The sequence below is a fragment of the Triticum aestivum genome, chromosome 6B (genome assembly GCF_018294505.1).
Source record: "Triticum aestivum cultivar Chinese Spring chromosome 6B, IWGSC CS RefSeq v2.1, whole genome shotgun sequence".
Classification (NCBI taxonomy): domain Eukaryota; kingdom Viridiplantae; phylum Streptophyta; class Magnoliopsida; order Poales; family Poaceae; genus Triticum; species Triticum aestivum.
This window is the reverse complement of record NC_057810.1, coordinates 520,419,444-520,489,721: the sequence shown is the minus strand read 5'-3', so window position 1 is coordinate 520,489,721 and position 70,278 is coordinate 520,419,444. Positions and strand designations below refer to the sequence as shown.

General features: G+C 48.5%; 4 protein-coding genes across 9 annotated transcripts; 2 read left to right on the top strand and 2 right to left on the bottom strand.

Moving 5' to 3' along the window:
* The first annotated feature begins 31,772 nt into the window (after positions 1 to 31,772).
* Positions 31,773 to 39,319, top strand: LOC123137770 (ATP-dependent zinc metalloprotease FTSH 7, chloroplastic). Of its 2 annotated transcripts, none has more exons than XM_044557614.1 (13): positions 31,773 to 32,775; positions 34,001 to 34,066; positions 34,141 to 34,299; positions 34,419 to 34,484; positions 34,561 to 34,746; positions 34,828 to 34,914; positions 35,008 to 35,121; positions 35,196 to 35,320; positions 35,395 to 35,503; positions 37,962 to 38,087; positions 38,171 to 38,491; positions 38,570 to 38,693; positions 38,821 to 39,319. In XM_044557614.1, exons 1-13 carry the CDS (start codon positions 31,933 to 31,935, stop codon positions 38,943 to 38,945), a joined length of 2,451 nt encoding a protein of 816 aa, XP_044413549.1. In that variant the 5' UTR covers positions 31,773 to 31,932; the 3' UTR covers positions 38,946 to 39,319. The 2 variants fall into 2 exon arrangements, with proteins under 2 accessions (XP_044413549.1, XP_044413550.1); XM_044557615.1 differs by having other exon boundaries at positions 31,778 to 32,775; positions 34,165 to 34,299.
* A 1,283-nt stretch (positions 39,320 to 40,602) lies between these two features.
* LOC123137773 (cytochrome b5) lies at positions 40,603 to 41,699 on the bottom strand. The gene is made up of 3 exons (XM_044557618.1): positions 41,410 to 41,699; positions 41,214 to 41,280; positions 40,603 to 41,118 (listed from the first exon to the last, which is right to left on the bottom strand). The coding sequence occupies exons 1-3, from the start codon at positions 41,494 to 41,496 to the stop codon at positions 40,844 to 40,846; spliced, it is 429 nt and encodes a 142-aa protein (XP_044413553.1). The 5' UTR covers positions 41,497 to 41,699; the 3' UTR covers positions 40,603 to 40,843.
* A 5,310-nt stretch (positions 41,700 to 47,009) lies between these two features.
* On the top strand, positions 47,010 to 51,095 carry LOC123137771 (uncharacterized). Of its 5 annotated transcripts, none has more exons than XM_044557616.1 (4): positions 47,017 to 48,868; positions 49,059 to 49,146; positions 49,258 to 49,327; positions 50,622 to 51,095. In XM_044557616.1, the coding sequence occupies exons 1-4, from the start codon at positions 48,805 to 48,807 to the stop codon at positions 50,862 to 50,864; spliced, it is 465 nt and encodes a 154-aa protein (XP_044413551.1). In that variant the 5' UTR covers positions 47,017 to 48,804; the 3' UTR covers positions 50,865 to 51,095. The 5 variants fall into 5 exon arrangements, 2 of the variants coding, with proteins under 2 accessions (XP_044413551.1, XP_044413552.1); XM_044557617.1 differs by having other exon boundaries at positions 47,019 to 48,868; positions 49,059 to 49,134; XR_006468494.1 differs by having other exon boundaries at positions 47,010 to 49,134; positions 50,611 to 51,095.
* Positions 51,096 to 52,422: 1,327 nt separating this feature from the next.
* Positions 52,423 to 55,718, bottom strand: LOC123137769 (metal-nicotianamine transporter YSL2). Its single transcript, XM_044557613.1, has 7 exons — positions 55,118 to 55,718; positions 54,833 to 55,005; positions 54,375 to 54,472; positions 54,147 to 54,281; positions 53,867 to 54,056; positions 53,663 to 53,777; positions 52,423 to 53,576 (listed from the first exon to the last, which is right to left on the bottom strand). The coding sequence occupies exons 1-7, from the start codon at positions 55,497 to 55,499 to the stop codon at positions 52,648 to 52,650; spliced, it is 2,022 nt and encodes a 673-aa protein (XP_044413548.1). The 5' UTR covers positions 55,500 to 55,718; the 3' UTR covers positions 52,423 to 52,647.
* Between the last annotated feature and the right edge of the window lie 14,560 nt (positions 55,719 to 70,278).

Below are 70,278 nucleotides of genomic sequence, written 5' to 3'. Positions count from 1 at the left end.
CCCCTTATGCCCATCGTATTTCCAGAGCGTAATTATGTACGCGTGGTACTGGTTTCGCAATCTCGCGAGGTCTAGGGTTGGGGCCGCACTGCTATGCTTGCTCGGAATGTGCCAGACGGTCTTGTTGTAGGTTACTCCGGGCGCGCTTGACGGTGTCCGGACGTTTAACAGCCGGACTGGAGAATTGCCTTGAGAGGCTACTTTGTACTTCCGCCGCGAGGGCTGCCGTGTGCTCCTCTATTCAGAGAGAGCGTTCGATGTTTCCATTGACCTTAATGACTCCTCGAGGGCCTGGCATTTTGAGCTTGAGGTATGCGTAGTAAGGCACCACATTGAACTTTGCAAATGCTGTTCGCCCGAGCAGGGCATGATAGCCACTACAGAACGGGACTATGTCGAAGATTAACTCCTTGCTTCGGAAATTATCCGGGGATCCGATGACCACTTCGAGTGTAGCTGGCCTCTACACCTGGTATGACGCCTTTAAAGGTCGTCTTTGTGGGTTTAATCCTTGAGGGATCTATGCCCATTTTTTGCACTGTATCCTGATAAAGCAGGTTCAGGCTGCTGCCGCCGTCCATGAGGACTCTAGTGAGGTGAAATCCGTTAATGATTGGGTCTAGGACCAATGCGGCGAATCTGCCGTGACGAATGCTAGTGGGGTGGTCCCTTCGATCAAAAGTGATCAGGCAGGAAGACCATGGGTTGAACTTTGGGGTGACTGGCTCCAATGCATATACGTCCCTGAACGCACACTTCCGCTCCCTTTTGGGGATGTGGGTTGCGTATATCATGTTCACCGTCCGCACTTGTGGGGGAAAACCCTTCTGTCCTTTGTTGTTCGGCGGCCGGGGCTCCTCTTCGTCATCGCTATGCAGCCCCTTGTCTCTGTTTTCGGCACTTAACTTGCCTGCCTGCTTGAACCCCAACAATCCCTATTGGTGTGATTGGCTGGTTGTTCGGGGGTGCCGTGTATCTGGCACGAGCGATCGAGTATCCGGTCCAAACTGGATGGGCCCGGAGTATTTCTTTTGAATGGCTTTTTCCACTGACCGGGTTTAGAGCCTCTGAATCCGGCATTAACTGCTGTATCCTTAGTATTGTCGCCGTTAATGCGGCGCTTGTGCTTGTTGCGATGCGACCTGCCATTGTTGTCCTTGGTATCCGAATTACCAGGGCTCTTGGTCATGTTATTGCTACGAGCTAGCCAGCTGTCTTCTCCCGCGCAAAAGCGGGTCATGAGTATCGTGAGGGCTGCCATGGATTTCAGCTTTTCCTGTCCTAGGTGCCGGGCAAGCCATTCGTCTCGGATGTTATGCTTGAAGGCTGCGAGGGCCTTTGTGTCTGAACAGTCAACTATTTGATTTGTCTTGGTTAGGAACCGTGTCCAAAATTGTCTGGCCGATTCCTCTGGCTGTTGAATTATGTGGCTTAGGTCATCGGTGTCTGGTGGTCGCACATAGGTGCCCTGGAAATTGTCAAGAAATGCGGATTCCAGGTCCTCCCAGCAACCAATTGACTCTGCTGGCAAGCTGTTAAGCCAATGTCGAGTTGGTCCTTTAAGCTTGAGTGGGAGGTATTTGATAGCGTGTAGATCATCACCGCGGGCCATGTGGATATGAAGGAGATAATCCTCGATACATACCGCAGGGTCTGTTGTGCCATCGTATGATTTGATGTTTACGGGTTTAAAGCCCTCGGGGATTTGATGATCCATTACTTCATCTGTGAAGCATAGTGGGTGTGCGACGCCTCTGTATTGGGCTATATCACGACGTAGCTCGGATGAGCTTTGTCTGATGTGTTCGGCCTGGCCGTATTTGCCATATCCGGCGTGACGGTTATCGTCACATGCCGTGAGGCGCCCACGCGATCCATAGATCGATCTTGTTTGCCTTGCCTTGTCCTCCAATATGTCTTGTAGGTCTGGCACGTTTCCCCGTGCCTTGGTACTTTTTGAGCGGCGCCGGGGTGTGGCTTGAATTGATGGCCGAGAGGCCTCTCTGTCGCGGCCACGAGGTGGCCGGTCGGCCGCGTCATACGCTGGTGATGTAGGTTTAGTTGCTTCCTCCTCTAATCGGGGTAGCAGCCTGCGCTTTGGGTAGCTCTTGGAGGGGCGTTCGAGTTCATACTCTTCGGCCGCAAGGACTTCAGTCCATCGGTCGGCTAGCAAGTCTTGGTCAGCTCTAAGTTGCTGCTGTTTTTTCTTGAGGCTGCTTGCCGTGGCCATAAGCCTGCGTTTGAAACGCTCTTGTTTGACAGGATCCTCGGGCATGACAAATTCATCGTCGTCGAGGCTTGCCTCGTCTTCGGAGGGAGGCATGTAATTATCGTCCTCGACCTCTCTGTCTGCCGCTCTCTCATGAGGGCTGGCTTCTCCATCCTCCTGTGCTAAATCCTGCTGGAGGGGGTTGTCTTCGGCACTGTCCGGGGTGTTGTTATCTCCCGTGCCGGAATCGCCGTTTTTGCTTTGGCGGGATTTAGAACGGCACCGCTGACGCTGGCGCTTAGGCTGTTTCTTGGAGGGGTCATCCTCCGTTGTTCCATCGCCATTCCCTTCTTTTGGGGTGTCCACCATGTATATGTCGTATGACGAGGTGGCTTTCCAGTGCCCTACAGGCGCTGGTTCTTGGTCGTCTCCTTCATCGGCGTCCATACCGTTGATGTCTTCGGAGTCGAAGTCGAGCATGTCGGTTAAATCATCGACAGTGGCTATGAAGTGGGTGGTGGGTGGGCTTCGAATTTCGTCGTCCGCATCCCAACCTTGCTGGCCATAGTCCGGCCAGGGCTCTCCTAATAAAGAGAGAGACTGTAGTGAATTCAGAATGTCACCAAAGGGCGAGTGTTGAAGGATGTCCGCGGCGGCGAACTCCATGATCGGCGCCCAATCGGGTTCGATCGGCAGGGGCGTGGAAGGCTCGGAGTCCGGAAAGGAGTCCGGCTCTTTGGAGTCGCGAGCTTCGTGGAGGACAAGACTGGTGTTCGGCTCGATCGCCACAGAGATTGCAGCCCCCGAGGCGGTGTCCAGCCACCCGTCCTCGATCGGCGCAGTCGGCTCCGAGCTAAGGGTCGGAGCGGACACCTGAGCGGCCCTCTGGGCACTGTCCGGCGGCAGAGCTAGATCATGCCCATCGTGACAGTGCGGCGCGCTCGGCTGTGGCTCGAATCCGTTGAAGATCAAGTCTCCGCGGATGTCAGTCGTGTAGTTCAAACTTCCAAATCAGACCTGATGGCCAGGGGCGTAGCTTTCGATCTTCTCCAGATGGCCAAGTGAATTGGCCCGCAGTGCAAAGCCGCCGAATACGAAGATCTGTCCAGGGAGAAAAGTCTCACCCTGGACCGCGTCGTTGTGGATGATCGGAGGAGCCATCGGGCCTAAAAGTGACGACACAGAGGAACTCTCAATGAAAGCAACAATGTCGGTGTCAAAACTGACGGATCTTAGATAGGGGGTCCCGAACTATGTGTCTAGGCGGATGGTAACAGGAGACAAGGGACACGATGTTTTTACCCAGGTTCGGGCCCTCTCGATGGAGGTAAAACCCTACTCCTGCTTGATTAATATTGATGATATGGGTAGTACAAGAGTAGATCTACCACGAGATCAGAGAGGCTAAACCCTAGAAGCTAGCCTATGGTATGATTGTTGTTCGTCCTACGGACTAAGACCCTCTGGTTTATATAGACACCGGAGAGGGCTAGGGTTACACAGAGTCGGTTACAATGGGAGGATATCTACATATCCGTATCGCCAAGCTTGCCTTCCACGCCAAGGAAAGTCCCATCCGGACATGGGACGAAGTCTTCAATCTTGTATCTTCATAGTCCAGGAGTCCGGCCAAAGGTCATAGTCTGGCCATCCGGACACCCCCTAATCCGGGACTCCCTCAGCAAGAAAGATCAATCTAGTAGGCCAAACCAAACCGATAATTCAAAGAGACTTGCAAAGATAACTCAATCATACATAAAATAATTCAGAGAAGATTCAGTTAATATCCATAGATAAATCTGATCATAAACCCACAATTCATCGGATCTCGACAAACACACCGCAAAAAGAGATTACATCGAATAGATCTCCAGAAGAGAGGGGGAGAACATTGTATTGAGATCCAAAAAGAGAGAAGAAGCCATCAAGCTAATAACTATGGACCCGTAGGTCTAAGGTAAACTACTCACAACTCATAAGAGGGGCAAGGGTGTTGATGTAGAGGCCCTCCGTGGTTGATTCCCCCTCCGGTAGAGTGCGGGCGAAGGCTCCAAGATGGGATCTCGCGGATACAGAAGGTTACGGTGGTGGAAATTGTGTTTCGTGGTGCCCCTGGATGTTTTCGGGGTCCGTAGGTATATATAGGAGGAAGAAGTACGTCGGTGGACGCCCGAGGGTCCCACGAGACAGGGGGCGTGCCCTACAAGGGGGGGCTCCTATCTCATGGAGGCTCCGGTTGTTTCTTGACTTGCACCCCAAGTTCTCTGGATCTTGTTCGTTCCAAAAAATCATGCTTCCGAAGGTTTCATTCCATTTGGACTCCGTTTGATATTCCTTTTCTTCGAAATACTGAAATAGGCAAAAAAAAACAGCAATATGGGCTGGGCCTCCGGTTAGTAGGTTAGTCCCAAAAATGATAATAATGTATAAAATAAAGCCCATAAACATCCAAAACAGGTAATATAATAGCATGGAACAATCAAAAATTATAGATACGTTGGAGACGTATCAAGCATCCCCAAGCTTAATTCCTGCTCGTCCTCGGGTAGGTAAATGATAAAAAAAAGAATTTTTGATGTGGAATGCTACCTAGCATAATTCTTAATGTAATTTTCTTTAATGTGGCATGAATGTTCAGATCCAAATAATACAAAATAAAATTTCATATTGACATAAGAAATAGTAATACTTCAAGCATACTAAGCAAAGTAATCATGTCTTCTCAAAATAACATGGCCAAAGAAAGTTATCCCTACGAAATCATATAGTCTGGTTGTTGCTCTATCTTCATCACACATAGTATTTAATCATGCACAACCCCGATGACGAGCCAAGCAATTGTTTCATACTTTAATAATCTCAAACTCTTTCAACTTTCACGCAATACATGAGCGTGAGCCATGGACATAGCACTATATGTGGAATAGAATGGTGGTTGTGGAGAAGACAAAAAGAGAAGATAGTCTCACATCAACTAGGCGTATCAACGGGCTATGGAGATGCCCATTAATAGATATCAATGTGAGTGAGTAGGGATTGCCATGCAACGGATGCACTAGAGCTATAAATATATGAAAGCTCAACAAAAGAAAACTATTGGGTGTGCATCCAACTTGCTTGCTCATGAATACCTAGGGCATTTTGAGGAAGCCCATCATTGAAATATACAATCCAAGTTCTATAATGAAGAATTCCCACTAGTATATGAAAGTGACAACATATGAGACTCTCTATCATGAAGATCATGGTGCTATTTTGAAGCACAAGTGTGGAAAAAGAGATTGTAGCATTGTCCCTTCTCTATTTTTCTCTCATTCTCTTTTTTTTCTTTTTCTTTTTTTTTTCTTTGGCCTTCTTTTTTTGGCCTTTCTCTTTTTTTTCTTTTTTTTCTTTTTGTAAAGTCCGAAGTCTCATCCCGACTTGTGAGGGAATCATAGTCTTCATCATCCTTTCCTCACTGGGATAATGCTCTAATAATGAAGATCATCACACTTTTACGGATTTACAACTCGAAGCTAGAACAAGATATGACTCTGTGTGGATGCCTCCGGCGGTATACCGGGATATGCAATGAATCAAGAGCGACATGTACGAAGATTATGATGGTGGCTTTGCCACAAAAAAGGAGAAGATAGTCTCACATCAACTAGGCGTATCAACGAACTATGGAGATGCCCATTAATAGATATCAATATGAGTGAGTAAGGATTGCCATGCAACGGATGCACTAGAGCTATAAATATATGAAAGCTCAACAAAAGAAAACTAGTGGGTGTGCATCCAACTTGCTTGCTCACGAAGACCTAGGGCATTTTGAGGAAGCCCATCATTGGAATATACAGGCCAAGTTCTATAATGAAAAATTCCCACTAGTATATGAAAGTGACAACATATAAGACTCTCTATCATGAAGATCATGGTGCTATTTTGAAGCACAAGTGTGGAAAAAGAGATAGTAGCATTGTCCCTTCTCTCTTTTTCTCTCATTCTTCTTTTTTTCTTTTATTTTCTTTTTTTTCTTTTTTTATTTGGCCCCCCTTTTTTTTCTTTTTCTTTTTGGCCTTTCTCTTTTCTTGTAAAGTCCGAAGTCTCATCCCGACTTGTGGGGGAATCATATTCTTCATCATCCTTTCCTCACTAGGACAATGCTCTAATAATGGAAATCATCACACTTTTATAGATTTACAACTCAAAAATTACAACTCAAAGCTATAACAAGATATGACTCTATGTGAATGCCTCTGGCGGTATACTGGGATATGCAATGAATCAAGAGCGACATGTATGAAGATTATGATGGTGGCTTTGCCACAAATACGATGTCAACTACATGATCATGCAAAGAGCAATATGACAATGATGAAACGTGTCATAAAAAAGGAATGGTGGAAAGTTGCATGGCAATATATCTCGGAATGGCTATGGAAATGCCATAATAGGTAGGTATGGTGGCTGTTTTGAGGAAGGTATATGGTGGGTGTATGGTACCGGCGAAAGTTGCACGATACAAGAGAGGCTAGCAATAATGGAAGGGTGAAAGGGTGCGTATAATCCATGGACTCAACATTAGTCAAAAGAACTCATATACTTGTTATAAAAATTTAGAAGTCATCAAAAACCAAAGCACTACGCGCATGCTCCTAGGGGGATAGATTTGTAGGAAAAGACCATCGCTCTTCCCCGATTGCCACTCATAAGGAAGACATTCAATAAATAAAATTGTGCTCCAACTTCATCACAAAGCGGTTCACCATACGTGCATGCTACGGGAATCACAAACTTCAACACAATCATTCTTTAAATTCATAATCACCCAACTAGCATGACTTTAATATCACTACCTCCATATCTCAAAACAATTATCAAGCATCAAATTGATCATAGCATCCAATTCACTTTCTATGATAGTTTTTATTATACCCAACTTGGATGCTCATCATTCTAGGACCAAATTATAATCATAGCAAATACCATGCTGTTCTAAAAGACTCTCAAAATAATATAAGTGAAGCATGAGAGACTAGCAATTTCTTCAAAATTAATCCACCACCATGCTCTAAAAGATATAAGTGAAGCACTAGAGCAAAAACTATCAAGCTCAAAAGATATAAGTGAAGCACATAGAGTATTCTAGCAAATTCTAATCAAATAGGCTTCTCCCAAAAGGTGTGTTATAGCAAGGATGATTGTGGTAAACTAACAAGCAAAGACCAATATAATACATGATGCTCCAAGCAAAACACATATCATGTGGTGAATAAAAATATAGCTCCAAGTAAAGTTACCAATGAACGAAGATGAAAGAGGGGATGCCTTCCCGGGGCATCCCCAAGCTTAGGCTTTTGGCTATTCTTGAATATCTTGGCGTGCCTTGGGCATCCCCAAGCTTAGGCTCTTGCCACTCTTTATTCCATAGTCCATAAAAGCTTTACCCAAAACTTGAAAACTTCACAACACAAAACTCAACAGGAAATCTTATAAGCTCCGTTAGTGAAAGAAAACAAAACCACCACATAAGGTACTGTAATGAACTCATTCTTTATTTATTTTGGTGTTAAACCTACTGTATTCCAACTTCCTTATGGTTTATAAACTAATTTATTAGCCATAAATGCATTGAAATAAGCAAACAACACACGAAAAACAGAATCTGTCAAAAACAGAACAGTCTGTAGCAATCTGTAACTAACGTAAACTTATGGAACTCTAAAACTCCTACCAAAATAGTACGTACTGGAAAATTTGTTTATTGATCAGAAGCAAAAAGAATCAATGCAAAATCACGTTTCTGTGATTTATTGAAGTTTTTCTGGTGAGCGCAAAGTTTCTGTTTTTCAGCAGAATCAAATCAACCATCATCATAGTTTATCCTATAGGTTCTACTTGGTACAAACACTAAACAAAAGATAAAAACACATCTAAACAGAAAGTAGAAACAAAATTTAACACTAAACAGGAACAAAAACAAAGAACATAAAGAAAATTGGGTTGCCTCCCAACTAGCGCTATCGTTTAACGCCCCTAGCTAGGCATAAAAAGTGAAGATAGATCTAACGAGTGCCATCTTTGGCACTTGATTCATAAGTAGCACGCATGATAGATTCATAAGGTAATTTGACTTTCTTTCTTGGAAAGTGCTCCATGCCTTTCTTTAAGGGAAATTGGAATCTAATGTTCCCTTCTTTCATATCGATAATCGCACCAATCATTCTAAAGAAAGGTCTACCAAGAATAATAGGGCAAGAAAGATTGCAATCTATATCAAGAACGATAAAATCTACGGGCACCAAATTTCTATTTGCAACAATAAGAACATCATTGATCCTTCCCATAGGCTTTTTAATAGTGGAATCTGCAAGGTGCAAATTTAACGAGCAATCATCAAGATCATGGAAATCTAGAATATCACATAAAGTTTTTGGAATTATGGAAACACTAGCACCAAAATCACACAAAGCAAAACACTCATAATCTTTAATTCTAATCTTTATAGTAGGTTCCCACTCATCATTAAGTTTTCTAGGTATAGAAACTTCGAAATTAAGTTTTTCATCATAAGATTGCATCAAGGCATCAACAATATGTTTGGTAAAAGCTTTGTTTTGACTATAAGCATGAGGAGAATTAACAACAGATTGCAACAAGGAAATACAACCTTTTAAAGAGCAATTATCATAGTCAAATTCTTTGAGATCCGAGATAGTAGGTTCAACATTATTAGAAGTTGAGGATTCTCCAATCTCACTTTTACCAAATTTAGCATTAAGATCTAAAGACTCCGAATTCTTGGGACGCCTTCTAGGCAAAGTTGATTCATCATCAGTCCCATAATCATCAAAATTCATATTGCGAAACATAGATCTAATAGGTGACACATCAATAACTTTAAGATCCTCATCATTATTTTCACATAATTTTTCTGGTTTAGCGGCCATCTTATTGACTAAGGTGGCTTGCTTGTCAAAATTTTGGCTGTAGCATTTTCAAGCCGGGTAATTTGAGCGTTAACACCATAGAATTCTTTATTCATATCATCAAGCTCTTTGTTCATAAACCCCAAAAAACTTTTTTGTTCCTTCAGCTCTTTTCTAAAGAAATTATTATGCTCAAATTGCAAATTCATAAAGCTTCTAATATTTGATTCAATCTCATCCATCCTTCTAAGAAGGTGGTCAGGACCTTTGGGCAAAGCCATAAGGACAAACAGGCACACAAGCAAACAGAAAAACGGCAAGCAAAAAGAGAGGAGGAGATTGGGAAAGATAGGACGAATAAAACGGCAAGGGTGAAGTGGGGAAGAGGAAAACGAGCGGCAAATGACAAATAATGTAAATGCGAGGGAGATGGGTTTGTGATAGGTACTTGGTATGTCTTGACTTGAGCGAAGACCTCCCCGGCAACGGCGCCAGAAATCCTTCTTGCTACGTCCTGAGCTAGCGTTGGTTTTCCCCGAAGAGGAGAGGGTGATGCAGCAAGTGTAGCGTAAGTATTTTCCTCAGTTTTTGAGAACCAAGGTATCAATCTAGTAGGAGGCTCCTCCAAAGTCCCACGCGCCTACACAAACAAACTGAGAACTCGCAACCAACGGAATAAAGGGGTTGTCAATCCCTTCACGACCACTTGCGAAAGTGAGGTCTGATAGAGATAGTATGATAAGATAAATATATTTTTGGTATTTTATAATATAGATGCAAAAAGTAAAGATGCAAATAAAAGTAGATTGAAAACAAATATGATAAGAGATAGACCCGGGGGCCATAGGTTTCACTAGAGGCTTCTCTCGAGAGCATAAGTATTACGGTGGGTGAACAAATTACTGTCGAGCAATTGATAGAAAAGCGAATAATTATGACGTTATCTAGGCATGATCATGTATATAGGCATCACATCCATTAAAGTAGACCGACTCCTGCCTGCATCTACTACTATTACTCCACACATCGACCGCTATCCAGCATGCATCTAGAGTATTAAGTTCATAAGAACAGAGCAACGCATTAAGCAAGATGACATGATGTAGAGGGATAAACTCATGTAATATGATATAAACCCCATCTTGTTATCCTCGATGGCAACAATACAATACGTGTCTTGCAACCCTTCCTGTCACTGGGTAAGAACACCGCAAGATTGAACCCAAAGCTAAGCACTTCTCCCATGGCAAGAAAGATCAATCTAGTAGGCCAAACCAAACCGATAATTCGAAGAGACTTGCAAAGATAACTCAATCATACATAAAAGAATTTAGAGAAGATTCAATTAATATCCATAGATAAATCTGATCATAAACCCACAATTCATCGGATCTCGACAAACACACCGCAAAAAGAGATTACATCGAATAGATCTCCACAAGAGAGGGGGAGAACATTGTATTGAGATCCAAAAAGAGAGAAGAAGCCATCTAGCTAATAACTATGGACCCGTAGGTCTAAGGTAAACTACTCACAACTCATAAGAGGGGCAAGGGTGTTGATGTATAGGCCCTCCATGGTCGATTCCCCCTCCGGCAGAGTGCGGGCAAAGGCTCCAAGATGGGATCTTGCGGATACAGAAGGTTACGGTGGTGGAAATTGTGTTTCGTGGTGCCCCTGGATGTTTTCGGGGTCCGTAGGTATATAAAGGAGGAAGAAGTACGTCGGTGGATGCCCGAGGGTCCCACGAGACAGGGGACCCTCCTATCTCATGGAGGCTCTGGTTGTTTCTTGACTTTCACTCCAAGCTCTCCGGATCTTGTTCGTTCCAAAAATCACGCTTCCGAAGGTTTCATTCCGTTTGGACTCCGTTTGATATTCCTTTTCTTCAAAATACTGAAATAGGCAAAAAAACAGCAATATGGGTTGGGCCTCCGGTTAGTAGGTTAGTCCCAAAAATGATAATAATGTATAAAATAAAGCACATAAACATCCAAAACAGGTAATATAATAGCATGGAAATATCAAAAATTATAGATACGTTGGAGACGTATCAGTGAGCAACGAACGCTAAGTCCAGCCGGATGCCTTGTGTTGCGCAGAAACGAGCCAAGGCTCCTTTGGCAAAGTTGGTGCCGTTGTCGGTGATGATGCTATGTGGTATGCCGTACCGTGTGGTGATGTCGGCGATGAATGTGACGGCAGCCGGCCCATTCAGCTTCTTGATTGGTTTTGCCTCTATCCACTTGGTGAACTTGTCCACAGCGACAAGCAAATGAGTCATGCCACCGCGAGCCGTCTTGAATGGTCCTACCCGGCAAGTGTGGCTTGGAGCAAAACCTCTGGCACCCTTGGCACTTCTGAACTAGTTCTTTGGCCTCTTCTAGAGCAGTCGGCCAAAAGAATCCTTGGCAGAAAGCCTTGGCCACAAGTGATCTTGAAGTCGCGTGGTGGCCGCATTCGCCTTGGTGGATATCCCTAAGTATTGTTTGGCCTTGGTCCGGCTCCACGCAGCGCTGATAAACCCCGGTGACACTTCGTCGCACCAGCTCTCTGTTGACTATGGTGTAAGCTGCTCCTCGTCTTTGCACTTGTCACACCGAGATCCCATCAAACGACAGCTCCTTGTTCACTAGGAACTTGAGGATTGGCTGGGCCCAAGATGGCGCTACTATTTCTTCGACTATCACCACCACAACTTGTATGAGGGCGGTTGGGCCGGGAGGTGGCGGGTTGGCAGCTGCTTCCGCCTGCTGCGCTGAAGAAGTCCCCTAGACGGGCTCTGGAGTCCCCGAGCCGGGTGCGGCTGTAGCAGTCCCCGGGCCACCTGCCGAAGTCCCCGTGCCGGCTTCTGGGACCCTCAAATCGGAACCGACTGCTTCGGGAAGGGTTGGCACAAAGATGGAATCTGATTCTGGGGATGGCTTGACGTACGGCTTGAGAAGGCGGCGTAGGGCGACGCCGGCTGGTATTGCTTGTCGGGTGGAGCCAATCCGTGCCAAGGCATCTGCTTGCTCATTGTCGTTTCTTGGCACATGGAGGAACTCGCACCCATCAAAGTATCCACTAAGTTGCTGCACGAGGAAGCGGTAGCTTGCCATGTTTGCATCCTTGGCGTCCCAGTCGCCTGACGACTGTTGGACCACCAAGTCGGAGTCATCATAGCACAGGATCCGGTGGATGCCGAGTTCCTTGGGAAGTCGGAGCCCGTGTATGAGTGCCTCGTATTCAGCTATGTTGTTGGAGGTGGCGAAGTGGACTTGCAGCACGTATCTGAGCTTGTCGCCTTTGGGAGAGGTGAGGACGACGCCGGCTCCCAGACCGGTGCGCATTTTTGAACCATCAAAATGCATCCGCCAATGGGTGGAGTCTGGTGTAGGCGGCAAATACTGGGTCTCGGCCCAGTCGACAAGGAAGTCGGCCAGCACTTATGACTTGATGGCGGTGCGAGGCTGGTAGTAGATGGTGTAGGGGGGCAGATCAATAGCCCATTTGGCCACTCGGCCAGATGCATCCCGGCTTCCAATGATCTCAGCAAGTGGAGCCGTGCAGACAACGGTTATCGGGTGCTCTTGAAAGTAAGGTTTCAGTTTCTTGGCGGCAAAGTGCACGCCGTAGCACATCTTCTGGTAATGTGGGTAGTTTTGCTTGGAGGCGGACAATACTTCGCTCAAGTAATACACCGGTCTCTGGACCGGCAATGCTCTGTCATCCTCCTTGCGTTGTACCACCATGACTACGCTGACGACCCGACTGGTGGCTGCGATGTAGAGGAGCATGGGCTCCTTCTCAGTCGGAGCCGCCAGGATAGGTGGGCTCGCCAACATCTTCTTGAGTTGGAGAAATGCTTCATCCGCCTTGTCGTTCCACTCGAAAAAAGTGGTCTTCTTCATGAGCTGATACAGGGGAAGAGCCTTCTCGCCCAGCCGGCTGATGAAACGGCTAACTGATGCCAAGCAGCCGGTGAATTTCTACACATCCAGCAGTCGGGTGGGCACCTCCATCTTCTCAATGGCCTTGATCTTCACAGGATTGCACTCTATGCCATGCTCTAAGACCAGGAAACCGAGAAGCTGTCCGGCTGGTACTCCAAAGACGCATTTCTCCGGGTTGAGCTTGATCTGGAATCGGCGCAGGTTCTCAAAGGTTTCCTTGAGGTCTTCTAGCAGCATGCCATGCTTCTCCGTCTTCACCACCACATCATCCACATAGACATGTGCATTTCTTCCGAGCTGCTTGAGGAGACACTTTTGCATGCAACGCTGAAACATGGCGCCGTCATTTCGCGAGCCGAACATCATAGTCAGGTAACAGAAGGCTCCAAATGGTGTGATGAAGGCGGTCTTCAGCCTGTCGGCCGGGTTCAGCTTTATCTGATGGTAGCCTGAGTATGCATCCAAGAAACTCAACAGCTCGCATCCGGCTGTGGAGTCTATCACTTGATCAATCCTTGGTAAGGCAAAGGGATCTTTGGGGCAGGCTTTGTTGAGGCTGGTATAGTCAATACACATGCGCCACTTCTTGTTCTTCTTTAACACTAGGACTGGGTTGGCAAGCCATTCTGGAAAGAATACTTCCATGATGAATCCGGCTGCCAGAAGCTGGGCTATCTCTTCTCTGACAACTCTTCTCTTCTCTTCCGACAGGCGGCGCAAGGGCTGCCTGACCGGCTTGACGTCAGGTCGGACATGTAGTTTGTGCTCGGCGAAATCCGTCGGAACACCCGGCATGTCTTTGGGAGACCATGCGAAGATGTCCCGATTCTCACGGAGGAAAGCGACGAGCTCGCCTTCCTATTTGCTGTCTAGGTTTGCACCTATGACAGCGTGCCTCTCCGGGTGCTCTGGGTCCAAGGGTATCTTATTTGTCTCTTTGGCCGGCTTGAACGAGCCCTCCACCTCCGACTCCTTGGGGGTGGGTGACATTTCCGGCTTCTTGCCTGCCATCGCCACCACCCGGTCTAGGAGCCATTTCTCAGTTGCAATCACGAGGGACTCGGCTAGCCGGCTACTGTCCGCGGCGCAGGCGGCCGACTTCTTGTAGTCTCCGACTACGGTTAGGATTCCCTTGGTACTTGGCATCTTCATCTTGAGGTAGGCGTAGTGGGGGACCGCCATGAACTTGGCCAGGGCAGGTCGGCCAAGCAGTGCATGGCAAGGGCTTTCTAGGTCCACCACCTCAAACCAAACTGGCTCTTGGCGGAAATGATTCTTGTCTCCGAAGAGGACATCAATCTAGGTCTTGCCGATTGGTGAGCAGGAAAGGCCAGGGACTATGCCATGGAATACAGTCCGACTGGGGAGGAGCTGCTTCTGCTTGATTCCCAATTTCTCCATTGTGTCACGGTATAAGATATTGATGTTGCTGCCGCCATCTATCAAGACTCTGGAGAAGCGAGCCGCTCGTCTTTCTGTTGCGAGGGTGGCATCCAGGACTAAGGCGTAGGAGCTGGGGGAAGGCATCACTTCCGGGTGGTCGGCCCTGCTCCAACTGATGGGCTTCTCGGACCAGTGCATGAACTCTGGGGTGCTTGAGGCCACCGCATGCACCTCTTGCTGTTGCTGTCGTCTGCTGCGCCTATCATCGGCCACACTAGTGAACACGACATAGGCTCTGTGCTCTATAGGATACTCGTCTTGGATGGCGCCGACTGGCCGGGCAGCCGACTGCTGGGGAGGAGGAGGCGGCGGGCCGACAGGCGGAGGAGGTAGGAGGCCATCTCCCTTAGCAATCCTAGTGAGCCAGTGACACTTCTGAGTGGTGTGGTTGGATGGCTTCACACCACTGTGGAACTTGCAGGGAGCATCAAGGGTCTGCTCGTACGAGAAGGCGGGTAACCAATTGGGCTTGCCGCCCTTCTGACGCTTGGGCGCTGGCTGCCCCTCTGGCTGCTGATCCTTGACTGTCGCCACCTGACGGCTGTTGAAAGTCGGCTGGGTGGCCTTCTGCTTGTTGTCTCTTGGGGGCTGTCTCCGACTGGTCTCACCAGCTGGAGTCTGAGGAGCCTGAGGTGCCACCTTGCCGGAAGCATCGACTAGGATCTCCGCCTTCATGGAGGAGTCGGTCGTGGTGTGCTTGTCGGCGATGATCAACAGTTCATTGAGAGTCGCAGTCTCGCCGTAGAGAAGCCAGTGCTTGAGGAGGGTGCCCTCTCGGCACCCGGCAGTGAACTATTCAATGGCTTGCACCTCGTGCACGCCCTCACAGGAGTTGCACAGCTCGGCCCAGCGCGTGAGATAGTCGCGGGTCGATTCGCTGGGCCCTTGGACGCACAAGGAGAGCTGGCGGGGCTTGGGAGGCCGCTTGTACATGCTGGTGAAGTTGCGGATGAAGGCCTCGGTGAAATCCACCCAGCTGTTGATGCTGCGGGGCTTCAGGCTGTTAAGCCATGTCCGGGCCGTGCCCTGAAGCATGAGCGGGACATACTTCACGGCAACGCGCTTGTTGCCGTTTGCTATGCTGACGGTCGTGGAGTAATCGACCAGCCAGTCCTCCGACTTCACGGAGCCGATGTATTTGGGCTTATCTCGCGGGAGAGTGAACCCTCTGGGGAAGGGCTCATCCCGGACTCGTGGGCCAAAACAAGGCGGGCCCAATGCATCTTCTTCTTCTAGCGCCAGGGATCAGTTGAGGCGGTCAATCCGATGGTGGGCATCGTTCTCTTCGACTCCCTCTCGGCGGCCAAGGCGGTCGCCGAGTGTCGGGTGCGTGACAGGCGGCGGAGTGGGGTGCCTTGCCCCGCGAGGCGGAGGAGGAGGCGGGTCGCCTCACTGCTCCACCGCTCGAGGGCGACCGTCTTCGTCTCGCTCGATGGAGAGGCGTGTCCGGCTGCGGCTGGCAGCTGGCTCGTTGCCTTTTCCTCCGCCGGCGCCACCTTTCGGCGTCCGGGATGTCGCCCCATGGTCTTGGCGAGGGGGCGGCTCATCGTATCGTCGGGCTGGAACTTCAGCGCGGCAGCCGGCCTCGTGCTTGGCAGCGGCCGCGTCTAGGAGCTGCTGGACTCGCTCCGTCATGTGGCGGCGCTCATCACCGTCGTATTTGTCCAGCTCATCCGTCACCGCCTGGGCGGCCCGGATGTTCTCTGCAGGCGTGGCGTAAACAGGGCGTTCCGCCCCGAACATACTGGCGACGGTCGCGCCACGCTGCCGAACCGTGCTGAGGCGGCTAGGCCCCTCGAGAGTTGGTGTGCCACCAACAGCTCGATCCATCTCGCGCCGGTAGGCGTCCGAGAGACGGCGCATGCTGGCCAGGCGGCCAGCGCTCTCGAGAAGCTGGACGCGGCGCGCCTCCAACACCTCAGCATCCGCGCCCTTTGGGATGGGCGCCATTAGGTCGCGCAGAGCCGCGTCGAAGGGGTCTCGAGCGTGCTCGTCCGAGTGCTCTCCGCTGCTGATGACGAGCACCTCCATGACCGTGCTCCCGCCGCTGTGCTCGCGAGGAGGCGGCTCGTCGTAGACCACCATGTTGGTGGGGAACGCATCAAACGACGTCGTGTCGGAGTCGACGATCATTGGATCGGTGGAGCCAATAGACTCTAGGTCCACAGCAGGCTCGCTGGTGACATGGAGCTGGTTGAGGAGGCTGATGAGGCGGTTCTCGGGGCAGCTAGTGCCCGCGTCGAAGGCCGGCATGTCGGAGAGGTCAATCTCGCCGACAAGGTCAGCAAGGCAGCTCGCCGCGCAGGCGATCTCCGCGCCGTGCAGCGCGTCGAGGCTGACGCCGTCAGGCGTGCTGGGCTGGCTTTGCTCGCCAGGAAGGAACAGGGTTCCCGTCCAGAGAAGATCTCCGGGAGACGGTGCACCTTGCCCCATGGTGGGCGCCAAATGTCGGGGGTTACGACATATGCCAACAGATGGCTTATCATGGTGGGAGCGAGTAGAACGTCGTTGGTGCCTGGAAGCGGGATAAGGCGTAGACACGTACGCCGACGAACTTTACCCAGGTTGGGGGCTCTCCGTGGAGATAATACCCCTACTCCTGCTCTGCGGGGTCTCCGCACGATCACTAAGGCACTAGCGATACAAGGTGCTCCTTGAGCTGTGTCTAGAGGTAGGAGAAGGCAAGGCTAGCTCTTTCCTGCCCTAGGTAACTGGCTAGTTCTATCAGAGTGGGAACCCTTTGCATGGGTGCCCTGGGGGATTTATATAGGCATACCCCCAGGGGTACAACGGTAATATGGCCGGGCGCTGGGCCCGGCTGTCAGCGTCTCCGGCCTTCGGCTTCTCCGCCGACCATTGGGGCCCGTCGCCTGGTGGGCCCTGCCGACTGGTTGGTGGCTGTTTACTGTAGCTGTGCCGTCAGTGACGAGGGCTTGGTCATCTCATCGTGGCTACAGTCCTGCCAACTGGTGGGAGATCACTGTAGCCACACTTGGTCTCATCAGCTTAATGGCATGCTTGCCTCGGGGCAAGGGACAGCCGCCTACTGAAGGCCGGCCCTCCCCAAGTCCGTCTGGTTGGGCTTCCGCCGTCTTCTGTGGCGTCACTGCCCGATAGGGCCTGCCGCTGGCAGGCCGTACCGACAGGCCGTCGTGGGGAACAGGGCCCCGCCTGCCCGGAGCGACGTCAGGGGGACATGGCACAGTGCCACGCCGTGCGGAGATCTACTCCTGTACAGGGGCACTGTGCATGCTTATCCCGGGATTCGGGGGCGACGGGCTTCACTGTAGCCACACTCTACCTTGTACTCTTGATGGGGGGCCCAGACTCTGAGGGCGGCGGGAGGCCGCCCTCTCCGGGAGCTGGTCTACTGGAGCCGGCCGCTCTTAGGGCCGTCTTCTGGTGCTTGGCCGTCCTCCGGTGGCCGGCCTCTGGGCCAGCCGGCCCCCGGAGGGCAGAGCTTTTAGCTCAGGTCTTTGCGGGGCGAAGCCGGCCCAAAGTTTTGTTACGTCAAGGGACTCGGGTGAGGCTACCCGTGGCCCATTACTCCGACAATAAGAACGTTAGATAAATGCTCTTATATTAGTTTACTGAGGGAGTGGATTGTAAATTTAGTCATGGTTTCTATTTGTAATGTTTGCAAAGTCCTACAATTTTGCAACGTCTTACAAATTCGATCATCTTAGAGCAACTCCAACGGGCTGACCCAAACAGACGACAATTTTGTCCGTCTGGGTCGGCCAGGCGGACACGAACGTCCGCTTCGGCGTTTGGGTTGGCACGTGCGCCCAACGCTGGCGCGACCCATTTTGACGGCGCAAGATAAATAAATAAATGCATGCATATTTAACATAAAAACAAAATTAATTAAACATTAAAGCCGACCACGAAGGCCGGCGGGAGTCCAAGTGTCCACATTAGCATTTAATAAAAATAAAAACAAACTAAAAACTACATGCCGGTGCGCTGCCCTTGGCGTCATCGTCGTCCTCGGGGTCCGTGAGGTCGATGAGCGTCAGCGCCGGACCAGCCCAGCCGAATGCCGTGTTCCAGAGCGCGATCATCTCGGGCACGGGCAGTGCTGCGGCTTGGCGCGCCTCCTCCTCGGCCTTGAGCTGCTCGGCCTCGGCGTCGCGCTTGAGCATCTCGAGGTACTCGCCGTCGCGGCGCTCCTCGGCCACCCTGATCTGGCGCCAGTGCTCGAGGTACGCCGCTTCTTGCTTCGGTGTCGCCCCCAGCCAGACCGGCGGTGCCCTGACCCACTCGCGCACTACTCCTGTCCAAGAGTAGCGTTCGATGGGCTCTGGCTCCAGCTGCGGCTCGGCATTGGTGAGGCGGCGGGAGGGAACGGCGGGGCCACCAGCGGCACCATGGAGTGGCCGACCGCGGAGAGGGCCATGGCCTGCCCCATGGCCGCCTCGTACCGAGCCTCTTCTTCTTCTGCCGCCTCCGCCCTGCGCCGCTCGTCCTCCTCACTCTCTCGGTAGACGGCCGCAAGGGCTGCCTGGTAGGCGTCCTCTGCCATCTGGTCTTCCTCGCGGACGATGAGCGGTGACAACGGCAAGCTGTGGTCGACCTCGCGCACGCCGCGCCGCGCCGCCTCGCCTCCTCGTGCTCGAAGGCGAACCAGCGCGCCCAGTTGGGCGAGTAGGAGGCGTAGGCCTGGTCATGGCACTGCTCCGGTGTTAGGAGCACCCGCCGGCGACACACCTCCTCCGCGTGAGCCCTAGCTGACCGCGGCGCAGCCGGCACTGGGACCCTCTCCGGATCAAGATGCCACTCGTGCGACAGGGTGATGTCAGGGTACGGCAGAGGTGCGCGGTGGCGCTAGTGCCACTCCGCCTAGTGCACAAGCACGTTCATCCGCTGCCTCTGCCGGCGAGCCGGCGCAGGCGAGGCGGGATGAACTCCGGCGGGAAGGGGACGACGGGGGCCTTGCCCTTTGTCACGCCCTATATGCGACCCTATCCTAAAGGAACTCGAAGGTCCCACCAAGGATAGACCCGCATATTGAAACGCTTTTGCAAGGTGGATATCATTACATCAACATTACATAATAGATGGGGATACATACATAAGGCATACAATGTCTCACGAATACAACATCACAATACATAAGAGCATCATCCGACTACGGATGAAACACAAACAGAAACTCAAACGACATCCACCCTGCTAGCCCAGGCTGCCGACCTGGAACCTATCCCCTGATCGAAGAAGCAGAAGAAGAACTCAACGCAAGCAAGCATCGCTCTCGCGTCAAGATCATCCCATAAACCTGTACCTGCAACTATTGTTGTAGTAATCTGTGAGCCACGAGGACTCAGCAATCCCATTACCATGGGTATCAAGACTAACAAAGCTTAAAGGGAAAGGAAGGGGTAAAGTGGTGAGGTTGCAGCAACGACTAAGCATATATGGTGGCTAACATACGCAAATAAGAGCGAGAAGAGAGCAAGCGGAACAGTCGTGAAACTAGCAATGATCAAGAAGTGATCCTGAACTCCTACTTACGTCAAACATAACCCAAAGACCGTGTTCACTTCCCGGACTCTGCCGAGAAGAGACCATCACGGCTACACACGAGGTTGATGCATTTTAATTCGGATATGGTGTCAAGTTATCTACAACTGGACATTAACAAATTCCCATCTGCCTATAACCACAGGCACGGCTTTCGAAAGATTATACCCTGCAGGGGTGTCCCAACTTAGCCCATGACAAGCTCTCGCGATCAACGAAGGAATAGACCTTCTCCCAGGAAGACCCGATCAGACTCGGAATCCCGGTTTACAAGACATTTCGACAATGGTAAAACAAGACCAGCAAGACCGCCCGATGCGCCGACAATCCCGATAGGAGCTGCACATATCTCGTTCTCAGGGCAACACCGGATAAGCTAAGTGTACAAGTACTGACGTAACCCAAGTTGCCAAGGGATGGTCCCGCACGGTGCTCTAGTTTGGACCAACACTTAGACAAGCACTGGCCCGGGGGGGCTATAATAAAGATGACCCTTGGGTTAATTACTCCCAAGGGAAAATATAGGTGGTGGTGAGGCAAATGGTAAAGCCAAGGTTGGGCCTTGCTGGAGGAGTTTTATTCAAAGCGAACTGTCAAGGGGGTCCCATAAATCACCCGACCGCGTAAGGAACGCAAAATCCGGGAACATAACACCGGTATGACGGAAACTAGGGCGGCAAGAGTGGAACAAAACACCAGGCATAAGGCCGAGCCTTCCACCCTTTACCAAATATATAGATGCATTAATAATATAAGAGATATTGTGATATCCCAACCAAAATCCTGTCCACCATGGAGCAATCTTCAACTTCACCTACAACTAGCAACGCTATAAGAGGGCTGAGCAAAGCGGTAACATAGCCAAGCAACGGTTTGCTAGGAAGGGTGTCAAAGGTTAGAGGTTCATGGCAATTTGGGATGGCTTGATAAACAGGTGATAGGTAGCGCAGCATAGCGATAGAACGAAGCAACTAGCATAGCAATGATAGTAGTGAGATCCAGGGTAGCGGTCATCTTGCCTGAAATCCCGTTAGGAAGAAGAACGAGTCCATGAAGAAGACAAACGGGAGTAGTCGAACGAATCCTCACAATCGCAACGTTACCGGAACTAAGAAGCAACACCGGAAAGAAATAAACAACATGGTAAATGCACAAGCATAAACATGGCATGATGCACAAACAAGTATGATGCATGTCCGGTTTAATGAGGCATGGGATGGCAAAGTGCAACAAACAATATTACAAGTTAAGTGGAGCTCAATATGCAACGAGTTATATATTGACGAAACACCACATCCGAGTTATTTGGTTCGCTCTCGTTTAGGTACACAACAATATTAAATGTTGTTAAACATGGCAAGAGGTAAAGCATAATGAAACTACCTATCTAGGCAAATTTAAATGAGGCCGGAAGTAACAAACAACAAGTCCGGAAAATCCCCATATGCAAATTATGGATCTGGTACTGTTCTGCTCTAAACACAATTTTATTGTTGTTAAACAGGAAAATAAAGCGGACCATGTTAATCTAGGAATTTTCCACCCCATTTACATATAAAGTTTATTAAAATCCGAGCTACGGTTATTTAGTTACGAAATAAATCATTTTAACATGGCATTATGCAAAATAAACACAAATAGCATGTTAAACATTTTTAACATAGATGAAAGTGGCATATTATTAATCTACACAATTTTCTGAGCATTTTACATGTTGAAATCATTTTAATATGATGCACGGTTGAGGAGTTATTATATGCATGAACAACAAGGGGTTTTCTGCAAAACTGTAATTCACCGGATAATGTTAAAATTGCTGGACAGGAAAAAAATAGCAACGGGCCGAATCTAGTCAGCCCACAAGTGCACATGAGAGGGGGCGGGGCTGCTCACACTGGGCCAAGGCCCGGTCGGCTTGGAGACGGGCTGGGTCGGACAAGGCCGTGGCCCACGCGGTCAACGGCAATGAGGGGAGACCGGATCGGGGCGATGCAGGGCGCGGCGGCGGAGAGGGGGCATCACCGGCGAGGGCAGGCGCGGGGAGGCCGGGACGGGGCCGTAGGTGGCCGGATCCGGTGGTCCTCAACCGGATCAGGTGAAGAGGAGGTCGGGCGACGATCTACACGACGGCAAGGCTCGGCTCCGGCGGCGGCGCTTGGCATCCCGGGCGGCGGCGGTGCCCTGCGAGGGAGAGAGAGAAGATGAGAGGGCGAGGAGGAAGAAGGACAGGAAGGAGAGGGAAGGAGGAGAGCGGGGCGGGACGTCGCTGACCTGCTGGCTCCGGCGGGGCTGCCGGGTCGCCGGCGGGAGGTGTGAGGCGGCGGTCTCGATCCGGCTCGGGATCGAGCAGGAGGAGGGAGCCAGGGGCTCGCGGGGCGCTCGAGCGGCGAACGGGCTCGGGCGGGCTTCGACGGGGCCCAGATGGGCCTGGCAGGGCCGCGGGGAAGTGGGGATACAGGGGAGGCGACGTGGCGGGGCTTGAGTGGCTCCAGGCAGCGGGGACAGCGGCGCTGGCCCGTGCGGTGGTGCCAAGTGGCGAGAGGAGGATGGGGGGGTGCGGAAATGGAGGTGGCGGCGGCGCTGATTCCGAGGAGGAGGGGTGGATGCGGCTGGGAGGTTTGGCTGCTGCCAAAAATGGAAGGGAAGCTTCCATTTATAGGTGGGGCTAGGGTTAGGAGGGGTTTGGGGCGTTTCGGAGCCTCGGATCGCCATCGGAGGGCTCCGGATCGGAGGAGGGTTTAGGTGGGCTGCAGGTGGGCTGAGAATAGGGGTTGGGCTGAGAGAAGAGGAGAGAAAGAGAGGCCCGGCGGTAGTTTCGGAGACCGAAACGTCCGACGATTAAACCGGCAACGGTGCCGCTACGGATGACGGTTGGGCTATCAAACGGACTCCGAATGCGATGAAATTTGGTAGGCGGTCTGTCTACACTATAATAAGACCGCATGACAAGTTGCAACCCATTTCGAGAACATTTTTATGCCACTTATAAAATAATATTTCGGAGGTGCCGCAGGCGCGTGCGAGTGTGGTCGGGCTCAGAACGGACAACGGAGAGGACCGGCGGAACACGAACGGATGCAAGTTTTGAAAAACATGCAGATGAAATGCAGATGATGACATGAGCTGAGATGCATAACAAGAACAAAATGCAAAACAACAGATAAAACCCAACCACAAAGGAAATATCATATAGCATCTCCGGAAAAGGCAAGAGTTGGAGTTATGAATATGGAAAGTTGTATCCGGGGCGTTACAACACTCCACCACTACGAGAGGATCTCGTCCCGAGATCTAGGATGGCACCGGAGGGAAAAGGAAGAGGAAGAGAAGAGGTAAAACTAAGTTGCTTCTTCGACAAACGAGTGAAACCATGAACCTTGAGAGGTTGAGCAAAATGACAGGAAGAAAACAACGAAGATGAGCAAAGTTGAAAACACTCCGTTAGAAAAGAGGAACAAGGGATACAACGAGAACCAATAGGTTGCAAAGACATGAATGACGAGCACAATGGACAAGAAGGAATTCGAAACCACTACGGTTGAAACAAGATGAGAGAGGAAGAATTCGGGCAGCACTCCGGTTGAACATGGAAGGAATAGAACATGAACTTGAGAAGATGGGATGATACTTGATGAAATCAACAACACACTGCCTCCAGAACTATTGAAGGAATGGCACAAGGGGTAAGAAGGATTTCAGACAGCACTCCGGTTGTTAAGGGGCAAAACTTGATAAGATGAAAGCCTTGAAGAGATGACACAACACTCCGGTTAAATGGAGAAGCAAGGAGAAGAACATGATCTTGCCAAAGCAAGATGATGAGTGAAAATAGCAACATCACAATGCCTCCGGAACGAAAGAATAGAAGCTAGATTGTTGGGATAAAGGGGCGGAGAAGAAAATGACAATTTCTGCCACAAATGAACTTGGAAAGCATCCTTGCAAAGAAGGATTGAACGGAGTTGTTGGAAAATCAACAACGAAAAACACAAGTTTGTAGTGGGCTTATGGAAAACTTCTCAAAATTGAGGCAAAATTCTGCCACTAACGGAAACAATAGATTGTTTGAGATCAACGAAGAGATGAAAAACCTCTTTCACCGAGAAGGATATGGAGAAAGCTTGGATCAATGATAAGCACCACAATAGCAACATTCCTTAGGGAAGGCTTTAGGTGAAATATGACACAAGATAACTCCAACGAAGAGATTAAAATGGGTTGAAACAATTCACGATCGAAGAGAAAATGATGGTTTCACAATATCTCATTCTTGACAACTTGTGAATCATGAAACATGAAGGAAATTGTCAAGAGTGACATAACACCACCTCAAAAGATAAGGTAGAAAGAATTGCACTTTGGAATGCAAGATGAAGAATACTTGAACTCCTCAAAACAAGACATGTGTTGAGCACCATGTTTATTTTTGAGTATAGCTTGGCGGATCTTAGCTTCGAGAGAAAATCTTGAAGAACAAAAGAAGAATGAAAGGAATCCTTCACGAACCATCATGTAGAGCCTCCATGAAGAACTCCGGTAATAAAAGAATGATCAAATGAAAGAGAAGTTGAAAACACAAGGTGAAGCCTTGCGATGATTTAGATGAAGCTTCGCGACGAGATAATGCGGAAAACTTGGAACTCCGGAAAAAAATAGATGAAACTCTAGAACCAAGAATTACTTCATCATGAACAATCTCCGGAAGAAAAGAATTGAATCACCTCGAGGAAATAAGAATAAGATTTATTGTATGCTTATCCTTCATCAAATTAAATTGATGACAAGCAATGGATTTGGCATACTACTTATTCTCGTAGAAAGGATTAAGAGAGATATAGCGCAAACTTGAGAAGGTATTGATGGAACCACCGGTGGGATTGGAAACAATGAATGAATTGATATGATAACAAAGGAAGTGAAATCTTGAACGAACCACCATAAGAACTGAAAATGAACATAGCAAAGGCACAATTCACCGGGAAGAATTGGAAAACGAATGAAGATACTTGAGGGGATTTAGATACATGAGAACGAAGAGAACATGAACTGATTGGAGACCACTTGAGCGATGCACCGGTAAGATTTGGAGAATGATAGCTACACGCTGAGAATGAAGAATTATGACATGATGGCCTTCGTAGGAAAGAAATGGAAACAACTCATGAAATGCTCCGGATGATAAGAAAAGAATTGTCACAATCGAAAACAATTATGAGAGGATGACATAAGCTAGAACTATGAATCTTCAAGAGAATGGCCAAGATTTAGAGGAAACACTCTTCTTCAATCTTCAACTGACGACGAGAAACACCACAAAAATTGTTGAGGCACTCCTGAATGAAAATTGGAAAGGTTGAACCCACGATGAAAAGAATTTGAAGGATCTTGGAGAAAGACATATGACTGATGATAATTCATACTCATGTCAAACTTCGAAAGACTTTGGGAATGGCTCCGGGAAAATTAGAAGAGTCAGGTAAGATCCTGGGAAAAGACCTGTGGGTTAGGGCCCACTCAAAAGAAAACACCGTTGAAATAATTTTAAAGAGAGATTGCACCGGTTGAATTAAATAGCTTGAATGAGATAATGATCTCCAAATAGATTCAACGGATTAACAATGGAAACACAAATCTTCTGAGATATCTTCAACACTCTGGAACAAATGAATAGCAAGAGGTGAGTGATTGAGAGGTGCACCGGCATGGAAAAACATTTGAAACGAGGAAAGGGATATGATCAACACCGAAAGCTTGAAATTAATCCACCGGAGAAGAATACGAGAATGAAGAATGATGAACTTGAAACTGTTGAGCATCTTCATGGGAAATCCACCGGATAAGAACACTGATTGAAAAGAATGAAGATACTTCACATGAGTAAATGGATACTTAATTAAAATATATGAGTCCTTGTAGAAAAGGGTGGGAGGGCGGGAAAACAAAGGCAACTTGGGATGAAAGAAACAAACACCGTTGAGAAAACTTAGAATTGATCTTGCGGATGGGGAGAATGATGGGATCATCTCGAAGAGAAGCGCACCGGTTGGAAAAGGATTAACATGACAACCTCAATGATAAAAAAGGATTAGTATTCACAAAGCAATATGAGAACACCGTTTAGGAAAGGTATGGATTCAACATTTGACTTTGAAGCAACTCGAATACCATAAATAAAACAATACAAAGGATTTGGCTTGCAGAATAAGCCGGAAACAAACATATGATAGACCCCATATCGTATCAAGTGTCTGTTGGAAAGATAAAACTAGAGCTACTTGAATTCCCACCTATAAAACTCCCAAAACTTTCTGGTTATGCAATCTGGTGTTGGGGATACAGGGGAAGCAATATATATCTCACCCAAACTAACAATACCTACATCCAAGCTGTATCCATCCGTCAACACATAACCAAGAAACCTTCGGAAATCGTGTACCTCAACCTTCGAAAAGCATCCATTATACGAGTTATGGCAATACTCCCGAACTCCCCAGTACTGGGTGACGTCGAGGTTATCTCACCAACAACTGCATAAAAGAGATTTTCGATGTCGGCAAAACTCAGGTATTCCAGAACTGCAACGATAAAATTGTGACGACAACACCTCGGAGCTCAACTCCCCGGGTCAATGCCACATAATAGACAGGAGGCACCAAGAACAATGTTCTCGTCACAAAACCATCGGAACGATTCCAAGATACCCGCGTGATCCTAATTTTTTTTAGTGAAATTTGAGGAGAGGAAAGACAAAACATCTACGTCAGGAGACCTCACCAGAGCGACGAAGGGGCTGAGGAGTAAAAAGAATCCTACTCTCCGATATATATAATCCTAAGACTCAAAATAGTTTTCTTCTAGACTCAACAACGGCCAACAATCAAGGGGGCTCCTATGGTCGGTCGAGGCTCTGATACCAACTTGTCACGCCCAATATGCGACCCTATCCAAAAGGAACTCGAAGGTCCCACCAAGGATAGACCCGCATATTGAAACGCTTTTGCAAGGTGGATATCATTACATCAACATTACATAATAGATGGGGATACATACATAAGGCATACAATGCCACACGAATACAACATCACAATACATAAGAGCATCATCCGACTACGGATGAAACACAAACAGAAACTCAAACGACATCCACCCTGCTAGCCCAGGCTGCCGACCTGGAACCTATCCCCTGATCGAAGAAGCAGAAGAAGAACTCAACGCAAGCAAGCATCGCTCTCGCGTCATGATCATCGCATAACCTGTACCTGCAACTGTTGTTGTAGTAATCTGTGAGCCACGAGGACTCAGCAATCCCATTACCATGGGTATCAAGACTAGCAAAGCTTAAAGGGAAAGGAAGGGGTAAAGTGGTGAGGCTGCAGCAGCGACTAAGCATATATGGTGGCTAACATACGCAAATAAGAGCGAGAAGAGAGCAAGCGGAACGGTCGTGAACTAGCAATGATCAAGAAGTGATCCTGAACTCCTACTTACGTCAAACATAACCCAAAACCGTGTTCACTTCCCGGACTCCGCCGAGAAGAGACCATCACGGCTACACACGCGGTTGATGCGTTTTAATTCGGATCTGGTGTCAAGTTATCTACAACCGGACATTAACAAATTCCCATCTGCCTATAACCGCAGGCACGGCTTTCGAAAGATTATACCCTGCAGGGGTGTCCCAACTTAGCCCATGACAAGCTCTCGCGATCAACGAAGGAATAGACCTTCTCCCAGGAAGACCCGATCAGACTCGGAATCCCGGTTTACAAGACATTTCGACAATGGTAAAACAAGACCAGCAAGACCGCCCGATGCGCCGACAATCCCGATAGGAGCTGCACATATCTCGTTCTCAGGGCAACACCGGATAAGCTAAGCGTACAGGTACCGACATAACCCAAGTTGCCAAGGGATGGCCCGCACGGTGCTCTAGTTTGGACCAACACTTAGACAAGCACTGGCCCGGGGGGGCTGTAATAAAGATGACCCTTGGGTTAATTACTCCCAAGGGAAATATAGGTGGTGGTGAGGCAAATGGTAAAACCAAGGTTGGGCCTTGCTGGAGGAGTTTTATTCAAAGCGAACTGTCAAGGGGGTCCCATAAATCACCCGACCGCGTAAGGAACGCAAAATCCGGGAACATAACACCGGTATGATGGAAACTAGGGCGGCAAGAGTGGAACAAAACACCAGGCATAAGGCCGAGCCTTCCACCCTTTACCAAATATATAGATGCATTAATAATATAAGAGATATTGTGATATCCCAACCAAAATCCTGTCCACCATGGAGCAATCTTCAACTTCACCTGCAACTAGCAACGCTATAAGAGGGGCTGAGCAAAGCGGTAACATAGCCAAGCAACGGTTTGCATAGGAAGGTGTCAAAGGTTAGAGGTTCATGGCAATTTGGGATGGCTTGATAAACAGGTGATAGGTAGCGCAGCATAGCGGTAGAACGAAGCAACTAGCATAGCAATGATAGTAGTGAGATCCAGGGTAGCGGTCATCTTGCCTGAAATCCTGCTAGGAAGAAGAACGAGTCCATGAAGAAGACAAACGGGAGTAGTCGAACGAATCCTCACAATCGCAATGTTACCGGAACTAAGAAGCAACACCGGAAAGAAATAAACAACATGGTAAATGCACAAGCATAAACATGGCATGATGCACAAACAAGTATGATGCATGTCCGGTTTAATGAGGCATGGCATGGCAAAGTGCAACAAACAATACTACAAGTTAAGTGGAGCTCAATATGCAACGAGTTACATATTGACGAAACACCACATCCAAGTTATTTGGTTCGCTCTCGTTTAGGTACACAACAATATTAAATGTTGTTAAACATGGCAAGAGGTAAAGCATAATGAAACTACCTATCTAGGCAAATTTAAATGAGGCCGGAAGTAACAAACAACAAGTCCGGAAAATCCCCATATGCAAATTATGGATTTGGTACTGTTCTGCTCTAAACACAATTTTATTGTTGTTAAACAAGAAAATAAAGTGGACCATGTTAATCTAGGCATTTTCCCACCCTATTTACATATAAAGTTTATTAAAATCCGAGCTACGGTTATTTAGTTAAGAAATAAATCATTTTAACATGGCATTATGCAAAATAAACACAAACAGCATGTTAAACATTTTTAACATAGATGAAAGTGGCATATTATTAATCTACACAATTTTCTGAGCATTTTACATGTTGAAATCATTTTTAATATGATGCACGGTTGAGGAGTTATTATATGCATGAACAACAGGGGGTTTTCTGCAAAACTGTAATTCACCGGATAATGTTAAAATCGCTGGACAGGAAAAAAAAAGCAACGGGCCGAATCTAGTCAGCCCACAAGTGCATAGGAGAGGGGCGGGGCTGCTCACCCTGGGCCAAGGCCCGGTCGGCTTGGAGGCGGGCTGGGCCGGACGAGGCCGTGGCCCACGCGGTCAACGGCGAGGAGGGGAGACCGGATCGGGGCGATGCAGGGCGCGGCGGCGGACGAGGGGCCATCTCCGGCCGAGGGCAAGGCGCGGGGAGGCCGGGACGGGGCCGCAGGTGCTGGATTCCGGTGGTCCTCGACCGGGGATCAGGTCAAGAGGACGGCCGGACGACGATCTACAACGCGGCGAGGCTCGGCTCCAGGCGGGCGGGCGCTTTGGCATCCCGGGCGAGCGGCAGGGTGCCTGCGAGGGAGAGAGAGAAGATGAGAGGCGAGGAGGAAGAAGGACAGGAAGGAGAGGGAAGGAGGAGAGCGGGGCGGGACGGCGCTGACCTGCTGGCTCCGGCGGGCTGCCGGGTCGCCGGCGGGAGGCGTGAGGCGGCGGTCTCGATCCAGCTCGGGATCGAGCGGGAGGAGGGAGCCAGGGGCTCGTGGGGCGCTCGAGCGGCGAACGGACTCGGGCGGGCTTCGGCGGCCCAGATGGGCTGGCAGGGCCGCGAGGAAGTGGGGATACAGGGAGGCGACGTGACGGGGCTGAGTGGCTCCAGGCAGCGGGGGACGGGGCGCTGGCCCGTGCTGGCGCCAACTGGCGAGAGGAGGCTGGGGGGGTGCGGAAATGGAGGTGGCGGCGACGCTGATTCCGAGGAGGAGGGGTGGCTGCGGCTGGGAGGTTTGGCTGCTGCCAAAAATGGAAGGGAAGCTTCCATTTATAGGTGGGGCTAGGGTTAGGAGGGGTTTGGGGCGTTTCGGAGCCTCGGATCGCCATCGGAGGGCTCCGGATCGGAGGAGGGTTTAGGTGGGCTGCAGGTGGGCTGAGAAGAGGGGTTGGGCTGAGAGAAGAGGAGAGAAAGAGAGGCCCGGCGGTAGTTTCGGAGACCGAAACGTCCGACGATTAAACTGGCAACGGTGCCGCTACGGATGACGGTTGGGCTATCAAACGGACTCCGAATGCGATGAAATTTGGCAGGCGGTCTGTCTACACTATAATAAGACCGCATGACAAGTATTTTTATGCCACTTATGAAATTTGGCAGGTGGTCTGTCTACACCATTCCGAGAACATTTTTATGCCACTTATAAAATAATATTTCGGAGGTGCCGCGGGCGCGTGCGAGTGTGGTCGGGCTCAGAACAGACAACGGAGAGGACCGGCGGAACACGAACGGATGCAAGTTTTGAAAAACATGCAGATGAAATGCAGATGATGACATGAGATGAGATGCATAACAAGAACAAAATGCAAAACAACAGATAAAACCCAACCACGAAGGAAATATCATATAACATCTCCGGAAAAGGCAAAAGTTGGAGTTATGAATATGGAAAGTTGTATCCGGGGCGTTACACCCTTCGACTTGCTGCTGCTGCCGGCGCTGGAGAAGAGCCCCATTTTGATGGCTGGGGTGGTTAGAGTTGACTAGGGTTTGCTTGCCGGCGACGGCGGAGCGAGTGTGGCCTAGATGGGGACGGAAACTGGATGAGGACGGCCCCGCCACACGGTCGGTTTAAAAAAGGACGACCGCCGTTGCTGATGCGTGGGCCCAGGGTCATAAATTAAGCTGACCGACGAGGTGACGGGTAGTTGAGCGACCGCCAGGTGGGGCCACGACGCACACCGAGAAGGCGCGCGTTGCGTCCGTTCCACGTCCGTGCCGACGCATTTGGGTCGCAAATGCGTCGGCGCGGACGCGTTTTGGGTTTGGGTCGTCGCGTTGGGTGTCCTCTTTTGTCCGCGTCGACCTAAACGGACGGCGGCGGACGACGCCCCGTTGGAGCTCTTATGAACCCTTCCACTGTACTGCTACTATGTAGCTCAGTGATGACAAAGAAGGTGTACGTTTGTTCAGAAATCCACACAAAATTAGCAAAACCACTGTTTTTCTTTCTCTGCTGTGGAGGATAGATATGCTCCCAAATTCGGCAGTCGTTCATCGTTTCTGTGGACATGGGCAGCGCGCCGCCCTGCACCATCCGACTTGCCAAATATCTCGAGTGACCCCACCTTCTGACCCACGTCCCCTGCTTCCACTGACAACGAGGAGCTCGTCCCCACCAATCCCGTTAACCCCCCTCCCTCTCCGCCGGCTCCGTGCCATATCTCCACGGAACGGATAAGCCACTGAAATCCAAGAAACATCGCAGCTTTCCACTGAGAATGGGCTCATGAGAACGCGGCCCACGAATGGGACCCTCGCATCAGTGAATAATACGTGCACCTCTCGGTGACCGCAGGTTATTTACCCGAACCGGATTAACAGCCCGGCGTGACGGCGAGATACGCAGGTAACGGCGACACCCTTCGCTCCCCGTCTCGGTTCGTCTCGTCCTCTGCCTTCCTCTGTTCCTCATCTCCCCACCTCACTCCGTCCCCTCCCCACCGATTCCTCCACGCGAGGTCCTCGACCTGCTCCCGTCCTCCCGGTCGCGAATCTAGGGTTCGGGGCCCGCCCCCCTGCCTCTCCCATGGCCTCCGCCGCCGCCGAAACCCTCGTCTCGCTCCCCATCGTGCCCCCCTCCCGGTCGCTCCTCCGCCCCCTCCGCAGGCGACCTGCTTACAGAGGCAGCGCCGCGTCGGTCCGCCTGTCTGCCGTGCCGCCCCGGGGCCTCGGGTTCGCCCTCATCCATCGCCGCATTCGCTGCCCGCCGGCGGCGCGTGCCAACGTCGAGCGCGACGGCGACGGCGCCTCCGGGTCGGGAGAGGCCTCGTCCACCGGGGACGGCGACCGCGACGCGGCGGCGGAGCAAGGGAGTGATAGCGCGGGCACGAGCACCCCCAGCGCGGCCGCGACGCCGCCGTCGCCGCCCTCTTCGTCCAAGAGAGGGGAAAACAAGTGGCGCCGGCGGGTGGCTAAGGGCGGCGGTGTTGGCCGATGGTTTTGGGAGCCCATAGTGCAGGGCCGGGAGATGGGGTTCCTCCTGCTACAGCTCGGGTTTGCCATATTCGCCCTCCGCATGCTGCGGCCGGAGATCACGTTGCCTGGCTCAGAGCCCCGGCCGCAGACCACATACATCAGCGTCCCCTACAGCGACTTCCTGGCGAGCATTGATAAGGACCAGGTGAAAAAGGTTGAGGTGGACGGGGTGCACGTTATGTTCCGGCTCCGTCCCGAGGTTGAGGCCAGTGTGGTGGAGCAGCCACAAACACAAGCAGATGGCGTTGCTGATAATGCTGCCATTTCGAGGAGAATCGTCTTCACGACGACACGGCCAGTGGACATTAAGACTCCATATGAGAAGATGGTGGAGAATAGTGTTGAGTTTGGGTCGCCAGATAGGAGGTCCGGCGGCATGCTCAATTCAGCTTTGGTAAGGCATTTCAGCTGAAAATTATCTGTGTTACACCTTACACGTTTGATTATTTTTGCTTGAAAATTGTTGCAGTAATAGCATTTTAGGTCATTAGTGACATGTCAATAGGGAACATGGGAAATATGATTTACTACATATGGTAACGGAAATTGTAGAATTGGAGATGGTGTTTAGTTTTAAAAAAGGAGGAATAATTTGTAATGTTATTTCCTTTAGTATGGTTTGTTTCAGCAATCTAGATTTTATATACGTTAACTAGTTAGATGTGACGTACTGGCAATGAAGGTGAAAAAAAATCAGTGTTTTGTTATGTGTCAATACTTAGAGATGCTCGCAAGAGATATTTAATCAACCCTACAACCGTTGTAGATGCTTAAACAATCTAGCATCCTTTGGTGTTTTGGTTACCCTAAAGTTGAATCCTGGTGCATCTATTTCCTTGTTTTCACGTGCAAAAGGAAGGTTAAACTATTGTCAAGAGTAATGTAGAAGTAGACGCTTCTCTTTGATTTTGTTTCCTGTTAGCAACTATAACTTCATTAATTCTTTCGTTCTCCCAATCCTATGCAGAAAATTAAGTTCCACCATTCTGCTCTGATATCAGTTTGACAAATAGTACAAATTAACAATACTGAGGCTGAGAATCGCAACTCACAAGCATTTTCCTCGGTGTTTTTTTCTACCCTTGCTGGGCCACCACACTTGAATGCTATTGTGTTCAGTAATCATGTGTCGACTGTAGCATAGCAAAAGTCTAGGTAACAAAAACTCTAATCTAGCTTCCTAGTAACTGTACACTCAAGATTTTACCGAACTACTCCCTTTGTAAAGAAATATAAGAGTGTTTAGATCACTAAAGTAGTGATCTAAACGCTCTTATATTTCTTTACGGAGGGAGTACATCTGAACGAGTTAATAATAAGCAGGATGGAGCTGGTGATGGATTTCTTCACATGAAAGAAAGATAAATTGAACCCCAGTTTGATATGTGAACTTATGTACCTAGCCTAATACAGGAATATGCAATCCTTAATTTGATCCGCAAAATAGAAATTTCGCAGACTCCAAATATTGTACCGATGCGTGTTGATAGGCGCAAGGGGTAATCTTGTAAGATGTTTGTGTATGTTTACATCTTTCAGTGTTCATGTCCACGTGTGCAATGTGCAAGTCTCTCTTCAACCTGTGCTTTTGGCCCTAATTACACTCTTATATTGTGCAGGTGGCTCTTATTTATGTTGTATTAATTGCAGTAGTTCTTCAGCGACTGCCAATAAGCTTTTCTCAGGTACTGACGTGTGTATATATTTTTCTACCCCAGTCAACTGGTGAATATGGTCTTCAAATTTGATTTTTTTATAGACATTATTTCTTGTGTATTACCAGCAATCAACAGGCCAGCTGAGGAATCGAAAGAATTTGAACTCTGGTGGGGCAAAAGTTTCAGAAACTGCCGATATAGTTACATTCGCTGATGTGGCTGGAGTTGACGAGGCCAAAGAAGAGTTGGAAGAAATTGTGGTATGGGTTTTATGATGACTTGTTACTGGTAATCTTGTATTCTAGTATGTGCAGTGATGTTCTGGTCTATCTATTGATTGGAGGAAAATAACCTGGTTTTATCTTTTCATTATGTTCAGGAGTTCCTAAGGAACCCAGAAAAATATATTCGTCTTGGTGCACGTCCTCCTCGAGGTGTCTTGTTGGTTAGTTCTGCATTTATTTATAGTAGTGAGTGTTGCTTGGTTATTGCATTTGTTACTTACAGTGCAATTTATACAGGTGGGCCTTCCAGGAACTGGAAAGACACTCCTTGCTAAAGCTGTAGCAGGGGAAGCGGAAGTTCCTTTCATAAGTTGTTCTGCAAGTGAATTTGTGGAGCTATATGTAGGCATGGGAGCAGCTCGAGTACGTGAACTATTTGCTAGGGCCAAAAAGGAATCACCGTCAATTATTTTTATTGATGAGGTAATCTAGCATTTGTGGATATAATTACTTGTTTTCTATTCAGATGCATGCTAACCCTTTGCATTCGGCTGCTCTTTGTAGATTGATGCCGTGGCAAAAAGTCGTGATGGCCGGTACCGTATCGTCAGCAATGATGAGCGTGAGCAGACACTAAATCAACTGCTCACGGTAGGATAATGACAATAGTTTCTTCCTCTTCAGTCTTTACTTCAATGGCACCCTAATCTTTGTTTAGCCATTGTTAATTTTCTCTTTTTTTAGGAAATGGATGGTTTTGATACCAACTCAGCTGTCATTGTACTTGGAGCAACAAACAGGGCAGATGTTTTGGATCCTGCCCTTCGGCGCCCAGGGAGATTTGACCGTGTAGTCACGGTTAGCTTTTATTCTCAACACAAATGTATAACTTGCTTCTTAGTTTGCAGGGGTGACATACATTTTCATGACAGGTTGAAGCTCCCGATAAGTTTGGAAGAGAATCTATCCTGAAAGTTCATGCGAACAGAAAAGAGCTTCCGCTTGGTAAAGATGTAGATCTCAGCGGCATTGCTGCAATGACAACTGGTTTTACAGGGTAACAATTTCTCTTCTAGTTAATCTTTTTAACCATGTACCACTTTCCATTTGACTTGTGTGTACCCTATGCAGGGCAGACCTTGCTAATTTAGTGAATGAAGCTGCTTTGTTGGCTGGTAGATCAAATAAAGAAATAGTGGAAAAGATCGACTTCATCAGCGCTGTTGAGCGCTCTATAGCTGTATGTTTTTCTGTTATCTCAAATCTCGTTCTATTACTTTATTAAAGTAGAATATGATGTGTATGCAGTCCCAACTATATTGTATTCAGCTTCAAGTTATATCTATCTTAGTCCTTAACTGTGCAATGCGCAGAGGATTACATGAAGTGCACCATCTGTAAAACTGTGTTTGTTATGTGGGGTGTTCCGTACAAATGTCGGACTAAACCAAAATCTGATTATAATCAACTTAGGACCAAGTTGTATTTGTGCAGGATTGAATCCCGGGTGGAGGTGTGTTCCTGTTTGTTTCTGATTGAGTCTTTACTTTCCTTGTGTTAAAATTGATCATCTCCTATATAGGAGCAGGAGTGTGTACTAGGACTTCAGGAAATAATTCAGTAGTTCTGGAATCCCTAATCTCCTTCTCTCCTCCTGAATCCCCCCTACCCTTCTCTACCAGCGCCGGCCACAGGGCCAAAGCAGCAGCCGGTAGGGCCGCGCTCCCCCTGGCCATGGAACTGCACTAAGGACCAGAGGCTCTTCCAGTCCTGCGGGTCTTTTTGGGTTCTGTCTCGGTTAAAAACGGCAGTTAATGATAACACACGTAAAGAATATTCAAAATTGTGTCCAGAAGTGATTTTTATATGCAAACTGCCCCCTTAGAGTATGCAATCAAGCAAACAGTGCATTTTGTCTGTTAAATGCTTAACTCATGTATGGTGAATTTGTATCTATTCAGAGCATCTACAGCCGGGCTTGGCAAATCTGACCCCCTATATGTCTGCAGACGCGCCCACGCCCGCGGGCGCATCCGGACGGACCCTCATATTTCCCTTCCAGCATTCACATATCTCAAATCCGGACTCTCAAATCCATGCACGTCGATCATAAAAGACAATGTCGCATGTAAATAACAAATGTTTGTATGGAGCATATATAGCATTTACATAAAATTTATTTTAAGTGCACAACTCAAGCATTAGCTCCTTGGTTTCTATTGTGGGTCCACATGTGCTCCACAAGATCATTCAGTAGCTGCGTGTGCACCTGATGATCTCGAAGATTCTGATGCATCTGCAGAAAGTTCATAAGCTGAGCCACATCTTGATCTTCTGGGATTTCAACTTGTTCTCCAGGTGCTCCACAAGATCATTCAGTAGCTGCGTGTGCACCTGATGTCCTCTTGCATGCTCATGAGCATGATCATGTCCACTTCTTCGTCCGAATCCGAGGAATCGAAGAACTCATCTTGTATCATTTGATCAAGCTCCGTCGGTTCATACTCCTCGTCAGACGAAGCATCGGAATCCATCGTTTTCCTAATAAAATCACAAAAAATCCGGTCGGACAATGTGTCGAACACATCAAGTGCAAGGTGGAGCCAGAGAGTTGCCGGCCGTACCGCGGTGACGTCCTGGCCGGCGACGACGTCCCCCGCGGCGAGGACGGGAGAGAGGACTGCTCTGCCGGAGCTGGCGGCGCAGAGGCTAGGATTGGCTGCGGAGCGGGCGCGTGGCGGAGCTGCGAGACGGACGGTGCGGAGGAGGAAGAGAGGAGATATCAAATGGATCCGGCAGGTCTTGGGGGTGGATTTGGTGCAATTTGCGGTGGGGTCGGGCTGTCGGGTCCGACGTGGCGGGCGTGCCCATATCCGCCCCATATTTGGGCTGGATATGAGGGGTGCCGGTCAGCCCGGGCTTTTGTGGCCCGTTTGAGGGGGCTGTCTGGGTCGAAAAATCGTGACCGGTCAGTGACCGGGTGGCCCGCCCCGGCGTATGAGGCAGGTTTGGGGCGCCCAGCTGTAGATGCTTTCACATCAATGCTGGTTTCGTGATAGATTTTTTTGGGAGGAAAATATATTTGGTGGCACCCAAATATCACTTTGGTGGGGGAGTGGAGGTGCAATCCCACCACCTGGGTTCTAGTCTCCGTGGACTCAGTTTAAGGGGTCTCTGCAGTTTCCTTAAAGGAAAGCATTAGTTTAGTTCTTGGCACTAAACTTCTCCAGTACACTTTTTAGCATAAAACTCTAACCTCCCCATAACTAGCATTCTGTCCTGTGCATTCAGCGTGTTTACAATAATGTTTTCCTAGCCAAAACATGTACGACATACAGGTCCTTTATGTAGGACAACCAACTTGATCCACAAGTCGGATCTGAATACAAACTCAGCATGTACCAAAGATAATTAAGATTTAAGACCTTTCCTAATCTAGCAGGTTTCCTGTCCATGTACGTCACATGCACATATCATGCTGCATGACTGCATCTACTGCTAGTCGTATCCTTATTCCTTAAGGGATACTAGCTGTACAAAACTAATCATCTCTATTGTATGACTTCTGCCCTCAGGGCATGGCTTTGCTGTTGTTCTTTGCTCTATTTTGATATTGCCGTGAGAGATAGATGTTCCTGTTATTAGTCATTATAGTTCTCTATGCTACTGTGATGTTAACTGTGAAGTCTATTTCTTAGGGCATAGAGAAAAAACATGTAAAGCTGAAGGGCAATGAAAAGGCTGTTGTTGCACGGCATGAAGTTGGTCATGCAGTTGTGGGAACTGCTGTAGCAAATCTGTTGCCAGGCCAGCCACGTGTGGAGGTTTGAATTGAAACAATTATTGATAAGAACAGTCAGGATAATTATAAATTGGTCTTACTTTCTTTCACTGTTTATTTTCCCAGAAATTGAGTATACTGCCGAGGTCAGGAGGTGCATTAGGCTTTACATACACTCCTCCCACGACAGAAGATAGATATTTGCTCTTTGTTGATGAACTGCGTGGACGTCTGGTAACGCTTCTGGGTGGGCGGGCAGCAGAGGAAATAGTTCTAGCAGGACGGGTTTCTACTGGGGCACTTGATGACATCAGGCGTGCAACTGACATGGCTTACAAAGCCGTGGCAGAGTATGGTCTTAATCAGCGCATAGGCCCAATATCACTAGCTACATTGTCAAATGGTGGGCTAGATGATTCTGGAGGCTCTCCATTTGGAAGGGACCAGGTCTGTCTCAAAGTCCTTTCAATTGCAGATCGAACTATTAAGCTGCCTACTAAGCTCACATTGTAAAACTAATGACAGGGCCATCTGGTTGATCTTGTCCAAGGGGAAGTAAAAGCACTTCTACAGTCAGCACTTGAAGTTGCTCTTTCAGTTATTCGTGCTAATCCAGCAGTTTTGGAAGGACTTGGAGCATATTTAGAAGGTAATTTGACATATTATCTTACGTTTTTTACGGTGCACTTTTCTTCATGAGCTATGCATCACAAAGGCTGAAATTGAAATTATTTGATGTGTGGTATGTCTAACTGCTCATCTCTATGCTCCTTCAGAGAATGAAAAGGTTGAAGGCGAGGAACTACAAGAGTGGCTTAAGTCTGTCGTTGCCTCAGAAGAATTGACCTCTTTTATTACAGGAAAGCAAGAACATGTTCTTCAGCTGGAAGTAGGCCCCTAGCATCAGGAGTATAAATTGGAGTTTTAGACTTAATTAATTTAACCTAGCGCCAACCGCTAAAATTCTGTAAATCCAGAGGGATTCAATGAAAGTCCACATGCCCAAGTGATGCTGTATATATATATGGTCGCGGTTGCCCTTGACTCGAGGAAGTCCAGAAGTGATTATCGAGTTCTAACCTCCACAATATTGTAAGTCCATCTGTTTGCTCCTTTGCTCTACAATGTTGTTATAGGGATTAGGCGGGTGGTGCACATGTAAAAGAACATTCTTTTTTCTTCATACATTCTTTTCTTTCAGCCCTCCCAGTGAAAGGTTCATGTTACATGTCATCAAATATTAATAGAAATAATTCATATACGGTTTGCATACAATATTCCTTGCCTCGGTATACTCGAACTGTCCATCTGCATTACTTGATTCATCTACCTGCGTCGGCTGTTATTTTGCTGAGCAGAATTGTTCACTTCTCAGCATTTACGAGGTGCACTAATGCGAAATGATATTTCCCCCTGCGCTTTCTGAACTCCGAAATGCTTTGTTTCTTCTCATAGAAAGAAGTCCCTTGGTGATGGGCATCTGAGGTTTTTTGATAGGAGATTCTCCGGTTTCTGTCTAGCCAGTCCATGTTGAATCGGTCATGGAACTGGAAGATATATGTACTAGAAAAACAAATTGCGATTGGTGTGTGGAACGACTATAGTTAGTTTGTAACTGAAGTGTTCTTAAAAAACACTGATAACATGTCAAAACACTTATTTTTTAATTAGATGTAGATTCCAAAAGGCAAGGGTAGTGAAAACAGATTAGCAAACGACCAACATGGCATGCATCATTTGTACTGCTGGGCGCTGGCATCTGCTGCTATTCTCACACTTACCTTTCGTTTGGCGTCTTCTAGATAGTTCTTGACTTTTGATCGGCCCCAGCTAAAAAAAAGGTTATGGCTGAGCAAAGAATAAGGGGTACGGATTCAAATTTAGGACTCAGGGAGGGAGCTAGATTGCTGGCTTCTCGGAGGCTGAACTCCACGTGCACAATCTAGTGCAAAGAGCAATCCAATCCAATGGTCAGAAGGCAGAAGTGTAAGGATTTGCCAACTTTCCACCATTGGACTGAGTGCATAGTGCATCCAGCGGCTCACGTTTTGAGTTAGTCCCACACTATATAGGATTATAGTAGATTTGTAACTGAAGTGCTCTTAGATAACATGTCAAAATACTCGCATTTTCCCCCACTTAGATGTAGCCTCCAAAAGGTCACGCGTAGCGAGAACAGATTAGCAAACGACCAACATATCATGCATCATTTGTACCGCTGGCATCTGCTGCTATTCTCACACTTACCTTTCGTTTGCCGTCTTCTAGATAGTTCTCAGACTTTTGAGAGGCCCCAGTTATATAGGATTATAGATTTTCTTTTTGTCTGAAACTCGGCGATTATAGATACTCCCTCCGTCTAGGTGTGTAAGTCATCTTATGAAAATCAAATATTCTCAAAACACTTAGGCGCGGTGCATTAAATTCTACCTTGTTTCTTGTTTCTTGACATATCAACCAATAAAAGATGTGGGGTGTGCATGGTTTTAATGACTTGAGACTACCAAACACGACATGCAGTGGTTAGTTCATTGCATGCAATGCTATTAATTAGCAAATGAACATTAAGTACTCTCGTTTTCCCTTTCTCTTTGGTCACGGTGCACAACCTAAGATGACTTGTTCACCTAGACGGAGGGAGTATATGAATTCCACCAATAATTACGTCAGTACACATAGGGGAGATGGAACCACAACGATTGCAGCGGTAGAGATGTTGACATCAACTGGTTGGACGTGCAGATACTTCCAAGAGGCCGCAGGCCGGTATCCGCGACGGTATCCGTCCTTTCTCCTCATCTACTCTGTTTTGGTTTTGGCGAAGTTCTGAAGCGCGAAGGCCATGGCCACCAGCAGGAGGGGCAGGGCGAGCTGCAGCACCGTTAGCCAGACGCCCTGGCCCGTGCTCGCGCGTGGCGCCGGAGCCGCCGCTGCCCCCTTGGCGGGGAGGACGGCGTGTGCGAGCTTGGCCGGGATGGTGGCGGCGTCGACCTCCCCGATGCAGTACTGCGGCATCAGCTCCTTGGCGGCGTCCGAGTGGCCGATGTCCTCGAAGTCGGCCGTCGCGTCCTTGCCTGCACGCCCGCCCAGGACATGCCAAATCACTCCCGGCCACAACAAGGAGAACGATCTGCGAAAGCACGCGAGAGAAGGGGAGGGGAGGGCTCACCGGTGCACGCCAGCAGGACCTCGTCGCCGCCCGGGTGCTCCTCCATGAAGGGCGTCACGTCGTACACCTGGCAGCGAGCAGAGGTAAAGCATGGCCGGCCAGATGACCCAAATCATGTGCGTCGACACAAAATTCATCTGAAGTCTACAGTGGAGTGGTGATGGGTAGATGCAAGAAGGGTTTATGACAAACTGACCTTGCCGGAGATGATGAGCCAGCAATCCTTGCGCTGGCTGTGCTTCCGCACCTCTTGGAACGAGTACACCTTCCCTCCCCCCGCCATCGCAAGCAGCCTGTGCTTCCTTGCCTCGGAAGCCGAGCCTCCAGGAACGAACAGAACCAGATCGAAGGAACCGGATGGAGTACTTTGGTCTGGGAACTTGTGAATGACGAGCAGTTCAGGCACCTGCTGCAGTGTATTTATACGCGAGCCGTGCGTGTTGGACTGCACGGGCGGTGTCTGCTTGAGCTGCCCACCGTTTCGGGCCGGCTGCTGGCTGATATAGACAAAACGAGCGGGCGATGATGGACTGGACGCCGGGTCAAAATAAAATATAGATGGGCTGGACCTGGACGGACGCAGTGCGGTCTCGTCACGTGTGGATGACCTGCCGTTTGGTGTTTGACCCTGGCAGCACGGCAAGTCTCTAGCGGAGACAATTCGGCTCCGGTGCACAAGACTGGCGATCGAAATCAACCAAAGTCATCAGCGCTGTGATGGGAAAATCTCTCAGTAATTTCATGGCTCGTCACCGTTAACTCTACCGCGCGCACACGGTCACACTTTTTCATTATCTTAATTCCCATGGTTTACGCGGCAAGAGCAGATCAGATCAACCCCGCTTCAAAAGGGAAGGGGAAGACCGACCGATCGATCTCGGTCTGCTTTGATGTATATGGTCAGGGGTGTTTTCACGGGCGATCCAACAAAGTAGTACTATGATGGTGCGGGCACCCGTCAAAAAAGTGTAGTGATGCAGGCAGCCCCCCTGCAAAAAAAAAAAAAGATGCAGGCAGCCGATGGGCGCGTAGACGCAATGTTTGGACGTGAGCGCGACCTCAGGAGCGTCATCAGGCGCAGCATCCAGGCCAGGGGGAGTTGGTGAAGCCATAGCAGTCACAGGCGCGGAGGAGGAAGCTTGAACAAGAGTGGTCTTGATGCTGTCCATGGTGAGCGACGGCTGCACCTTGGACACTCTGGAAGCCGTGCCGCAGAGCCATCCCAAAGCCGAGCTCACAGGGGTAATCTCGATGATGTCGCTGGAGGTAGTGCGTGGGGAAGGCGACAGGGAGCGACCACAGACCATCTTGCGAGCTCCAGCCGAGCGATCCCATGAGCTGCCTTCTGCGCGGCGCCTGTCGTCTCGGCCAAGGTCCCCGCCACGCTCCTCGCGACGCGAACCATGGCGGTCATCATCAGCCCTACGCACGGGGGCGTGAGAGCGGCTCCGAAAGAAACGGTCGCGCCAGGAAGACCGTGAACGATCATTGTCGCGGCCTCTGTTTCCATGAAAAACTGCAATCAACCATAATCCTTCAAGCTTATTACAGTTTATGGCTCTACTCGCAACAATCTCAAAGATGCTTTCTTCCTTGAGCTAAACTCTCAAAAGCCTCATGTAGGAACCAAGTGGCTGGTTAATGGTGATTTCAACCAAATCTACAGGGCTAGAGATAAAAACCGTGCAAATGTGAATCGTTCTCGTCTTGTGAGATTCCGCAACGCACTCAACTCCTGCGAGCTAAAGGAAATCCCCTTGCAGAATAGAAAATTCACTTGGAGTAACGAGCAAAATGATCCAACGATGAGCAAGCTTGATGGTTTCTTCTGTAACGAAGAGTGGGATGTCGTTTTCCCTACTCACATTCTCCAAGCCCTATCATCTTCGCTCTTGGATCACTGCCCTCTCTTGCTTGCCAATGCATCTGGACCGAAGAGACCCAAATCATTTCGTTTCGAGAACCACTGGATCAAGATGCCTGGGTTCCAACAGGTTGTTAGTGACTCCTGGAATGAGGATTCCCCCCATGGTGAGCCCTATCAACGGCTTTTCCATAAGCTTAAGAGAACTAGTAGGAGGCTGCGTTCTTGGAGCAAACAATTGTTCGCTGCTTCTAGAATTCAACTCCATATGGCCCTGGAAATCATCCTACACCTAGATATGGCACAAGAACGTAGAGAACTTTCTCCCGATGAGAGGGACCTCAGAAAGAGACTAAAGAGGAAGGTCATTGGCTTGGCGGTCCTGGAGAAGGCTAGAAAGCGTCAAAATTCCAGAGTTACCAATCTTAAGGTAGGAGATGCCAACACTCGCTACTTCCATCTCCGTGTCAACCACAGAAGGAGGAAGAACTTCATACAACGCCTGAAAAACAATAACGGTTGGGCTACAGAACATGCTCACAAAGAGGACATCGTGCACCGACACTTCAAAAACATTGCCAAAAAGCCCCCCTCGCGTAACATAGACTTCAATTGGGGGCTTCTGCATACCCCTGATTGTGATCTTCATGAGTTGGACAACGCCATCACAGAGGAGGAGGTGAAGGCTGCTGTGTTCTCCATGCGAGGAGACAAAGCCCCTGGACCGGATGGTTTCTCCGGTGCGTTCTTTAAGGCATGTTGGAGCATCATCAAGGCGGACATTATGTGTGCCATCAATCATTTCTCTGATCTACATGCACCCCATTTCCACTGGTTGAATTCGGCAGATGTTGCTTTGATCCCTAAGAAGGATGGTGCTGATGACATCACAGATTTTCGCCCCATCAGTCTTATCCATTTCATTGCCAAGATTATTTCCAAAGTGATGTCCAACCGCCTTGCGCCACACATGAATGACCTTGTCTCGCAGGCTCAGAGTACTTTCATAAAAAACGATGCATTCATGATAATTCCATGTATGTTCGCAACCTAGCGAAACGCCTGCACCGCAAAAAGACCCCGGCACTCCTATTCAAACTCGACATCAAAAAAGCATTCGACTCGGTTAGATGGGACTTCCTCCTCGACTTGCTCAACCACCTTGGGTTCCCTCCGAGGTTCAGGGGCTGGATCTCGACTTTGCTTTCTTCAGCGTCCTCTCGTATTCTCCTTAATGGGGTTCCAGGGGCCCCCATCAAGCACGGATGTGGTCTGAGGCAAGGGGATCTGCTTTCCCCTCTCCTATTCGTGCTTGCGATTGATCCGCTACACCTAATCCTCCAGAAGGCCACCGCCCAAGGAAAACTCCATCCCCTCGATGGTCAGGCTATGTCAATTCGGGCCTCCCTCTACGCGGACGACACAGCTGTTTTCCTTGCCCCCATCAAGTCGGATGTTGAGTTCTTTGCCCGCACCCTAAAGAGTTTTGGGGAAGTCACTAGCTTGGTCACGAACTGTACCAAAAGCTTGGTTGCTCCTATTCGTTGTGAGAACCTGGACCTGGTGGACATCTTACACTCTTTCCCGGCCAGCCGTACCTCCTTCCCAATGAAGTATTTGGGCCTACCTCTCTCGGTCAAGAATTTGAAAAGAATCCACTATCAACCGCTTGAAGACAAGATCGCAGCCCAATTGACACCGTGGATGGGTAAACACGTTGCCTCTCCAGGACATGTTGTGTTGGTCAAATCCGTGCTTACGGCCATTGCTATCTATTATATGACGACGCTGAACCTCCCAGTTGAGGTGATGAACAAGATTGATGCTCTCCGACGGGCATTCTTGTGGGCTGGATGTGACAAAGTCACTGGAGGAAAATGCAAGATTAATTGGGAGCAAGTGTGCAAGTCAAAACTTCATGGGGGCCTTGGCATTCTCAATCTGAAAAAGTTTGCATCTGCTCTGCGCATTCGTTGGCTCTGGGGTGAGTGGCTTACTCCGATCAAGCCTTGGGTGGGATTAGGGACGCCATGCGACCGACAGGATAGAGACATCTTTGCGGCCTCCACAAAAGTCGTCGTGGGCGATGGTACACGTGCCATTTTTTGGGAGTCTGCTTGGCTTGATGGTTTGCGACCCAAGGACATTGCACCAAAATTTTTGAGCTGTCACAAAGAAGGAATTGCTCGGTCCAGAAAGCGCTCCTCAACAATTTTTGGGTGTCTCAGGTGAAGACCTCTCAGGGCATGACTGTTGACCATCTTCATGAGTTCGTCAACCTATGGGAGAAGCTATCTCATGTTCAGCTAATACCTGACATGCCTGACTCCATCATTTGGAAGCTCACCAAGGATGGTCACTATTCTGCAGCAACGGCTTACAGTGCGCAGTTTCTCGGTTTAGTCGACTCGGACTTGCCTCAAATTGTTTGGACAACTTGGCCCCCCCCCCCCCAAAATGCAAGTTTTTCGCTTGGCTAGTCATCAACAATAGAATCTGGACGGCAGACCGGCTTCAGAAGCGAGGGTGGCCTAATTGCAACATGTGCCCCTGTGCAAGCAAGTCCAGGAATCGGCGGCTCATCTGCTTTTCAAATGCCGCTACACGGTTAGAGTATGGAACATGATTAAAGCGTGGCTTGGCCTTCATGACATTTACCCGCAGAACTGGGCCATGGTTGACACGGTGAAGAATTGGTGGAGCGCCAACGCTTCCAACACGACGCAATCTCGACGACCGTTTACCTGCCTTATGCTGCTCGTCTCATGGGAAATTTGGAAAGAGCAAAATGCTAGGGTATTTCGTAATGTCGCAGTGCCTGTTGGGGTTTTAGTAGCTAGAATCAAAGACGAGATGGCGCTATGGTGTCTGGCCGGTGCGAAACATTTGTGTAATATCATGCCGCGAGATTGATACGTTGTATTTGGCCTTTGGCCAAACCCCTAATACTCCTTATTCAATGAAAATGGCAAATCTTTTGCCTTGTTTCATAAAAAAATGTTTCTCTACTACTATTAAAAGAGCAAACATGAGTTTTCCTATGAACACACCGTGAAGTGCACACAGAGAAACCCCGAACGTCCGATCTAGCAAGCTAAATCACATCCAACTGCCCACGTTACATCTGTGAGTTCAACGGTTGAGATGAAATGTTCTGCCGGCAGACCTGCCCTCGCACGTCATGCCAGCCGACCCAACACCCAACGATCACTATATCCCAGGAGCAAATTTGGAGCAGTTTCCTTATTTTCTTGATGGTGATTAACTGATGACCCTGTATGCAAGGAAAACAATTAAAGCTTGAGACATTAACGGAGCTATGCATGCAGCCCTTCAGCCCAAACATTGCGCAGATTTGTTTTAAATCCCGATGCCACCTTCCACCTGGGGTCCCGGGGCGTGTCCGCTTCCGATCATCGGCAAGCTCCTCGACATCGTAGTCAAGCTGCCGCCCGTATCCCTAGGGCGCCTCGTCGAACGGTACGGCTTGCTAATGACACACTGGCTGGGCACGATCGTCGTGAACGCCGCCTCCTCCGCGGCCACGGCCCGAGATGGACGTCGAACACTTGTTGTCGTCCATACGGCTTCACGGGGACGTGTTGCAGCCGCAGCTGCAGGACGCTGTCCTCGGCATGCTCCGCGGCGTCCGGCCTGCCCGTGGAGGCCGGCCATCGTCGGCCACCTGGTGTTCGCGTCCATGATGGACCTACAGTGGCGCGTCATGTTGTCTGCCACCGCTGGGGACATGGACGCACGCGGCGTGGCCGCCGGCGAACAACGCTACACGTGTGCCTGCGGCGCGGAGCCCCTGCCGGTTCGAGATCCACACTGGTCTTTTCACCGCCGTCGAAGTGCTCCCTGCTGCCAGTCCGCCCTCCTCCACCACCACTATCTCCTCGGCAAAGGGGCCGCTCCATCCATCGGTGCTTAGAAGGTAGCGACCATGCCATCTTTCTCCCTCTCAATCCTTCTTTCTGTTGTTTGTGCATTGGACATTCAATAAACACACGATAGCACGGAGGTCTCTGCACGAGAGCACGACAGCGGGTTCAGATAAGCACTCTTGCCTCTGTCATGTCCCTCGCTTAATGTGCTCCTCATGTATTTGTTGTCTCCAGCGGCCGCTGTAGGGCAGGCGCGGCAAGAACGGTTGAGGGAGCGGGGTCGGTTGCCGAAGGGGGTGCGGCGGCCCAAGGTCGACGACAAGCGGAAGGGCACACACGGGTGATGGACTGAGTCTACCCCACAATCTCTATCTCCGATTTTGTCTCGCGTCGGCACGGCGTCAGCTGGCCTTTGTGGCAGAAGTGCAGAACCAGCCATCTTCCCAGGGCTAAGAATGTTTAAGTTGCGTATTCAGCGGAGGCGTGTGTATGTGCACCGGGAACGAGTCAGATGTTCTACACAGTTGTAGTTTGTTGCTGCTCCCTGGTGCTGCCGGTTAAACATGTGTAGTTTCCAGAATGTGTTGAATAGCTCATGATGGATCTATGTGTGTGTTGAATCGATGCTTGTGTGGTGTTTGATACTTGAGTCATGGCCTTTGATATGAACACTACAGCGTCTAGAATATTATCCAGCGCGGATGCTACTAAACTCGAACCAACTGAGTCGAGCGAGGAGAGTTTAATCAAGGATGCTGGTAAAATTATGAATTGTCCAAATATATTGCACACTGGCAGAGATGGCAAGAAACGTATGATATGCGGACCAGGTATTGGTGCTGCGAAGATGGGCGCACATCAAGCTGGTTATTTGGACTATAAATTGATGCATGGATGTGTTACGAGTCTTGTACGTGCACCTGCACAAGGCAATATGAGAGAATCAAGATTGATTTATAGAGAGAAAAACAATCAGCAGAAGCCTTGTGAGCCACGCCCATACATAAAGCCAATATGTCAATTTGGTTTGATAAATAAAAAGAAGTTAGATCCTTTCCAAGAAGTATATGCTCATCACGGCAAGAAACCTGAGGTTATGGAGGAACCCGTACGTGCCAAGGTGCATCCTAATTTTCGTACACCTCCTGGATGGATTAGGATTGGCACCATAGTGCTACACGTTTAGGTCTGCATGGATTTAATCACGCCATTTCCTTCCTTCACGTGGTTGTTACCTTTTTAAGCTAGCAGGTAGGAGTAGATATATTTTGTTAGGTAGTGCACTTGAGGTTAGTTATATACCAGATCACGTTTGTATTTTTTCTTCCTTAGAGATAGGCCGAGCTGGTTGCAGCGTGAGCCATATAAAGGCTGGCTTCGGCCGATGTGAAGGGGGGAGTTTTGAGTTTTATTCCGGGTATGAGATATACAGAAAAACGTCCGAGTTACGGGCGACCATATCTTGTGTATTATCTGTGATTTTTCCATCGTGAAAATTTACTAGCAACGGAGGGTTGATCATCACATCGACGCCTACGTGCTGATCCGAGGGGGTCATTATTTTCGTTTGTGTATTTTTGTACACAGGTGAAAATTGTTCTTGGAGGTTACGAGGAGGAACAGGGAGACGAGGTGTTGATCGAGTATCGTCGTGAAAGATCGAGCCATCTACGCGCACGAATTAGCATCTTGGTAGTCCGTGCCTCATCAGCCTTGTTCAGAAGTGGAGTTGTTTGATGCATTGCTGCTGGCGTGTTGTGTGATCGATGCACTTTCAAAGAAATATGTATTTTGGTCTCTCATTGGGCACAGTCGAGTGGCAATTACAAGCACACGGAAGATGATGTTCTACTTGATGCACTCTGCAAAGAAAAGAAGGTTCATACACTTCGCAACAAAAAAAGGTCATTGGTCTGATATATGCACACGACATATGCAGTGATATTGTGGAGAATGTGTTGTTGTGCTGATGTTTTGAGCTACTCTGCATTTTTTTAGCTGTCGTGCAGGAACTATAATCTATTGTGCAGAATATTTCTTCAGAAAATGTGTTATTGTGCAGAATATTTCTTCAGAGAATGTGTTATTGTGCAGAAACTACATCAAAGCGTCAGACGAGAAGATCCGTGAACTCATCGCTCATCTACATCGCATTGGGTGATAGTATGTTGTATGTTTCCTGGTCTGCGTGCTATCTCAATGTATTTCTGTCAAGAAACACATTTTGATACTTTAGAGGCATGCCATATATCTCTAACAAGATTCAGGTATTATGGATATTGTACATATTCAGGTCCTTCAAACAGTCTATTGTGCGTCGAAGGTCGCGTTCAGCACAGACAAAATTCCACCCAGCCTCGGTGGTATGTGTGCTTCGATCTATTTTCATGTTATTTTCTTGGGCACTTGACAAACGCTTCACAAATTAAACTCCTGTTAATATACACAACTCTGTAAGATGTTTCTACCTGTCTATAATGTACTTGCAGTCTGACATACATTGCCAATTTGTATTGTTTGTAAGCACAAGCAAAAATTATGTGTATCAATCGTATATTTTACTGAAGCTACTAAATTTGACCTGTACTGAATTTTGCTAAAAATATAAATTCAAAATTCTATGAGATACATCCCTTCCATTTTCCCCGACATATAGAGGTGAATGCTCAATATTTTCTATCTGTAGTGCTTGTGGTTCTAAGCTACCTTGTGTTTCAAGACTACTTTTTTCTTTCTAATAGCTATCCAGATGTTTTTCTGTGTAGGCGACTTATAGTCGATATATGATTATTTTAGTGGATATCTGGAATATCTTGCCAAAGCAAAGAGAGTGTTTTTATTTTATTAGATTTTAAGCCATAAAATTGGAATTGTTCCTGTCAATAGTTATGTCCACATGCATTTTCAAGCATTCACTATATGTTGTTATTAACTGATTCAGTACTAATGCATTGCTTACTCACTAAATATATATTTGTTTATTATACTTCTTTTCTTATAAACTACTGTTCTCAAGTGGAGACATGATTGTAAAGACCATCCCTGTAGTAATCTCAAATGGAATAAACATGTCTACCTTCTGTTGGTGTACATAGAAATTTGTCTTCTCTTTTATTAGCATACTTTAGAATAGGCTAAACCAAATTGTTTTGAATTTTTGGTTGTATACATCAACTAGAAGCTTGTCATATCAATAATTGGCAACGTCGCTTTTATTTTGAAGAGTCAATTCATTTCCCAAGCTTATATCTAATGTTCATCTTAGAGTTAAGAAAATGTATTCAGGTTAGTCGGTTCAGAAGGATTATGTTTTACTGTTTAAGACTATTTAGTTGATGGTTCTTGACAGTTGATATTACGACCAAGGAAAAAATTAGCGCGCTACAGAAAATAGCGTCGCTCCTGAAAATACGCTATTAGTGTGCTATAACGTGCTATTAGCGAGACATTGTACATTGATTTATTTAGCGAGACAATTCTCTACACGCTATAGCGCGCTATTAGCGGCGTTATAGCGTGCTATTTTTTTCCAGTGATTACGACCTATCAAATGGTGAATTAGTTCATCAGATTGACATCTTTAGCCATGGTACCAACATTATTCCTAATGCTTCTTTTGTTCACGGTTTGAACTATTATTGCTTAGTTTTATTGCAGAGTGGCCATTATTCACCGCAACATGTGGTTGCCTTTATGGATGGGGAAGAATGCAACTCTACTTGGTACCACACACAAAATACAAGGCAGAAGCCGTCGTCGCCTCCATGGCTGCCAGAGTTGATTGGGTGTGCGGAAGGCGAAGCTTCGGTCAATGTCGACGACATGGACGGTGAGCGGTTGGCCAAGTGGAGGAGGATGGTCTTCGAGGATGCCAGGCAGGACCACGTTATTTGCTTCTAGCTGCTCAAGACTCACCTCACGCTCATGGCCATAGTAATACTACATACTTATATTTTGTGATTTTATTTCTCCTTATCGAAGTGATGGATTTTCTGTGATGCCACAGATGATTGCTTCACAATGGTAAGACAACGTGGTATATAGTATTGTCCCACTTTTTTCCTTCAATGGGTAAAATTCAGTCAATGGTAGCACAACTTGAAACTCCGGTCAATTTTTAGTTCAGATAAAATTCAGTTTACATAGTGCAAGTTTCAAATGATAATATATATTTTCATGTGTATTTTGTCATCTTTATAACCAAGGATCATTGGCCTATGGTACCTTCATAAAAGTCAAAGGTCATGACGACAATGTTTGTGTTCCTTAGATGCACAAGTTTGTATCTTACAACTTTGATGAATTATGTCATTGGGTCAGCTTATTTGGAAACCACTTATTTCCATTACCTCTGCACACAGACTTGCATATCATTTTTTTTTATTTTTTGGTGGCTACTGTAATGAACCGTTCATACGAACCAAATAGAAGGAAATAAGCTTGATAATTTCTTGATTGGAAATAATATACCTCATATTTAATTAAAATTGAATACAATGATGACAAATCTTAGGCAGAACATGGTATGAAGTTACGTGCACGCTTACTAGTGGACGTAAACGTGCCAAAAGTAGTAGTACGTATCTGGCAACTGGCAAGAAGATGGCTGCAACTACCGCGGTCCTGCAGGCTGCAGCTCCAGCAAACGACAGAGCCGCACACGATCGCATTCCAACGCGATGGCTCGGGCAGGGCAACGCAAAAAACACGCGGCCTTTCCGTGCAGTGCAGGAATCCAACTGCGCTGCTGCTGCTGCCAGCTGAAGTTCAGTGGCTGCTTGCCCTTGCCTGCTTCGGGAGTTCCGTGCGCTTCGGACTCTTGCCAGCCAGTAGTATTTCCTTTCGAAACAGAGGAAGCGCAGACGCAGTAAGAAGCACACTGCTGAGGTGAAGGAACACGAATGGCAAGTCTCTCATCGGCTCTCAAGACTAATCGAAACACTACCAACTGTATCTGATAATCGATGTCATCGTCATCCTTATAAGCTCTGCTTTGTCCGATAAAACCATTCTTGAGCGGCGTGGTGTGGTCCGATTGGTCTATGCCATGAAAGTATCAACCAGCGACTAAACACGACACGTGGCAAATCGGTGACAGGACGGAACCGTGATGGGTACCACTACCGTAGTGCTGGTAACGGCCATTAATCCAAGACTATCTTCTGTGTTTTCTGGGGGGCTTACCGTTTCTAAACCATGAGACCGACAAAACACGGACAGAGTGCTGTTCAAGGTTTACGGTGTCAGGAGACTGAACGACAACAGCAAAGCTATGTGTTGAGCTTGGGGGCAAATTATTTTTAGGAGGACTTAGATGAAAACTTTTTTAGCCTTTGGCGCCTTCGAACACTCATATTTTGTCATTGCCCCCCAGCAGAATACGTCTAGCTCCGCCACTGCTGACCGATTATCTTCAGTGACTTCTCAGTCACATAGATTACTACTTTTCACAATACTGTCCACGGTATGATTCGTACATATACAGTATAAAATGTCAAGTACAATCAAACAATGCTTTGTCTGGTAACAAACATAGCTTTAGTTTTATACACCAACAGAGCACCTAAAAGAAGTACCTCATCAATCATGGAAGCACAGTGAAAAAGAAAAGAACATCAAAAACATATGTGCAAGTATCAAATTTAGTGTCTCAGTGATATCCATCCATGAAATGCCCGTTTCTCTAGCTTCCCGGTGTGAACTTCATGCAGATGGGCGGGTTAACCTTAGCAAGGGAAAGCAAGGAAGAAGGAAACATCCATATACCATCTCCACAGATAAAACCAGAGGCAACTGCAGGCACCAGCAGCTTAGCCTTCTTTTTCTTCATCTTGTGCCAGCTGAAGACTACCAAGCTCCCCACACACATGTCAATGGCAAAGTTGGCGCCAACTAGGAACGGCACAGCCATCGCCATCGGAAGGGGAACGTACTTCCGGTACTTTTGTGGCGAGAAGTCCCTGACAAGGTTCACGAGCACAGAAAATGCGAAGCAAGAAGCAGACAGTTCAAGGCAACGCTTTGGCAGTGCAGAGAAGCCCTCGACGCCGAGAATGGCCATGTTCCGGTATATCAGCGCGTACGGAGCCTTCCAGTATCCGTCTGGGTTTCCAATATCAAATGCTTTGTAGAAGAGCAAAAACGTAGACGGCGCGATGATGCAGCCCATGACTGTACCAATGGCCTGCCCGACAAGCAGTGATCTCGGTGATGTCAGTGTCAGATGGCCCGTCTTGTAGTCATGCATCAGATCTGCGGAGACTTGCACTAGCTGCTTCACTATCGCACAACCAACAAGGCCGGCAATGACACCATCATCCTTCCCTCCCCAGGCTGCAAAGATGAAGAGAGCAATCTTGCCATAATTATAGCTCATGCTCATGTCAGTGAGCCCAGTTCCATAGGCATTGGAGAACCCCAGCACGGGAGCAAGCACATAAGCTACAACGACATAGTACCACTTGGCCTGCTGGAACATTATCGGTATGACAATTATAGCAATGATGCTTAATGAGGCATATCCGGCATACGCTAGCCAGTTTGGAATGTATTCCCTGGTGAAGACCTCATTGCGCTGCAAATCATCAAATGAAACTGTATCCTCATTTGCCGCTGCAATTCACTCAGCATTAGCTCAATATTTGGTGACAAAATGTGGAGGAAATGTGGAAGGAATTAATTTTGCAGTGCATATTTACCTCTCTTAACATGTTTACGGTTGTATTGTGCATGCAGACTCTTAGCAGTGATGCCTGTGAGTTTGATGAAGTGATAGAGGCCATCCCCCATGATCAGAGCTACACACATGAAGGACTGCACATAAAAGCACATTAAAGGTCGTATGAAAGTACATGGTGTCGTGTAGATTCATTTGGAATGACCAAGTGATTTATCAAGCAAACCTTGTAACCAAACAAGCTAGTCATGCTGCTTTCTGGTACATTTGCCGGGTACCAAATGCCCTTTTGTTTGCTGATGAGTGGCCACATTATTCCCCAAGAAAGTACCGCACCGAAAAGTGTGGATAGGTTTACAAGGTGTGAGCAGATCATCCCCGCGCCGACATATGTGAGACTAAAATCAAAGAAGAACCTGATAGTCGAAAGGGTCAAGAGTTAGGAGTTGACTAACAAATTAGCATGAAAACAGAATGATGAGCAATGGGCAACCCATAGGGTATACGTTTGCTTCCAAGCCTTTAGACCAAAAGTAGGGAATTGTAGAAACCCACAACTCTGGCCACCTGTGTAGAACCACTGGAAGAAGCTCCATATGAGGCTGATCCCGAAGCTCCTCAGGAATCCGCGGACCTGCATTCTGACATGAGAGATGAAGTCAGGCCATGAATTCACCATGTATCGTCAAGACTATGATGATTTTTTCAGCATATGTGGGACAAGAGGCTTGTACTTTGCGTTCTTTTCTCCCTGAGGGGTATGGAATCCGTTTATGAGTACAGCAGTTGCAGTCCCGCTTGGATAAGTCAATTTGTAATCTATGACCAAAGCCTGAAATGGGATGCAAATCATCAGAGGAGACACAAAAATATACGGTCATAATTTTTACATGTATGTCTTCATCACAGCAATTAAAATTATCGCCTTATCTTACAAAAACATGTATGCCTTCAAACCTGTAACATCATATTTTGAGAAAGTGTGTGTAAGTCTGTCACATTTAAACTATGAGTTTCCTCTTTTCATTTCTACAAATTTAGTTCAGTTTACCATTGGTCAATGCTAACGAAAATGTGACATGCAGTACAAAATTAGAGTAGAATGTAAAGCACATGGTACTGTGAACCCGGGAAAGAAAATCCTGAATTTGCAGAGACAGAGCTGATGATACGTTGAACGATTTTAGCACACCTTTCTGAGCGGAAGCAAGTTGAGGAGCCCCACGAAGCTGATGGCTAATAGGAATCCGGCCATCCACCCGAACCCGGGCTCCTTATAGCTCGCCGGCGCGTTGCCCGGCGTGCTCACCCCGGCAAGCTCGTACGTCTTCTTGTTCAGAGCCAGCAACGACGACCCGAACCCACCTGCGCGCACACAATATTCCCCATGTTCTAGATGCAGCCGTCGACTAATTAAGAAAAGACTCGGCTTGGGATGCTAAACGGCGTGGTGCCGGGAGGAGAGGCGCGAGCGCACCGCCGAACCCCATGGAGTAGCAGGCGACGGCGCAGGTCTGGACGACGGTGTTCTCCTGACGAGTGAAGGGGCGGGAGGGGACGCCGAGGCGCCCGAGCACGTGCGTCCACCCGCGGAGCGCGAGGAAGGCGAGCAGCGCGGCGGAGACGTTGAGCGTGGGGATGATGCCCGTGGAGAGCGCGAGCTTGAGGATGATGACGGTGAGGACGAAGCCGATGAGCAGCGCCGCCACCAGGCCCCGCGCCGTTATCTGCACGCGCCACGGCGGCACGCGCTCCTCGTGCTGCGCGGACGCGGCCGGCGCCGGCTCCGGCTCCACGCCGCCGCCGGCCTCGCACTGCTCAATCTCGGTCGCCACGCCCCGCGCGGGAGTGACTTCCATGGAGGCTGTCCGACGGCGGCACCAGCCTGGCAGAAGGCTCTGACCACAGGGCCGATGAGTAGCAAACACCACTCCAACACGAATGCCGCAATACAAACTCCAAGGCAAAAAGGCTTGTCCTACACCGACGCCGGTCACCTCCAAAAAGCAATAACTTCAAAAGAGTTTTCCTCGCCGACACACCAACCACTCGAAAAGTTGGCAGGTGGACGGCGGGACTCAGAGAATCCTGAAAAAGTTTTCATCTTGGACTCATCGACGATGGCGTAGATAGAGCCCTGACGAACAATCTAGAACCGCGACGAGCACCGAAGAAACACCAACTAGGATCTCCAAGCCATCTCTCATAAAGCAATGCTCTCAACAGAGAAACGATGTCGAAGACGCCGCCATCACCAATCCACCAATTTGAAGGTGTACTTAAACTCAAGTTGTTTGTTTGGATAGGTGGCGGAATAAGCACAAGTATAACATCCCGATCTCCGCAAACCAGAAAAATGGTCCAACAGTAAATGGACTACCACCATGCTTCAAATCGCGGATCCAAGAAAGATTTCGACCATGGATTAGTGCCGAAGAGGAGTGCATTGAGTGAGCTCGTGAGAAACATGTTGTCACAACTATGCACCTATCAGAGGCGATCAAGGTCAAGAGGCGAACCGACGAGAGGCAGAGACAACGTGAAACCCAGGTGAATAGCGATGCCCAACAACGTCACAAGGCCTAGCCCAGCCCAGCGAGTAAGCGCTCCAACAATACAAGAAGGTGCGACTGGAGTGTGGAGAGGGCAATCAAGAATAGTGTATCGAGACTCAGTCTATCCTTCCCCTACCTTTCTTCCTCCTCAAGCTGTCGCGTCAGCATTTCTTCCCCAATTTCGGCGTGACACCGCGAACCCTGTATCGAATATGGTGTATGTGACGCCCTCGATTCAATCGTACACTAATCATACACGCAAATGTGTACGATCAAGATCAAGGACTCACGGGAAGATATCACAACACAACTCTAGACACAAATTAAAATAATACAAGCTTTATATTACAAGCCAGGGGCCTCGAGGGCTCGAATACATAAGCTCGAAAACACAAAAGTCAGCGGAAGCAACAATATCTGAGTACAGACATAAGTTAGACAAGTTTGCCTTAAAAAGGCTAGCACAAAAGCAACATCGATCGAAAAGGCAAGGCCTCCTGCCTGGGAGCCTCCTAACTACTCTTGGTCGTCGGCGTCCGTCACGTGGTAGTAGGCACCCTCGGGGTAGTAGCCATCGTCAAAGGTGTCATCTGGCTCCTGGACTCCGTCATCTGGTTGCGTCATCCGAGAAGAATGGAAAAGGGGAAAAAGAGGGAGCAAAGCAACCGTGAGTACTCATCCAAAGTACTCGCAAGCAAGGATCTACACTACAGATGCAACATTATCAAAGGAAGGCTGTATATGTGGACTGGGCTGCAGAAATGCCAGAATAGAGAGAAGGCCTAGTCCTATCGAAGACTAGCATCTTCTGGAAACCACCATCTTGCAGCAAACAGGAGGGAGTAGAGTAGCATAAAGTAAAGTAGTAGTAGTGTTATCAACCTCGGCCAGAGATCCTTTCTCGACTCCCTGCGAGAAAGAAATCCCAGAGCCGTACTATCCAATTATCATCACAATCCAATTCTCATCACCATCCATTCTCATCACAAGTATCCAGTTCTAGTTGTATCGATCGGGATACAACTCCAAGTGTCCGTTACCGTAGGACAGGCTATCGATAGATGTTTTCTTCCCTGCAGGGGTGCACCAACTTACCCACCACGCTCGCTTAACTCCGGCCGGACACACTTTCCAGGGTCATGCCCGGCCTCGGCCAAACAATACGCCGCAACCCGACCTAGGCTTAATAGAGAGGCCAGCACGCCGGACTAAACCTATGCCCCCAGGGGTCATGGGCCATCTCCCCGGGAACTCCTGCACGTTGCGAGGGCGGCCGGTGAGCAGACCTAGCTACCTCCTTCAACAAGGCAGGCGCTTACGCAGTCCAACCCGGCGCGCGCCGCTCAGTCGCTGACGTCTATTAAGCTTCGGCTGATGTATACGACGCAGAACGCCCATACTATGCCCACGTGATGGTTAGTGCTATCAGGCCAGAGGCCCCTCGGATCAAATATCCAAATCGTAGTGGATTAGGAACGCGCGGTAACAAGCAGAGACTCACGAAAGATGTGACCCCGTTGCCCCGTCTCGAGGACTTGCGGCAAGGGCTAGGAATGCCCGGCCATGCCTCGTAATTATCTCGCGGGCACCCTCCAGGTCAACCCGACTCCACATCACTCGCAATTAAGCTCGCGCGGGTACCCCTCAGGGTCGACCCGTCTTTCCAAGTAACAGTGGTAAAGTTCAAGTATCCGTGTGTCCAAACATTAAGGGGAAAACCCGAGGAATCACCCCCGGTGAATTCCACTCGATGTAATCATCAAAGTGAACGTAAGAGGATCCACCCTCGAGGTTCACACTTGAGGGGTTGCACGACAGAGCCGTATCGGAAGTGGTTAAGGAGGAAATCACCCTCGATGACCACGACCGAATAGCTACACTACAGGTTAACATCAGAAGTGCTGTAGAGGTCTCACCCTCGGCACTCAATAGTAACACTGTAGAGTCGAGCAACGAAGGGGCGTGATGTGACGTGAGGTGTCGGGTCCTGGTCTTCGATCCCGTTGATCGGGTCTTCTGATAATCCAGCGGGGCAGTCGAGTCAAGTGGGGGGGGGTCACTGATGGGTCTCTAACCAACTTATACTAAGCAGTTTAGGATAAGCAGGTAAGGTACAACAGTAGGTACACAAGCAAGCTATGCATCAGAATAGGTGCAAACAATAACAGTAGCAAAATCTAATGCAAGCATGAGAGAATGGAATGGGCGATATCGGGATGATCAAAGGGGGGGCTTGCCTGGTTGCTCAGACAAGAAGGAGGGGTCGTCATCGACGTAGTCGATCACAGGGGCGGCATCGGTCTCGGGGTCTACCGGAGAGAAGAGGGGGAAGAAACAGTAAATATAAAGCAGACATAGCATCACAAAGCGTAACATGGCAATATGTTGTGCTGGGTGTGACCTAACGCATGGCTACACGATATAGGTGAAGGGGGAATTCAACCGGGAATGTATTCCCGGTTCCGGACCCGTGTCACACAGATGACCGGAGGGGAAATGTTCCATGTTCAGCATGCTAGAGGCATGTGACAGCTGAACGGACCGCATTTTCAGATTCGTTGGATTTTTCTGAGGAACTTTCATATAGAAAACATTTTCATCCGAGTTACAGATTATTTTATATGGATTTTCTAAGTTTTAAACATATTCTGGAATTATTTATATTAACAGAAATGGAATATGACGTCAGCATGACGTAGGAGCGACGTCAGCAGTCAACAGTGCGGTTGACTGGTCAAAATGACCAGTGGGGCCCACTTGTCATGGCAGGGGCCTTAACAGTGTTTATTAAAACTACTATGAGGTTAATTGGCAACTGGGCCCCACATGTCAGTGTCTCATTAAGTTAACTAAATAGTTTAAATAAATAAAACATTGATTAAGGGAGTGGGGCCCGCATGTCAGCGGCTGGGGCCTGCCCAGTCAGCACGATTGACCAGGTCAACGTGGTTAGCTGGGGTCCGGGGACCCACGGGCAGCAACCTGGGGTGGACCCCACGCAGTGCCAGCTCAGCGAAGCCGCCGGAGTTGCTCCGATGAGCCTCCCGCGGTGGCGCTCTCGCCGGAGGCGATCAGAAATCGCGTACGGGGCACCAAATCATGCGTCGCAACTTGCGTTAGAACGAGGAGAGCGCACCGCGTCCATTTACGGTGGCGGCGCGGCCCGTAACTGGCTAGAACAACGACGACGAGAGGCCGGGCGGACGCCGGCATTCGGCCGCGGTCGGAAACGAGGCTAGAGGGCACGGGGAGGCACGAGCTCGAGCTCGTTGGGCTCATGGGAGCACGAGGAGCTCGTTGCCGTGTCCTGGTGAGCGCGATAGGGGCTATGGCCACGGCGGCGAGGCGATCCGCGGCGACGGGCTCACGGCAACGGCGTCGAGGTAGCTACGACACACGAAGAGGCTAACGAAGGGGAGCAGGAGACGGAGAAGCTCACCGCGTGGCTCACACGTAGGCCCGTGACGGTTTAGGAGCTGCAGGCTTCGCCGTAATCGACGACGACGCCGGCAACCGAAGAGGAAGAAGACGACGGCGATCTCGCGTTGCAGAGTTGAGGAGCTCCAACGGGCGGCACTAGTCGATGGAGAGGGCGATGGTGGACCTCGTAGACGTATCGACGAGGTGCGGGTGCGGCGGTGGTCGCGGTGGGGCGAAGTGGCCGGCGACGAGCGCGTCATGGAGGTGGAGGGAAAGGGGATCTGGGGAGAACCCAGAGGAAAGTGGGGCGATAGAGGAGAGCATGGGAGTGAGTGGGGCACAGAGGAGAGGACCGAGGCGTCGGGGTGTGGAGGCCTTATCCTCCCCCTCGTCGTCGACGGCGAGGCGGTCCGGGGCGACCGCGCCCCTGTAGCGACGGGGTCGGTCGAACAGGGAAGGCGACCCGGGGTAAGGTGGTCCGGCTGGTCCGGATGGGCCAAGGCCCAGGGAGGTAGGGGCTTCCTTTCCCCTTTTCGTTTTCTTTTTAAAACTTTTCTGTTTTCATTTAACAGTAGCCTTTTGCATTTTCTTTTGCAGTAATTATCTTTTGCAAAAATGTGCCACTGGTGAAAACAAATACTAGGGGCAGTGGTGCACTGCCACCATAAGCTTGGGATTTATTTGAATCCATTTGGAATTTTCATAATTGGAGTAGCATTTTAAAATGCTAGAATTTGCACTGGATTAATTGCTACTGCTCATTTTAGTAACATAGTGATGTTCTTTTTCTTAACATCAATTGTTTTGGAATATTTGCTAAATAATGAACATTTTTCCAGCAAGTTTACGCAACTTCAAATTTCACTTTGAATTTGAATAGAATTCAGAGAAGGGATTTGAGCTGAGATATTACCCCAACATGATTAAGCTTTGTAAAACAAGATGACTTGGCACTGATCATAAGGGATTGCTGTAGTGTGATTCTGGGGATGTTACAAATCTCCTCCACTACAAGAAATCTCGTCCCGAGATTTAAGGGGGTGGAGTAAGGGGGGGGGAGACTCGGGAAGGGCGAAGCAAAGCACAAGATAGGTGCCTAGGGGCTATCTCAGTGAACATGGCATAGAGGCACCTCTTGAGACGAAATTCAATAAAGTCGTCGAGAACAAGGTAATGAGATGCAATAAGAAGCTTCAACTGGGTAGGCAATCATTTGTTGCCTGAAACAAGGGGGTGAAAGGGGTTTCAGAGCGACGGGGATATGTATTGTGTCTGATACCAGAATTGGTGATCTCACGGAAGGTGGCTATGATTTACATACGAAACCAAGTGTGATAATTTTTTTTGAAACAGGGGGGTATACATGAGAGTCAGGTTTTGCTCCTGTGGAACTGTGGTTTATGGACCCACCATGTGGGTTAAAAGCAGGAAGGAGCTAACATTTTGCACGGTCATGATAGCAAGGCAGGTTAGAGGATAACCTGTCAGTTATGTTGATAACAACGTAGGTACCAAGGGCGAGGGATGAAGAGAACTATTTTCCTGCTCGTTGAACGAGGCGGACCAATAGGCAAAGTTCTCGTCCATCGGTGGCTACCGGAATGTTATCAACAATAGTAACAAGGTCTTGCTGACAGAGTCGCACGCCGAGGTGTTTACCTAAGCAGAGAATTAACTCTGCTCCGATAAGTTAGATTACGAGAATGGTTAAACAAACGAATGGAAAGGAAAATGTGATTATTAGTTTAACCAGACCAATGGAAAGGAAAAGGGTGCTTATACAAAAGTATTAGAGTATATGCTTCCCAAGAACAAACAAAGCAAGATATACATGACAGGACATCAAGTACTTATCCATTTAGTTAATGGGGCAATGAGAATCATGATATTACCCATACAACGGTGTTTGGATAATAGATCAAGAAACATTCGGCAATGTGCTTCCAATGTTCTTGTTGATATTCAGAATACCTCAGTCATGCTTTGAGGTAGCATTAACATGGTGTTCCAAGTAGTGGTTTGAGTTGAAGATCACAATAAATACTCAAGGAACAGTTTGAGTTGAAGATCACAAGAAATGCTCAAGGAACAATTGCAGGAATAGCAAGGAGTCTAAGGTATAATCATGATCAAATATGTGTTGGAAAGAAGACAAGGGGTTGTCGATGACAACTCAAATCATCGAAGGTCAAGGATGGTAATTCTTATCCGAATTCGATTGATATGCTGGAAGGGCTCAGAATGTTGACGAGCACGACACAATTGTGGAGAGATTTCAGGAAGATGTAATCGATCGGCGATGACATCAAGTCAAAGGAATGATCAAGTGAAAAGTTATTGGAACCATGGGTACGACACAAACTCGAAAGCAAGCTTGCTGTTCAAGGCGAAAAGATAAGATGAGGACGATCGACGTAAGCTTCGCTCATTGTCGAAAGTTGTGCTCCGGGAATAAGGACCAGGTAGCACAGTTAAAATTTAGCACGATAATGACATAGCCTGCCAGGCTAGGAATGACTAGAAGGATTATTAAACTCATAAGCAATGAAAATTACTTAGAGTTATAGAATCGGAGTGCGGAATCGATTCAACCGATTCACTTATCGGTGTCCTCGAGTGATTAATAACTCAGATCCCGGGGGAAATCTGAAATCGGTGAGAAGCAATACTAGATGAAGACTCATAGGAAGCAACACGGTTCTTTGATATTCTCGAGATACCGGAGGGTAATACTTGAAGGAAGATCAAAATAGAGGTTGTGGAGTTGCATTGATCTGCAGAAGACAAGTGCGTGAACTTGTCCGAGAAATGGAATCGAAGGGGAACAATCATGGTCAGAACCACGGTTGCAAAGGACCAAGCATAGATACCAGATGAACTTATAACAAGGGGATTATTATTATCACAAGAAGCTTCCATGATAAGTGCCACATCGGGTCCATGGGCATGAACACAAAGTTCAAGGTCGACTCCCACTTCTTCAATGCATAACCTTTCATTCACTCCTCGTTTTTTGAAGAAATTGTAGTGCAGAGGATTTATCTGCCGAAGTACCAAAACAGTAAGACTCGGGAGAACTCTCGGGTTCACACAGATTATGGAAGGCATAAGTTCAATCCATCGGGGCATTTTTACGAATCTATACAACAAAAACCAAGCAAAAGATACGAGTTCAAAAGTAGAGTATCGGAGTCAAAGCAGATGATACAATTTACCGAAGGTATTATGTATCAGGGAAAAACTCACAAGACTTTGGATGTGAAGGACATTGTCGGATAACAACCCAGCAATGGATCTGGCGATTCACGACAGAGTTGATGTGAGTATCGGTAATCAATCAGATGAAGAAGGGGATGTAAAGGCATCGGCTTATAGAAACGTCTGAATGATTCGATGCTTGGGTACAAAGGAATTATGTTTTCAAGACGAAGGATCAGAAGCAGAGGCTCTGATCAAAAGATGAGTAAGTTGAATAGACTTAGAGGTGTACCCGATCAAATCTAGATTGGGCAAGAACCAGCTCATATCTCGAAGGATGTCTGAGCCGGAAAGAAAATTTCCAAGGATTGATTGATGATTGCGAGTATTCGCACACACGCTGAATCCATAGGAACAAAATGACAATCACAAAGAATTTTAAAGAATATTGCTAGACATATGGAATTAATCCTAATGCAAGCAAGAAAGGAGAATCAAGAGCAATAGGTTGCAAAGGATTTTGAAAGATCAGATAGCCTTTTCAGGTATTAGGAAAGCAAATGAACAACTAGGGATGAACGAACCCCGGTTAAGTGAATTATCCGCAGTCTGAAAAGAAGCTGCAAAGCACAAGGCCACAAAGGATTCTCGGAACAACGGAGAGTACTAGTGGTATCTCGTAATAACAGGAGCAACTAGGGATAAAGGTACAAGCAGCAAGGATGTTATTCAGGGGGATTATCAGTGGTCAAGACCTGCAAGGCAGTTGGCACAGGGTCTCGAGAAACATCGAGGAGTATCCGCAGAATCTTCTCGCGAAGCAAGCAATCATCGATAATGTTGGGGTTCTTCAGGAGGAAGTGGGTACGAGAACCTAATGTCAGAGTTAGTAAAATGTTTAACCCGAATAGACGAGATATCAGAGTCCCAGAGTATAGACGAGGAATAAAAGATCCTAATACCACCCAATGGCGAAGTGGGCCCGTAAGACACACAACCAATCTTAGTAAAAGTTTTTCAGTGACTAGACTCAACTTTGGCCAAGGAGTTGGAAAGGGGGCTACATACAGGCAGTCGGCTCTGATACCAACTTGTGACGCCCTCGATTCAATCGTACACTAATCATACACGCAAATGTGTACGATCAAGATCAAGGACTCACGGGAAGATATCACAACACAACTCTAGACACAAATTAAAATAATACAAGCTTTATATTACAAGCCAGGGGCCTCGAGGGCTCGAATACATAAGCTCGAAAACACAAGAGTCAGCGGAAGCAACAATATCTGAGTACAGACATAAGTTAGACAAGTTTGCCTTAAAAAGGCTAGCACAAAAGCAACATCGATCGAAAAGGCAAGGCCTCCTGCCTGGGAGCCTCCTAACTACTCTTGGTCGTCGGCGTCCGTCACGTGGTAGTAGGCACCCTCGGGGTAGTAGCCATCGTCAAAGGTGTCATCTGGCTCCTGGACTTCGTCATCTGGTTGCGTCATCCGAGAAAAATGGAAAAGGGGAAAAAGAGGGAGCAAAGCAACCGTGAGTACTCATCCAAAGTACTCGCAAGCAAGGATCTACACTACAGATGCAACATTATCAAAGGAAGGCTGTATATGTGGACTGGGCTACAGAAATGCCAGAATAGAGAGAAGGCCTAGTCCTATCGAAGACTAGCATCTTCTGGAAACCACCATCTTGCAGCAAACAGGAGGGAGTAGAGTAGCATAAAGTAAAGTAGTAGTAGTGTTATCAACCTCGGCCAGAGATCCTTTCTCGACTCCCTGCGAGAAAGAAATCCCAGAGCCGTACTATCCAATTATCATCACAATCCAATTCTCATCACCATCCAATTCTCATCACAAGTATCCAGTTCTAGTTGTATCGATCGGGATACAACTCCAAGTGTCCGTTACCGTAGGACAGGCTATCGATAGATGTTTTCTTCCCTGCAGGGGTGCACCAACTTACCCACCACGCTCGCTTAACTCCGGCCGGACACACTTTCCAGGGTCATGCCCGGCCTCGGCCAAACAATACGCCGCAACCCGACCTAGGCTTAATAGAGAGGCCAGCACGCCGGACTAAACCTATGCCCCCAGGGGTCATGGGCCATCTCCCCGGGAACTCCTGCACGTTGCGAGGGCGGCCGATGAGCAGACCTAGCTACCTCCTTCAACAAGGCAGGCGCTTACGCAGTCCAACCCGGCGCGCGCCGCTCAGTCGCTGACGTCTATTAAGCTTCGGCTGATGTATACGACGCAGAACGCCCATACTATGCCCACGTGATGGTTAGTGCTATCAGGCCAGAGGCCCCTCGGATCAAATATCCAAATCGTAGTGGATTAGGAACGCGCGGTAACAAGCAGAGACTCATGAAAGATGTGACCCCGTTGCCCCGTCTTGAGGACTTGCGGCAAGGGCTAGGAATACCCGGCCACGCCTCGTAATTATCTCGCGGGCACCCTCCAGGTCAACCCGACTCCACATCACTCGCAATTAAGCTCGCGCGGGTACCCCTCAGGGTCGACCCGTCTTTCCAAGTAACAGTGGTAAAGTCAAGTATCCGTGTGTCCAAACATTAAGGGGAAAACCCGAGGAATCACCCCCGGTGAATTCCACTCGATGTAATCATCAAGGTGAACGTAAGAGGATCCACCCTCGAGGTTCACACTTGAGGGGTTGCACGACAGAGCCGTATCGGAAGTGGTTAAGGAGGAAATCACCCTCGATGACCATGACCGAATAGCTACACTACAGGTTAACATCAGAAGTGTTGTAGAGGTCTCACCCTCGGCACTCAATAGTAACACTGCAGAGTCGAGCAACGAAGGGGCGTGATGTGACGTGAGGTGTCGGGTCCTGGTCTTCGATCCCGTTGATTGGGTCTTCTGATAATCCAGCGGGGCAGTCGAGTCAAGTGGGGGGGGGGTCACTGATGGGTCTCTAACCAACTTATACTAAGCAGTTTAGGATAAGCAGGTAAGGTACAACAGTAGGTACACAAGCAGGCTATGCATCAGAATAGGTGCAAACAATAACAGTAGCAAAATCTAATGCAAGCATGAGAGAATGGAATGGGCGATATCGGGATGATCAAAGGGGGGGGGCTTGCCTGGTTGCTCTGGCAAGGTGGGGTCGTCGTCGACGTAGTCGATCACAGGGGCGGCATCGGTCTCGGGGTCTACCGGAGAGAAGAGGGGGAAGAAACAGTAAATATAAAGCAGACATAGCATCACAAAGCGTAACATGGCAATATGTTGTGCTGGGTGTGACCTAACGCATGGCTACACGATATAGGTGAAGGGGGAATTCAACCGGGAATGTATTCCCGGTTCCGGACCCGTGTCACACAGATGACCGGAGGGGAAATGTTCCATGTTCAGCATGCTAGAGGCATGTGACAGCTGAACGGACCGCATTTTCAGATTCGTTGGATTTTTCTGAGCAACTTTCATATAGAAAACATTTTCATCCGAGTTACGATTTATTTTCTATGAATTTTTAAAGTTTTAAACATATTCTGGAAATTATTTATATTAACAGAAATGGAATATGACGTCAGCATGACGTAGGAGCGACGTCAGCAGTCAACAGTGCGGTTGACTGGTCAAAATGACCAGTGGGGCCCACTTGTCATGGACAGGGGCCTTAACAGTGTTTATTAAAACTACTATGAGGTTAATTGGCAACTGGGCCCCACATGTCAGTGTCTCATTAAGTTAACTAAATAGTTTAAATAAATAAAACATTGATTAAGGGAGTGGGGCCCGCATGTCAGTGGCTGGGGCCTGCCCAGTCAGCACGGTTGACCAGGTCAACGTGGTTAGCTGGGGTCCGGGGACCCACGGGCAGCGACCTGGGGTGGACCCCACGCGGCGCCAGCTCAGCGGAGCCGCCGGAGTTGCTCCGATGAGCCTCCCGCGGTGGCGCTCTCGCCGGAGGCGATCGGAAATCGCAAACGGGGCACCAAATCGTGCGTCGCAACTTGCGTTAGAATGAGGAGAGCGCACCACGTCCATTTACGGCGGCGGCGCGGCCCGTAACTGGCTAGAACGACGACGACGAGAGGTCGGTCGAACGGGCGGACGCCGGCATTCGGCCGCGGTCGGAAACGAGGCTAGAGGGCACGGGGAGGCACGAGCTCGAGCTCGTTGGGCTCATGGGAGCACGAGGAGCTCGTTGCCGTGTCCTGGTGAGCGCGACAGGGGCTATGGCCATGGCGGCGAGGCGATCCGCGGCGACGGGCTCACGGCAACGGCGTCGAGGTAGCTACGACGCACGAAGAGGCTAACGAAGGGGAGCAGGAGACGGAGAAGCTCACCGCGTGGCTCACACGTAGGCCCGTGATGGTTTAGGAGCTGCAGGCTTCGCCGTAATCGACGACGACGCCGGCAACCGAAGAGGAAGAAGACGACGGCGATCTCGCGTCGCAGAGTTGAGGAGCTCCAACGGGCGGCACTAGTCGATGGAGAGGGCGATGGTGGACCTCGTAGACGTATCGACGAGGTGCGGGTGCGGCGGTGGTCGCGGTGGGGCAAAGTGGCCGGCGACGAGCGCGTCGTGGAGGTGGAGGGAAAGGGGATCTGGGGAGAACCCAGAGGAAAGTGGGGCGATAGAGGAGAGCATGGGAGTGAGTGGGGCACAGGGGAGAGGATCGAGGCGTCGGGGTGTGGAGGCCTTATCCTCCCCCTCGTCGTCGACGGTGAGGCGGTCCGGGGCGACCGCGCCCCTGTAGCGACGGGGTCGGTCGAACAGGGAAGGCGACCCGGGGAAGGTGGGCCGGCTGGTCCGGATGGGCCAAGGCCCAGGGAGGCAGGGGCTTCCTTTCCCCTTTTTGTTTTCTTTTTAAAACTTTTCCGTTTTCATTTAACAGTAGCCTTTTGCAGTAATTATCTTTTGCAAAAATGTGCCACTGGTGAAAACAAATACTAGGGGCAGTGGTGCACTGCCACCATAAGCTTGGGATTTATTTGAATCCATTTGGAATTTTCATAATTGGAGTAGCATTTTAAAATGCTAGAATTTGCACTGGATTAATTGCTACTGCTCATTTTAGTAACATAGTGATGTTCTTTTTCTTAACATCAATTGTTTTGGAATATTTGCTAAATAATGAACATTTTTCCAGCAAGTTTACGCAACTTCAAATTTCACTTTGAATTTGAATAGAATTCAGAGAAGGGATTTGAGCTGAGATATTACCCCAACATGATTAAGCTTTGTAAAACAAGATGACTTGGCACTGATCTTAAGGGATTGCTGTAGTGTGATTCTGGGGATGTTACAGTGTATAATTGAGTGAGGGTCGTGACATCAGGTATCAGAGACATCTCGATCCGCAACATCCTTCGAATCAACCGGGTAAATCCCCGCGTGAGGCCGAATTGGGGGAAAATTTCCCCAATCCATCAGTTCGAGCAACGGGTCGGTAGATTTCGGGGTGTGGGATCTGAGTGGAGGCGTCCAGGGTGATCATGGAGAAGGTGGTGGCGGAGATCACGCAGATGCGCAAGGAGAGTGAGGCGACGGCCACATCCATCCAGTTGCTACTCACCACAGCCCAGAACCTGGGAGCCTGGATTCCGACAGTGGATTCGACCATGGAGGCACTTCACATCTCCATCGATGTGGTCGGGTGGGGGGGGGTCGCGTCACAATGCTGGAATCCGGTACCTCGCCGATGACTCCCAAATAGCCTCATGGGCAGCGATCCACGAGCAACAACGTTGCTGAAGCACACCAGGGTGATGCAATTTGGGCGCCCTTGGCCCCAGCGCCCGCCCTAGTCAGGGGTAAGAAAAACTTTCCCCAAACTCCAGGTGGATTCGAGTTGGGGGTTTACTCTGGCATGGAGGAGAGTGAGAGATCCAATAGCAGGAGTCGGTTTGGATCGTCTCACATGCCAAAGATAGATTTCCCTCGCTTTCATGGGGGAAATCCTCGATGGTGGAAAGGAGTGCGTGAAAAATATTTTTCCATGTATCATGTGCCTAGAGACACTTGGGCAACGTTTTCCACCATGCATTTCATAGGCAATGCAACTCTGTGGTTGCAAACTTATGAGGCAGATCATGAAGTAGAAAGTTGGAAAGAGTTAGTGGTAGCCATACATACAAAGTTTGACTAGGATAAACACTTAAAGTACTTAGAGGCATTAGAAAGGTGTAAACAAATTGACTCTATGGAAAATTATCACCACAAGTTCGAAGAGCTCAAACATAAAGTGTTAATACAAAACTGTCATTATGACGAGGCATTTTTTGTTACTAAATTTGTAGGAAGATTGCATATGAACATTCAAAAGGCTATTAGGTTGCATAATCCTAGAACAGTTGATGTTGTGTTATCTCTTGCTTTGACACATGAAGAACCACTGGAAGAAGCTCGGTAGTATTCGAGTGCTAAGTACAAGCACGACTACAAGAGTCCGTCAAAACACACTTATGGGGGCAAAGGCATCATGCCCACTAATGACTTGCAAGTGCACAATGCTGTTGTAGCACTTTCGTGATAAGTGAAGTATCGAACCCACATGAGCAAATAGGAAGGAATTACAAACCCCTCAACTACGCTATCACTTACGTAGTTACGTACGCACACAAAATGTAGTTTGAAGATAACCTACTTTAGTAAGTTGCTTGGAACACAAATAAAAGGGTAGCACTTATCTAAACTACAAACAATAAATAAAAGACAGAAAATTAAATGAACTAAACTGAGAGAAATAGTGCTTGAGTAATAAACGTTCTCGAAGGAACTAGAGTCATCACCATAGGTATGATGCTGACAACACATGATAGACATGGCTCTCTAATTGTATCATTAAGCCACTTGTATATGATCTCGCATGGGCGAAGCCAATAAAGTACGCATCCCCACTAAGGTTACCGCATACATTCGTGCCACCACCGTGCTTCCCCACTCCGATTATCATAACGATGATTAAGGGGAGTGAACTCTCCGTGGTCACGCCTTAAGTTCTAGGGTTCTCCACTAATCCCTATTGCAATGATCAGGGACGAAGCAAGAATAGGTCTTGTCACCACCTACCCTCCACAACTACCCTTCTCACCAACATAAATCACCACAAGTCCATAGGTGGCTAATGTTGTGTGGGCGCCCTTCACAACACGATGAGACAATCAACGCAATACATATAGGGAGAATACCAGGCTATGAAGACAGTAATACCCACTCACCCCTTGAGATGAGATCTAGAAATCGCGAAGCAACATCAGTTGGAGCATCACCCCACACAGTACATACTTGCAATCAATCATCACCACTTCAGAGGGTTGGAGAAACCGGACCCTGCCATGGAAAAACATGGAAGAATATGTCAAAGTCGTCACACGAATAGCCAACCAATAGTTCTCATCAAAATATACACCAACTGCCAAGATATGAAGAGAACCAGCATATCTAGGGACACAAGCTCTCATAGGCCCTTCGTTAATTGGTGTCG

Bases quoted from the DNA above. Each gene is read 5' to 3' on its own strand.
- LOC123137770 (XM_044557614.1), top strand. From the start codon at position 31,933: ATGGCCTCCGCCGCCGCCGAAACCCTCGTCTCGCTCCCCATCGTGCCC. The intron at 35,321-35,394 runs GTAACAATTTCT...TACCCTATGCAG, and splicing joins ATGACAACTGGTTTTACAGG to GGCAGACCTTGCTAATTTAG. The intron at 35,504-37,961 runs GTATGTTTTTCT...TCTATTTCTTAG, and splicing joins CTGTTGAGCGCTCTATAGCT to GGCATAGAGAAAAAACATGT.
- LOC123137771 (XM_044557616.1), top strand. From the start codon at position 48,805: ATGATGTTCTACTTGATGCACTCTGCAAAGAAAAGAAGGTTCATACAC. The intron at 48,869-49,058 runs GTCATTGGTCTG...GTTATTGTGCAG, and splicing joins ACACTTCGCAACAAAAAAAG to AAACTACATCAAAGCGTCAG. The intron at 49,328-50,621 runs GTATGTGTGCTT...GTTTTATTGCAG, and splicing joins AATTCCACCCAGCCTCGGTG to AGTGGCCATTATTCACCGCA.
- LOC123137769 (XM_044557613.1), bottom strand. From the start codon at position 55,499: ATGGAAGTCACTCCCGCGCGGGGCGTGGCGACCGAGATTGAGCAGTGC. The intron at 55,006-55,117 runs GTGCGCTCGCGC...GTGTGCGCGCAG, and splicing joins CTACTCCATGGGGTTCGGCG to GTGGGTTCGGGTCGTCGTTG. The intron at 54,473-54,832 runs GTGTGCTAAAAT...ATCCCATTTCAG, and splicing joins ACTTGCTTCCGCTCAGAAAG to GCTTTGGTCATAGATTACAA.
- LOC123137773 (XM_044557618.1), bottom strand. From the start codon at position 41,496: ATGGCGGGGGGAGGGAAGGTGTACTCGTTCCAAGAGGTGCGGAAGCAC. The intron at 41,281-41,409 runs GTCAGTTTGTCA...GCTCGCTGCCAG, and splicing joins GGCTCATCATCTCCGGCAAG to GTGTACGACGTGACGCCCTT. The intron at 41,119-41,213 runs GTGAGCCCTCCC...GCGGGCGTGCAG, and splicing joins GGTCCTGCTGGCGTGCACCG to GCAAGGACGCGACGGCCGAC.